The sequence below is a fragment of the Plectropomus leopardus genome, chromosome 5 (genome assembly GCF_026936395.1).
Source record: "Plectropomus leopardus strain MGB_pleo_1.0 chromosome 5, ASM2693639v1, whole genome shotgun sequence".
NCBI lineage: Eukaryota > Metazoa > Chordata > Actinopteri > Perciformes > Serranidae > Plectropomus > Plectropomus leopardus.
Window position 1 is genome coordinate 12836965 of NC_142180.1, and position 72089 is coordinate 12909053.

General features: G+C 40.5%; 1 long non-coding RNA gene across 1 annotated transcript; it reads right to left on the bottom strand.

Annotated features, from left to right (window-relative positions):
- Positions 1 to 1816: 1816 nt before the first annotated feature.
- Positions 1817 to 51613, bottom strand: LOC148189535 (uncharacterized). The gene is made up of 3 exons (XR_015776523.1): positions 51483 to 51613; positions 48846 to 48970; positions 1817 to 1972 (listed from the first exon to the last, which is right to left on the bottom strand). It is a non-coding gene; the product is annotated as an uncharacterized LOC148189535 (long non-coding RNA).
- Positions 51614 to 72089: the final 20476 nt, after the last annotated feature.

Genomic DNA, 72089 nt, shown 5'->3' on the forward strand with positions numbered 1-72089 from the left:
CAAAAAAAGCATCAAGATTTATAGTGTTTCACTTTAGTTTTGGAAAAAAAAAGAATCATAAGCCTACTGTTAGAATTTGGCCGTATTTTTACAGCAATGACAGAGATGAAGCGGATGTTTTAAATTATTTCAAATCTAGCAAAAGTTGGGTTTACGGCAAAAACAAAGAATTATTTCTACTCTTTCCCAGTTCTTTAAAAATGCAAGCGGCTACACAAAATTCCAAGCGGTCTCCCTTTAAGAAAATGTTGGTGCTAGCAATCATGGCAGGACAGAGTGGTTGACCCGCCTGGCTCTTTATCTGCTGTTCTGGCAGTCCTAATGTTGCTGTCGTGACCAGGGGTCATTGGCACTTCCAATGCTCTTCAGACACAATCTGTTTTCTTTACTTCTTGGCACAAAGGAAACGATTAAGAAAACAATTCAATAGAGAGCGGGAACACACACACACATCTACATTGCAAATGGAGGCACTGGGATGTTTGCTATTCAGAAGGCATCGGTTAGGATAGGCCCTCTTTGTAAGAGTGCTTATACAAGAGGTCCACTTCTGAATACAATAGTCAACCATAATGCTGTTGAGGGGATTAGGCTGATTTTGTGGCTGTAGTGCATAACATTAGAAACTCATTTAAATTCAGTGGATTCAATGAGGAACTCAGTTCTACAAGTTCTATAAACAATACTTCATTTGCTGAGAAAAGCTATATTTTGAGATATATTTAAACAACTAAAATACATTTCAAGTAAAGAAATTGAGCAGTCACTGATTCCTAACCAGCAGCACCTGCTGCATTATTGCTTATTGTGACTTCAAACGTATAAATATGGATATTTTTATGTTCATATCTAGAATTCAAATTGTATTCGGTGTAGGTTTCTTCTTCACAATTAAGTATTTTTAAGCAACAGCTGCAAGTACACTCAACATTCAGAAATATTTGCTATGAAGACATAAGAGTCTAAATCTCAGAGGGCCTCCAGTAGCCTGAACAGATGGCAACAACATCTCCACTCATAACCGCCTTGCTGATCTTTTCCCATGCAGCTTGCCACGAGTCATATGTCCATTCATAAAGTTGTTATCAATGACTATTTCAGCGTGTCAACCACGTTTGGCAACACACAAAGCCGGGAGCACAATGGCCCGGCTCTTATCGGGAGCAAAGGATTAAAGCTTCTTGCAAGAGCGTGACGAAAGTGCTGACCTGTCTGAGCGGCTTACACAGAAGAGTTGGTAAAGTCAAGACACCTGCTGCTAAAGTAGATGGCTGGACTATGATGATGATGAACATGATGATGATTAAAAAAAAAGAGCAAAAAGAAAAGAGAGATGAGGTGTGGTTGCAATGAAAGTGAAAAGGGAGGAGGTTATGATCATTGCAGAGATAGAGTTGTCCATTCATCTTTTTCCCATAGACAATGTTACATGACTGACAGCTGGAGCATTTCTATGACTTGATGGATATAAAAACGCTTCTGGTTGATTCATAAGTGTAAAGGATGATTTCTAACTGCGTTAGAAAATATCTGGTTCTTTGAAAACAGGTTCAATCCTGTGTACATTAAATGTATATATATTTGTGTGCCTTCTGAAGTGCATTTCAGCTAAAAACATCCAGCCACCAAGCTTAAAATTATATTCAGTGCACTGCTGATTGTGATAGCTTTTGTGAAGTGTTATAAAACTGATAATTTTATGAATGAATTTTCTCACCATGCACCATACCCTCCATATGATATCCTATAAAAATCCTCACACAACAGTTGCTAACCACACTAAAGGAAAAGAAATATGGTGAGGACATACCTTAAAATGACTCGAAGTTCACTGAAAATCCACACAGTTTCTAACACCGGTCTCCTGGAGGAAAGTTCTGTGTTTTTGTGACCCATCCACCATCCCAGCCTGCTTCATGAGGAGCGCTTCCTTCTTTACTCCCACCAGCACACTGGTCACTTGATTGCAGCCCTGTAAAACACATGGGGTTTAATATTACAAGGGATATATACGATTTTTTCCTGCATTACTTTTTATAGAAAAAGTTCTCGTCAGTTCATAAGCTAGCTAGCATACTTTCTATGCATTAGCTAGCAAACACCATTATAATCTGAGCATATTCCATCTACTAGCTTTGCGTAAATTTAGGATCTGTTAATGTTCCTATCAGCTATTGATGGGAAACATGAAACATGACACCAATAAAAACATTTCACTTCAGTCTGGACATGCACAACAAGATAATTGTCAATTTGTTATTTTGTTCTGGAATTGTGATTGTGGAAACAAAGAATATTTTGCCAAAAAGCGTCAAAATTGCATAGAGTGGCATATGTCAAATACTAATCAATTAACTATCACCAATGTCAGCTTTCGTAGCTAAGTTACCTGCACAATTAGTCACACAGTTACCCAGTGAACAACAATGGTGCTCACGGGCGTATTAATAAACGTATATGACTTTAATATTTTTCATTTAGCCCAAGTGAAGTCTGAGTAAAGCTTCAGCCATTTATGTTGCACTGCATGTGTCATTCATTTAGACAGTAGTAGTTTTTTATTATTGCCTATTTATCTATTATACTGTCATGCTGAACTTGCTTTTGATTTTTTTTTGAAGCACTTTAATGAAATAAGAAAATTAGCTGGAAAATTGGGGAGGTGGGGGGGGCGATTTGGTTATCCCCCGTCCCAATGGCTATGCCCTTGATTTACTCCAATTTTGCAGCTCCATGATGAAAATATTAGAACATAAGGGGAGTCAAAAGCATACCGCATGTGTTCATTAAAGCCTCACAAAACATAGTATAGGCAAGAAGAATAGAAAACAAGAAAATTTGCACAATTTTACATAAACGGTGGGCATCCGCGCAGCACAAGCATGCATTCCAAAACACCCATACGTTTTGCAGATTTTTCCAATCTGCAAGACATCAGCAGGTTAAGATTATTATCGCACAGGCAAGAGGTGGCACCATGATTCTTATTACAGGTATGAATTACAATATTTATACTGCGTGCTTTATTTGTGGCTGGCAGACGGATGGCAGCGGTGCGTTTTAATCCATTACACCGCGGTGGGGTGTCAAATTAGGCCGCTTCATTAATACACTATCCACAACCGATAAAGAGGGAAAGAGGAGAGAATGAAAGTGGAGGAAAAAAGGGGAGAAGGAGGAGGAGGGGGCAACTGTACATCAGGGAGAGATTATTATTATTCCCTCTCTCTCCGAGATGAGAGCAAATTATAAGAACATACACCTTCGTCATCTGTTTGGATAAGTGGGGGGCCGGCGCCTGATGGATGACTGTGTTTACAAATGAGGGTGACAATGTTAAGCAGAGGAGCAGTACATACATTTCCCACCAATAAGGTACTGACTGGTCACACACACACACAAGCACACACACATACAGGAGACAGACTGATGATAAGAGTCCCTTGGCTACCGGATTAGGCAATCTTCCCAACCGCCAGCAGATTGATAGAGTCACTGCTCACAGACGCAATTGCAACGGGGAGGAATAAAGTTTGGCCTGCTGGTATCATCTGTGCTTACTGCCAGCTTGGTATGAATCTCTGAGGAAGGATGACCTGCGAGTAACACAAGGCACAGGACATTTACCTCTGTTTCCTTTCTATCCATGCAGTGGTGATGGGCCACCATAGTCACATTCCTGTCACGTCTGCCAGACAAAAAGCAATGTTATTTTTATTCTTTATTTATTTTTCCAAATAATACAAAGATACGGCAATATTCCATTCTGATTCTCAACAGTGCTCTTGTATTGTGTATTGCTCTTTTAGAGCCGAAACAAATGGTCTTGTGACCAGTTTATCAACAGCAACATCAGTCGAAATGAAAAGCAAGATTGTATTTTTTATAACCGAGTAATCGATTATGTTATTTTTTGTGGCCATAATGCTTTAAAAATTCAAAAAAATAAAAATTTTAAAATACAGCCTCTCAAATGAACTAATTTGCTGCTATCTTGGCCTTATGCGATAATAGTTTAATATCTGTGGGGTTTTGACTGTCGGTTGGACAAAAGTAATGTAGAGATGTTACCATCGGATCTGGAAAACTCTATGCAACATGTAATAATTCCCCTCACAATTAGAAAATACGGCATTATGTAAGTTAACGACTAATAATAATAATAAGAAGAATAATAATAATAAGAATAATAATAATAAGAATAATAATAGTGACATTTGACAATAATAGTGACAAAGGTGACATTTAGGACTGAGTGTGGCACTCCTCAATAAAATTAGTTTATCCCTATTATCTTAGCCTTAACCTTAACCAAACAAATTCCTAAAACATCTCCTGAATATCACTTTACTCACAAAGGCTTTGTTTCTCAGCATATAGGGATAATTTCCAAGTGCCACACTTGCTTTTAAATCTTTCAACCAAAGGCTAAAAGAGTGGCAAACCACATTCTTCCAACTCAAATTTTTCCAACAATTTTCTGATACGTTAAAGGCCATCATCGAGAAAATAATTAGCCGGTGACTCAATAATGGAAACGATCATCAGTTGCACACTTGTTATTTGTAATTTCAAATATCGAAAAATGATGAAGAATTGTTTGGTTCAAGCTATACTACAACAACAAAATGTTAAATGACACTGTGCACATCAGAGGGGGTAAATTATCACACAGTACAATAAGACCATAACATTTTACTTGTTGAGCATTTATTTTAGAAATAAACAAATTAAGAAAGATAAAAACTAATTTTCCCCTCCATGTCCCTTTAAATTTCCTTTTTGAGTTATTCAGCACTATCATGGGGGAATTACCTTGACTTAATGAAGAATAAATACACTGAGATAATTACCATATAATCACAGTTTCCTTTTATTAAATTTAATATTGTTTTAGTGTTTATTCATGCTGGTACTTCAACATTGTTGTTGCAACTGCTACAAGATTTACAATCATATCTGCTGTCTATCAATGTGAAAATAATAATAAATCATGAAACACGTTATTATCTAGTAACTTTTTTTCTTTCATATGGATGTTAATTTGTCACATTTTTTTAAGTGTAACGATTTGTTTGGAGCTACTTGTAAAAAGGCAACTTCTCAGTGTTTGCCGTGCCGCCGACACACGTTTTGACACGCTGGTGAACAAATAGAGCGGATAGTTTCATCAACAGCCAGACACTGGCTGAAATAAATGAATGGACCAAGTCAGTCAAGAGCAATCGCTGGCGGAGAGAGGTTAAATGTCTGCATTAGAATGTGTTGGCCCCCAAGCATGTTAAAGAGCCCTTCTTTCAGGATCCCCCATAATTCCACAGGCCCTCACATGTCATCTTTCTCCGTGTGTCACAGGAAATAGACTGATGAATCACTTCCTGATGTCACTGCGGTGGACTGGTGACAATCAGCGAAATGATAGTGTCTGCCTGCCTACACATATCTGTAATTGATAGCCCAAACCCCAAACACTCGCCTCTCTCCACTAGCTATGATGGAACATTGGATTGAAATCACTCCGGATGAGGTGGGGTCTGGGCCATTTGTTATTTACTTCCCGCTCGCTTCACAACAGCACCCCCCTCCTCTCCCCAAACCTCCTTACCAACACCACCCTCCCTCCAACCCCCACCCCCACTCGCCCCTGCCGCCAGAATTTTCGCCACAAGAACACATTATGGTAATCAGACAGTATGTGTGTATAGGAATCAATCAACGGAAAAGCCCATCGCAAGAGTTATGACACGGTGAAGTCTGTTTGTAACTTTTGATTAATGGGGAGATCTCCCCTGTTTTCCTCGATGGATGGGGGACGGGACGACCTGCGAGACCAGGAGGTTCAACATGGATGGAGTTGATGTAGAAAGGCTTGCGTTTTTGGGGGGCTTCCAATATGGCAATCCGGTGTTTAACCTTTTTCTGGTGATGGATGCCGTCTCAGATACCTCTCATGAGCGTTACCGCCACCTTGGCACTGCCTCTCTCCCCTTCTCTCTCTCCCGTACCTGCCATCCCTGTGCCTGCCTGATTTATAAAGTTGTTATGGCAATTCACTCTGATGTTATTTCCTGCCACATAAATACATATATCTCAGGCAGCTATTATAAGGCCTGTAATGGAGGAGCATCAGGGCTGCTCTGGGGATCCTTTTAGGATATTTGGCAGCATGTTATTGGTTGCGCTGAGAGAGAAACTTACATTAGCATTAATCCGCGAGGTGAAAGATAAAAGACTGCAGGGACTAGTTTTATTATCGTCAGACGGGCTCTTGTTTCAACTCTGCATTTTCCTTTTGTAAAAAAAAATGAAGTTTTAAAGCAAATTTTTATTCTTTGAGTATATTTTATTGACCCTTTCAGTGCTAGAGTTTCTTAGTAGAGCAGATTCTGATTCTGATTCTGATTCTGATTTACATCAGTGCAGGTCTGATTTTACGCACTGTTCGGCCTTTATTTCATAGTGGATAGAGGAGAGATGACAGGAAATTAGGAGAAAGAGATTTGGGTGAAATGCACACAAAGTCCATTTGGACCACCACTGTACTATAAAGATGGACGTTATGACAGCTCTGGAAGCAGGGTAAGAGTGTCTGGCACAACTTCACCTACAACCAAGGTGCATACAGAGGGGAAATATATCAAAAGAGGTCGAAGCTCTTGTAGAATTTAAGACAACTTTAATCCTGATGAAGGCTGCAAGCCGAAACATATTGATCTTGTAATATAGTTGTTCTAAATACACAACTGTTGCTGGAGCGTCAACCTCTTTCAACACAACGGCTCCCCAATAAACCCCGTCCCTCCATGTTAGTGAATATGACATAGTTTGAAACACTGCCAGTAAGGATGTAATGTAAGGAGCTGGAAAGTCCCTATGGGTAGGACAAGAGGGGTGGTGGAAGTGTGCAACAAACCCTAGACTTTCACCTTTGAGCCTTCTGTTTGTTGTTCCCGTATGAACGTTGAGCCAAACTATGATGTTTTTTCCAAACCTAAAATGTGCTTTTTCTGCACAAGGAAACTGACATAAATACAAGGTTATACCTATGTTGTAAGTTTTTTTATTTAAAAGAACGTATGCATCTTAAGAGCAGAAACTGTTCATTTCCTGTGAAAACGGGAGAGTACTTTGAAAAGACAATGCATTTTACGAGCATAAACTGACACGCCACATGTAGCACATAATATATATACGTGGACGGCAACTGACTAAGCAGCAATATATGATGAGTTGGGATGAGGATGAGAATATGTTGCCTTACACTAGAAACCAACAGGACACCCCATCAGCAATGCGTTTTTATACTTATGAACAAGAATAAAGTAATTTCATTACTTTTTCAATTATTCACCATATTTTTTATGAACAAACTGCTCCAAGCCGAAGGCCCATGGAGGCCCACAGCCTTTAAGCACCAAACAATTTCTCGTCCCAGGTTTACCATTCCATTGTGAGCAAACACAAACAAAACAATCATCCATCACCCTTTTGTAACTTCTACAGATATTTAGGTTTGCAAATCCAAGGGGCAAATTGTTTGTGGAATCTCCATTATGCCCTTTTCTAATGTTGTCATTAGCAATCAGCTCACTGGGAAAACAGGATGGCAGGAGGTGGAGGAAAATCATTTGAACCTTCGGCCTCGCCATGGATCCCCAGCCGCCGAGGGGGGTCAGGGGTGCCGGCCGGGGTGACAGCTCAGGTCAATACTCAGGAGCTGGTGGAGGATCGTGCAGCAGGGAGGAAGCCACAAGGGGGGGGGTGTTAGAGTGGGTCGCCCTCCCGGATCAGCCAGCTTTAAGGTGAAGTCTGCAGAAAGTTGAGGTGATGAGGTGTGTGTGTGTGTGTGTGTGTGTGTGTGTGTGTGTGTGTGTGTGTGTGTGTGTGTGTGTGTGTGTGTGTGTGCGTGTGTGTGCGTGTGTGAGCGTGGTGGAAATGAGGGGGGAGTGATAGTTGCTGACTGTGCCAGCTCAAGCCAGGAGTTCACACACACACGCGTACGAGCTAATGACAGGTGGAGTGGAGGTATTGAAAGGTGTGACGGCCTTGTCAGGGAGTGTCCCTCCCTGTCCTCTGCTGCCAACCTGCTCCCCCCTCTCCCGCCACTCAGAGGGCATGGCACACAACATAAGACTGACACCTGAGATATTGAGTTATCGATACAGTGTCTTCATGTGACAGCGTGTTTGTGACAGCGTGTGTGTGCGTCACCGCACGAATGAGAGAGTTATTGATACGCTGCCTCTGTATTGTACGCGCGTTTATGTGTGTCTATGACTTTTTTTGCGCGAGTTGTCACTATATGTGTGATGGAGTTATTGATATTGCACACTTGGACTCTGAGCACTCATCGATTCCAAGAAACACAACACCTGCATGCAAGTCAGGTAACACTTCAGAAACACGACGGATAGTTTCGCCAGCAAGTTTTCATCAAAGACATCCAAGGACTTCTAAGATGCATGTTCCCAAAACTACACAATCAGCCAATGTGTTCACATTACCAGCTGATTTTATATGTACACAATTGATGACATTTGGGTGATAACATTTGCGTGTGGGCGAAGAAAAATGCAGAAAAAAAAGGAGAAAAAAGGTGCCAGTAGGTAATAGAAAAATCCAGAGGAATGATGTCAGGTATGGATGTGAGATATACAGACATTTTTTTTGCCAGGCCTATTTCAGCCAGACAGAAGGGGGCTATTTGGAATGGAGAAAAGTAATAACCTCCATTTGTTCCCCCTTGTCCCTCGGCTTATGAAAAACGCCTTTACAACTTGCTTTGCCTTAACTGGGTTTTCTGGGAGATTTTGAAGTTTGGCAACTTGTCACTCGGATTGGAGCTGCTGGAAATATGATGTTCAGGTCATGGCTTTCTCTGCTAGTTCAATATGTTGCTGTGTGATTGAGGCAGGCTTGACGATGGGGATTTGGGCTATTAATAAAGCCCAGGGTGGTCTCCAGGCCAGCACATATTGCACTGCTCTTGAAAAAAACTTTTTTTTCTGTAAGTAAAGCAGAAAATAGCTTTTTATTTGGTCGAAAGATGAATATTTTTGATTAACATTCAGTAAAAAACTGGATATTTTTCGTGGTACAGGAGCAGCAGTATCCATGCTAGTGTTATTCCACATTCTGGTCTGGCGCTCCCCGAGCCCCCGGAGAGCTCGGTCAGCCGGCTGAGCTCCCCGCTCCCCCTGTCTCCATCACTATCAATTGTCTTTGAACAGCTCCGATCATCACCTCAATTATCCGTTGTCCTGCCCACCTGATGGGTTTTTTGCCAACTATAACTTCTCTGTGGATGGACAGGGAATAATGACAGCTGAGGCCTGTGCTCTGGTAGCAGGGTGGAATACAAAGAGGGCATATGGATGTAGATGTGGCTGTAAAATTCGCCACCGCACACACACATGGACACAAACACACTTACAAAAGACACACAGAAACATGAGAAAACACACGTACAGTGTTGTAGCCGCATAGACACTCACACAGAGATATCCACAGATGTTGATGCAAGCACACACACACAAACCCCTTTCCCACCTCCTCCTGTAGAAAAGCCATTTACTGACCGAGCGCCGAGGTGTCAAGCTCTAAAGTGAATCTAAGAACGTGCTTGATGTGTTCTCCCTCTCTCTTTCTGTCTCTCTCGCTCTCTCCGAGGCTGAGAGAAACTCATTTACCCTGCAAATCCAAATACACGAGCAGAGTGGGAAAATGTATTCATACCACAGGTGATCTTATTATGGGCGCGGTAAACTGAGCAATGAGAACATCATCCACTGCAAATGACACCTAAACACATATCGACAAAGAAAAAAAAAGTAATATCATCTGCATAATCAGAGAAAAGCAGTCGGATGGCATCATCTGGGAAATGGAATGAATCGAAAAGTTCAGTGCCAGAGCATCGTGCTATTTATGCGTGATAGTGATTCGATTTGAAGTCGGCGAGGATTCTCCATGTTGTTAGTGCATGGGAAATAAGCATGTCGCCGGTGCTTTAGTTATTAGCCAAGCAAAATACAGTGAAAAAATAATCTAGCGCTGCATACCGACAGAGTTAATGTGGAATCCTGCGAGACAACCACTGGAGCTGACACGTGGCACTACCTAATAAAGGATACAAAACATCAAATGCAATTTATTAAACAATTACATCGTATTTTTTTCAGACTGTCCACTGATGAGACTCAGCTATCCATCAGGTGGGACAACTAAAAACCAGTTGTTCTGTCTGATGGAGGACTAGTTTAACCTGAAATCTAGTAAACTGTAATATTTGCAGGGGTCTGTGGTCTTAATTAGGAGAGTACATAATGTGGATAATGTGGGATATAGGAAGCACGCAAACACACTGTTTTTAAAGTCACATGCATTGAAAAAAACATGCAAGAATTAAATCACTTCTGGGCAACATTCAAAAAATGTTTTGTGACAGATAGGGGGGTTATAATTTAAAAGGAGAATTTATTTTAAAAAAAAACAATGTGTTCGTACAACTAAAGAGCCTGTGCATTTCAGTGTACAGGGTGGACTTGTGGAATGGGTAGGGTGATGGGTTGAACCAAAGCACAAGCATAAATCAATTTAAAAACTACACAAAAAAGCCGCCAAAAATGTGGCAGGTATACGGATGAGGAAAGGGGGTTTTAGGGGTGTTAATCTTTATTTTGTAAGACTGGGAGATATTTGGATTGTAAATCATTTATTTAAGTTGGTGGTAAGTAAACTGAGGATGGTTGTTTGTACAGTAGTTGTAAATAAATTTGGGAATTTGTTGACATGATATATGAGTTAAAAGAAAAAAGTGAGAAAGGGTAGGGATATCTAAGTTTTACTTGTACTTACTCCATTTTGGACACGGTACTTTTGTTTGTTTATAATATGTTTTAATTTTTGGCGCGAAACAAACTCACTCACTCACTCAATCACACCTACCATGTCCTTATTTGTCCAGTAAAACCCTGTCTTTGCCTGTATTTTCTTATTTTCCTGTCACTTCACTGTTTTCAGGAAGGTTCTGGGCACAGCACGCAGCTGAGGTCCAGACTTTAGAAAAAGGCAGCGACAAGGTGCCAGACTGTAAACAACAAGTATCCAAGAGGAAGCTAGGAATATAGAAGACACAGCCAGCGCCAAAAACACACAAATAAAGCAAGGCGAAACGTCATGTAGACAAAACACAGTGAATCAGAGGTCAGCTTTCACTTCATAGGAAATACTGTTTCCAAACAAAAACCAACAATTCCTGCATAGAGTATACCTTTAATTTGGGCTTAAGAAAATTGTAATAACCATTTTCCACCGATTCCGACACGCTGAAAAAATGATTAACCGATTTTTAAAAAATATAACTGCTGCACAAATAAGCCATGTAAATTAGTTGCAGCCCTTCCTTTCCCACAATCATCTCCATCTCCAATAAGGTAATTCTAAAGCCATGACACTAGTCTCTGTATGTGTGTGGTTAATAATTGCCTTACACTGACAAAAGCTAAACATCGAGGTAGGTAAAATAAGAATCATAAACAGTTTTCTGATCTTGCATACTTGGAAAAAAAACAGTAAATACATTGTGTTTGTGGATTTATGTTGAAACCACATTGTTGGTGTGTCACCAAACAATGATTACAACTGAATAAAACACACAAAGAGCCAGAGATCAAACAAAAAAATGTTAAGTATTGAAAGTATCCAAAGGTTAAGATAGTCGTGCCCATTATGACAAGATGTTAAACAAAATAAAGAACAGGTCGCATCAGTATGGTCCGTAACAAGATGTACACATTAAATGCTGACTCAAAATGCTGTTATATTGTGGTGTTACTAAATATCTACAGAATATATACAATCATAGAATTAGTCTAACAATGGGGCATATTGCTGTTTTTAGAGAACAGTATAATAGCATTCTCCTATCCTACAGTAAAAATGGCTGCCATGCAGTGTTGAAATATGCAGAGAAATTCTCGTGTAATTCTGCGGAGGTTATAGTTGACTCGTGATGGGAAATTATTATTCTGCATTGTCTCAGGGCCATCCAGCCAGATAGCTGAGCCATTAGCATTTTCCTCTTTGTTCCCATCTATAAACATTTTTGTTGTCCTGAAGGGTCATCTCTGTATTCTTCCATCTCTCCCTTCCTTCGTAATGAATGAGTGTAATTACCAGGCCTGATTGGTTGGAAGGTCATTGGGAATCCTGTAATTTTTCACTTATGTTAAGCTTGTGTTTGTGATGAATGTATCCAACCTTTCTGCATCCCTCTTTAGATTACTCTAGGCATAGAAATGCATCCACAAATTAAGCTGTTCATTGAACACTGCTCCTGGCCGGCCATGAGTACGTTTATACAGATAAACAAATGGAAAGAGGTGGTGTGCTGTTTTTTAATGCCTGACCTACTGCAGTGGAGGGGACATGTTTTTGTCTCATTTTCTACTATTTCAGCTTCTCAACAATGTTTTACATGTTGCATACATCATGAGAAAAAATGTAAAAATTAAAAATGTAAAATGTAAAAATGTATCAGATCTTTTGTGTTCATTCAGATTTGGTGACAGGGTTATCTGTGTAAGTTATGGTATTTAATGGTATTTTTCCTGCCTAAGGAATAGCAATGGCTATTGAACTACTTTTAAATCCCATATTTAAATGTGGCACAATCAATATATTAAACTGATTTTAATATAAATATAAATTGTACAGAAACTTACACAAACCTAAAAACTTGATTCCTATAAACTGCAGACTGAAAATAATAATCAGACTACAGTTTCTGCAGCTTCTCTGAGTACTGCCATTTTTTTTGGGTGGGGGGGGGGTAAATAGTCAGCCTAAAAGACATAAATTGAAAGCATTAAAACACACCTATCCGTTTTATAGTTTGCATTCAGCCTGGCAACTTTAAACCTGATTTTCTCAACTCCATTGCTTCTGTGATGACTGCTCTCAGCCTTTCTAAGGCAGGCAGGCAGATTTCCAAAACACAGTTTCACTCTCCATCTTCCTCTCCGTCTTCTTTCAGTCTCTCATTAACACACCCTTCTTGGATCTTCACGTCTTTCTTGTTTTCCCTTCAAAACAGGAGAATGTTTTTCCCCAGACCTTAACCCACCACCTCTGTCTCTCTTAGTTCATTTTCCCGCTTTCTAAACTTTTCTTCCCCTCTCTTTGGACCTAGAATCTGGGTGTTTAGTGGAGGTTTCTCTTCTGTCAGTTGAATTAGTGGCCTGTCAGAGATGGTTCTGCTGCAGGGCGCTGGCAGCTGCCCCACTCACTCCACAGCCTATCAGCCTCACACTCAGCTGTCCATGAAGGAGGGATGGAAGGACGGAGGGATCATTGGACAAAGTGGGAGTGAGAGAGATCAGGCTTCAGAGGGCCAAGAAATGGAGGGATGTGGTCATAGAGAGGAAAAAGGGATGGCTTCTTGATGGGAAGAGGGAGTGGAGAGATTTGGTTGAAGAATGGAGGGATGGAGTAGAGGTGTGTATCCGTTTAGGGCCCCTGTGGCCAAAAGCCAGGCAGTGAGGATGGCTGCAGAGGATGTAGTCTCCTTGTCTTCCTCCCTCCTTGTTTCTTTCTCTCCTCCTGTTTCTCTTACAATTGCCTTCCTGGTGGACTCCAGGGCTTCTTTCTCTCTCTCTTTCCCTTCTCTCTCTTTTCACTCTCTTGTTTCTCCCACAATCAGCCAGCTGACAGGCGGACTGGGGCCATGATGGACGATGCCCTCTCAGAGTCCGACAACATTTTCTCTCAGTCCCCGAAGCAAGATCGGGCAGCATCAGAGGTAGGCCGGTGCTGGCCTCTTTCAGTGTTTGTGAGGTCCAATTGCTGTGTTCAGTCACCCCTCTCACGACCCCCATATCAGCTGCGCTGGGCTTGTGCAAACTGGAGCTGACCACACGGCCCTGCCTTCTCAAAATCTGCACAGTGGCCATGCCACAACATTTAACCACATTTCAACTCAGTGACTTTTCTCTCTTTCTCTTTGTCACAAGGAGCAAAACAGAAATATGAGATCATAAACAGAAGAAAAACTTACAAACAAGGACGCCCAAGACTTGTCAGAAAAACTTATAAACATGCATTCATAATTATATTATGTTTTTAAATGATTACAATTATATATATTATAAATATATATATTTTTTTAAATAGGCACGCTTGTATTTTTGTATAAACCTCTTTAAAATTAAGTAAATTCCTAGATAAACATGAACGTCACCAACTCAATTAGGTTTTAAATTCTTAAATTACCACCATCTTACAATTAAATGGTGAATTCATTTAAACATGTCCATAACTGATATGATACATTTTCTTAAATTAGAAAATAACAACTTAATGTTTGTAAAATGAAAATATATTTTTGCTACATGGTCTCCTGCAGCATGAAACAGAAAAACAGCCACAACTTAATTCAATCTCATTAATTTGATAATGCTTAATCAATGAGCCTCGCTGTGTTAAAAGGTCTAGTTCAAACATTGATTACTGTCTTTCAGTTCTTCCTCAACAATAAGCTGGGGGAGGCAACTTATCATTATTGGCCTTAAGATGCTTTAATCTGCGCTTCCTTGGGAGTCTTTGTGGTGTAAAAATTGAGGTGTGGTCTTGTTATTGCTGAAATGCCGAGTTTTCCTCCTCCACACATACACACACAGTGTTGGTACACCCCCGGCCACCCCCCCACCACCTCCTCAGACTCCTGGCCCCCGCCATCCCCAGCCTTAATCCAATTTGTTCAGTCCCCCTGTCTTCTGCTGGCACAAAATTAAAGGCCTGCTCCCACAAAAACACCTCACATTTCCAAGGTATTGGCTGCCCTGCAAGACTAGAAACTTCATTTATTCTGGCTAACTTCTCAATTATCTTCCCAGTAGTGGAGACGTGTAAAAAGTACAAAAATCAATAGGATTCCATTCCCCTTGTATTGGAAAGGGGAAAATTAATGAGATAGGACACTCTCTTAATCAGAAATAAATGTTTTAATTCAGATAATGACATAGTTTTCCCTTGCAGAAGGATGACAAATGCCGAGGTGCTGCGAGACCCACAGAGAAGCCGTTTCAATTTTATTGTAAATATAAAAGGTATTGATCTGCGAGATGTACAAACCCTATTGCTTACAAAAGCCATTCAGGGGGACTGGGAAAACTATTAAGCGGCGGGTCAGAAATCAATAAACAACACTAAGAGGTGGCTGTGCCTGCCCTCTCTGGCAGATCTCTGGAAAGCCAAATGGCAGAGTTAGTGACAGGCAGCTCGGTGGCGGAGCAATGTTAAGGATGATAGGGTCAGCTGGTTAATGTGGCGAGGGCCCTGACAGGTCGGCAGCCCACCTCAGAGCTGGAGGCCTGACAAGCTGCCATTTAAACAGACACTGACTCATCAGCCTGTCGCTACAGTTAGTGTTTCACTGTGGTGGGCCCTCCGCTGACAGCAGCCATCCCGCTCTTTCTCCCTGTCTTTCTCCTTTGCTTGCTTTCTCTTTATTCATCTTCATCGCTTTTTTTTCTCGTTCTTTCAGTCCTTAGTTGTTCCTCTCCACCCAGGTTGGTTTGCATCTATTTAAGATCTGGCGGCCAGCAGTAGTTACATATGCATGTCTGATGTCGGAATAAACAATTGAGGGAGAGCAAGCTGTTTGGATTTGGATTGCTCTGGCTTGAATGCATAAGTTTGGTGCATTGACAGTTGACAGTGTTGTTCTGCTTGAACACACACACACATTAAATCACAAGTTCAAATTTGACTCGGAGCATCTGTCATGTTTTTACCAGCAATCTTGTTCCTCCCTTTCTCATATTTCTTGTTTTTTCTCTCCGCGACTGAATATAACAAAAATGACAAAAACAAAACAAAGACCACTGTGACAGGACACAGACAGCTATTCTTGGAAGGTTTTTTTTGTGTTCTTTATGAATATTTCCGTGCTTCAGTATTAAGTAGTTGATGTTTTAAACATAACGTGGTTGTTGTGCATCAAGACTATGACAGAAAGATTGGGATGTTTTCTAGAGTTTAGAGTGAATTGTGTTTTGAAAAAGTCAAAACCTGTGACAAATGTGTTTATGTACATATATTTGATAAATCAAACTGAATCTAGAGGATGGATTCTGGAAGACCAATATGTATGAGTTATGTCAGTGCCCTGTCAGAGAGAGGTTATGGTTGGCCTGAGGGATGGATTGATGTTGATTTAAGAGCAGGAAAAGGAAAAAGTTAGGTTGTCTAAGCAGTAATTATGGGGGGAAAGCAGGCGAGTGACCAGCCAGCCAGGTCAGATGACTTAACCTCAGATCTATGCACTCCATTGGACTGTCGCAGGGTCAGGGCCGTCTGACTACTCTCACATCCCGGGCCTTCATGAGCCAGGCAACAGCACACTGTCTCTGAGTACATGTGAACCAGAGGAGACACAGAGTGGGGACACAGGGGACACGTACCCCTCAATATTTAGTGTGCATTTGTCCCCCACGATAAAAACATTAAAGTAGCATAGCGCTTTATTTTGACAGGATTAAAGACATCAACATCATAAATGGATGCAGAAAAGGTAGAAATTAGTGCATAAAAATTCACCAGAATGCAGGAAATAAAGCATTTGCTCTATAATTTTCTGTCAGAGGATCCCATAACCCATATTTCATATGTGTCCCTCCCTCACTAATGTTAAAAGGCTTTGTCCTTGCCACAGCGGCCGCAGGTTCGATTTCACTCTCAGCCCTTTGCTGTATGTCATCCCCCTCTTGCCCTCTCTCTCCCCCTTTCACACTTAATCTGTCCAATCTAATAAAGGCAAAAAGCCCAAAAATAATCTTAAAAAACCCTACACCCTTGGCATGAACCATTGTGTTAAATCAATAGCCCTTATTTACAGAGACCGCGATACAGGGTCAGTTACACAGGACCATATGACAGCGGCATCATGCTGTCCCAGTGTGTGATTTTAATATTTTAGACAGCATGCCAGCATCGTGGAATCAAAAGAGGTGTCACAGGCGTGATATGCAATATACCTCTAGTGTGACATATAACCTACATTTCAGTAGCACTATATAAACAATAACAATGTAATAAGATGGCAATAAAAATATTTTGCCCTTTCTGTTATATGCCGGCTGATCTCCTCCTCTGATCGGATCATATTGTTTTCCCAATTTGCAGACATTTCTGGCAGCTGTTCTTCTTCTAGCTGCTAAATTCCCATGGTGGGAAAACAAGCAAAACATGCCATCAAAATGTCACCCTCGTGCCGCCCATGATCTTTGTCCTGCTGGCTGTCCCTGGTTATACAAACACCATCTCTGTACTATTTCTACCTCCTTATGGTGGCTGAAAGGCAAGACAATTCTGCCCCCCCAAACAGCAATCATACCTTTTATACAGGACAGTGAGGCGACATAACGCCGCAAAATTCCCGCCTTGAAGAGGCAGTGTAAAAAGGTCTAGTCATACATTATGACATTATCTGTGTTTTAGACAAACAACAGGAGAATGACAGGACAGCTGAGACACAGCGATTATCAGTAGTGTTTGAATCCAAAAACGCCTCAGGAACATGCAATGCACTTTCAGCTGTTGAGCCACTGGGACGCTGCAGCAAAGCTACCTTAACAAACATTGTAAATTGATAAATCATTGAAAGACGCAGAGGGACTGTATCTGCTGGGAGATGCTAAGCAGGCTTAGAGGGGATCAGTCTGTGAGTATTGCCATCTTCAGCAGGGGCGTCCGCTACATCCGCCAGACAGATAAATAAATCGAGGCGTATGCGTCTGTATACAAATGAGTGAGCCTGTAAAGGAAAGAACAGAGAGCCCGACCGGGAGTCCTGATGGGAAGGGGGAAAGAGGTATAGAAGGGGATGTCAGAGAAAATCCCACGCCATCTCCCCCTGCGTTGGGACGGCGATGATGAGATTTAGGAAGGGTCAACGGCACCTATCAGTAGGTGAAGTGTTTAGTGGGAGTGTTTCTCCACCCCCCTCCTCCAGGAGTGTCATCCCGTGTCACTCTCATCTCCCCAGCCTGATGATGAGGGGGCTGGGGGGCCCAAGGTGCCGGCTCCCTCCTCAGGTGTGGGTCATTTGACCCTGCTGTGTAATTCCTGCCTAATGCCCCCTCGTACGAACAAAGCCTGCATCCGTGGCACACTCAGACCCCACTTGACCTCCGCAACCCAACACAATGCAATTGGCCGTGTCATTATATCAGGCCCGCTCTGTCCCATCTCTCCCTACATGCAACGCGGGACTGTATAAATTGATTTCCAGCTGCTGGTAAAGCACCTTTGCATCTCTGCCACCGGCGTGGGGAAAATGAGAAAAAAAATGACAAGGCAGGAAAGGTCATCTGATATCTTAGATGATATCCAGGGAAAAATGGGTCTAAACAGTCAGGGAAAAAATATTTATCTACAGCTCCATCTGAATTTCCATTTAACACCAGCAGCTGCATCTCTGTCTGAAGCAAAAGGGTGTTTATCTTCAGCAGCTTTAGCAGACTGGTAATACAAACCAATGCAAATAAATCTGCGACAAATTTGGAATAAATCTGACTCAACTTCGTCTGTACATTTTTGTATGTTTTGGCATATAAATTACTGAATTAAATTATGAAAAACAATTATTTCAAAAATAGATATGAAACAAAAACAAATAATATGCTGCACAATATATACAAGAATAAATAATCTTTAGACCTCCATCTCTGCATGTTACCTACTTTATTGGAACTACTTACATCTCTCGTGGGTACAAACTTTTAACACTACGGTGCTTGCTTTTCCTTTTGTTTTATAGCAGAACAAACTCCTCATTTTTCATAGCTCTGATGTATATGGTGACCGTGACTAGTCCATAACTCAGGCTAAAGAACACAGGCACTTTCCCCACTTTGTTGTCTCACCAAAGAGAAGACCTTGCACGGCATGGCACAGCGCAGCATGCGGCTAGGGGGAGAGACAATTTATGATCTGGTGACACCAGCAGAGGGGGTGATTTATAGTTTAATTTGCTGTGGTAATGGACAGAGGATAATAACATGTAAAATATTAATCAATGTGTAGCAACAGCAGACATCATTTGCTAAGCTTGTTATCCGCTGCTCTGCCCCTGACAGTGAACAATTAAACTGACAAGAGGAAAACAAGGCATCGAGGAAGGCTTACATGGGCCAAGCCTATAGGGCAGAGAGGCAGGGTTCAAAGTCTGGGTCGGGACCTAAACGCGGGACATGGGATTAATGTATGTTGGTTGGATTAGAGGTTAAGGTTGACATTGTTCGGCCTGTGCTTCTCCAGAGGCCTTGTGTAAAATTAACAGAATGAATAAATAAATTCTAAATGAATACATAAATGTTTTATGGAGAATAAAACCTGCTTCCTTGTGAAAAATAACAACAAAAGTGGTACTTTGGACCAAAACTTAAAATAAATAAATAAATAATGTGTGTGCAAAGCATGAATTTAGGGGAATTTAAATGGGAAATGTTATCTTTAACAGGAACAAGATATTTGTAGATGTTGAATGAAAATAAAATGAATACAATAAAATAGTAAATATGCAATGCAAAAATGCTACCTATCCCTATGTTTGTCACCCATGTAAAACACAGTTTTCTTCTGAAGCAAGAGACAAAACAAATTGCCTGAAGGACCGCTAAGGGATCACGCAGGCTATCTGAAATCATGTCCACCCGGTTGACCTTTTGTTTTCCGTGCCATAGACACACACAGCTGACAAATGAGCTCTTGGAGCCGCAGAGCTGCGGTGCAGCAGTGTATTTTGAGTGATGTCTACATAATTAACGTGCAGTGGTTTAGCCCCAGTGATGAAGTGTGTGTATGATTAGGGCTGTTACGGGGATTCATCTAACCTTGTTGGAGCAGCGGTGAGATAGTAATATCCCCTCTCTGCTATGGTCGGATGGGGCTGGATGATGGATTATAATTTTGCTTTATGCTGCAACATTAGAAGGAGCACTGGCTGGCGAAAACACACACAAATATTTTTATGCATAAAATGTAGGAAATAATAAGTGTAACGTATAAATTTGTACCTTTTTTTGGGGTTGATGATAAATGCAGAAAAAGTGGTATTGTTGATAAGATAATGAATAATTAATTTTTTTCAAATTACGTATTTCAAATGAATAGCTAATCAGCAAAATATCAATACTATGTTTACTGGTAGGCAAAAGGTTGTTAATACAACACAAATATTTAATGCACAGCCATCTAATTTGTTTATTCGTTAAGTTTTTGGTGTGTATTTTGTGGGCAAAAAGACAAGAGAAAAATAAACAGGTAAAATGTGTGTTTTTTCCCCTTCTTATTATTTATTCATTTGTGAAATTAAGATTTGGTTTATATTAATTCTCCATTTAGAAGTAGACGTGTCAGCTACAGCACATTCACTTTAAGGACTGCGGATTCACATTATATCTAAGACAGCATAGAAGATTACACATCTTTCTCTTTTATTCTCTTTCCCCATCCTCCTCTGTGTACCACAATTTCACCTTGCTTTTTTTTTTTTTTTTTTAGGTGTTTCTGCCCCCCCATGCCTATGTGAAGGTGGATGGGGGTGGTGGTAGCAGACAGTCTTTGGTGTTAGATGTATGTAAGGTCATAACAGGAGACAAGCCCTGGACCACAGGAGAGACTTAACAAGAAACCCCTCTAAAAAATTCAATTACAGCCTCAAAGAAATTAATAAATCCCCTTTTTCTGTTGCTAGGAACAAAAATTTGTCAACCTGTCCATTTTTCCCGCATCTCCCCCTGACCCTGGTCAATTACATTGCTTGTAAATAGTTTTTATACATGTTCAAATAATTGCTCATCCTAATGTGCAGTGATCTGTATTCGTCATGCTCCGTGGCACCGAGCCCATCACTCGACTCCGCCACCCGGAGCCATTTTGCTGCCGTGGCTGTAAGTGAAATTGAAATTGAAGTTATAATTGATATCGGGGCCCATCACCATAATGGGTTCATCATAGCGCCATCTAAAATATTAATTTTCTAATTATGGATAAATGATCAGACAAGCTGAGCCGGCGCTGGCTGCGGAGCCCCTGGGAGCTGGAGCGATGCGGATGGGAGGACAGGGCCTTGTAAAGCCCACAAATCTTCTCTAATCCTCTCCCGCACAGCGCCCCGGCTCCATTCCCCCCATAATGGATAAATAATAGTTAAGAATCAGGCTGTTAAGCTCAATTTTCTCTCTTGCGCTCTCTCTTTCTTCCTCTCCCTTTTTATGTTTGTATGGGCTGCCAGTGCATTGTTGAGTGCATTGAGTGATCCTTTTCTTCCACATTTGCTCTCCCTGCCTTCTGTCTTTGCCTCCATCCTTTAACCAAATTCTAGCACACACAGGGCTGCTGTGTCAGAGGGGGGCCCTGCAACACAATTTAATTGCAATCACTTACCAAACCAATGAGGCTACTTAACAATACATCTATTTGCACAGTGCAAACCCGTGATTGTCCTGCAAGCACACACATACACACACACAGACTTTCAAAGATATTTAACACAATAATTATATGCATTTCAATAGAAAATTCCACAATTATTTTCAAAACTCAATTTAATCATATACCCACAAAATCCCCATATTTATTCACAAATGCCGACTGGGTCATTAAAATTAACCTTTTCACTTGGCAGGTAGGAGGCAAGGGAAATGTCCTTTTTATGTGGTTATTTAGGAAGGACGGCACACACACATCCAGGAATTAAACATGCTTTGGCAGAACGTAAATTTCCGTTTTATGTGGCAATACTTTCTGCTAATTGTTTCCCTGCACCCTGATCCCATAATTAGGCCTTTACTGATTACCTAATTACCCAGCAGCAGAAGGGCAGGTTGACGGCAACATTTCAGCCATCGTTCAAAGGCTCATTATCCCTCTGAAAGTCACTCTCTCTATCTCTGCACCCACCACCCCACCCCTCTCTGCCTCCTCTCCTCTCAGTCCTCCTTCCCTTTTCTTCTCCTTGCATCACCTGCTCTCCCCTCCTCGATGCACCGAGGGTAGCAGGGAGGAGGCATCGTATGTGGACCACAACGCTCTGCCACCCCTCTGCATTTGTCAAGCTGTCCGTTACAATGGCAAGTTTGCCACATCGCAACTGCCCCTCTGACAGCCAAGTTTATATTGCAATGGGAAGCCGCATGTTGAGGGGAGCCGGTGCAGGGAGGAGGGGGTTCAGGGGCAAAAAGTGGGATTGGGGGCAGGTGGAAGGGGGTGGAGAGATGGAGAGAGAGAGAGAGAGCTAAAGGGAGAATGAAAGAGGTAATTTATAGGTGGTGGGTTTGATTTGCACTGGCGCTCTTGTCTCACGGCAAGATATATGTCAGGAGCAGCTTGGAGGAGGATGGAGGAGGGGAGCAGCGAGGGGAGGATCCTGCTCAGGCTCTCCCACCGCCTCGGGCCTCTCCTGGGCTTGCTCAGGTGCACGGAGCCTTTCTCATTTCACTGCACAGTGGGGCCTCCAGACATGGCACTGCTTTGAGCCCTGGGGACACCCCCTACCTTGCTGCTCTCCCTTCTTTCGTTCAATCCTTACCCCTGTTTCTCTCCATCTCAACCTCTTTTTCTCCTTCTGCCTTTCACTCCCCTTCTTTCCCTTCCTGGGGCATCCCTACCCAGCAGGACTGTCCAGCAGACCAGGCACCGAGCACTTTTGTGTCGCCACAGCCATTTGACTCAATGCGGGACAACATGGTTAATCACTAATCCAATTTTGGGGGCCCTGTGTGTCGGCAGGGTAGGCTCTGTGCTCTTGTCACACTTTATTAGGGGCCATTACAGGCCATTTTCTTTTTTTGTCTGCAGGTTAATGTTCTCAGTGACACATTGAACACCTAGAGGGCAGGTTGGGGAGACAGTAGAGGGAGCTAGAGAGGTGTAAGGGGCAAGGATTAAAACCCTACATCTCCAAAAAAGAACATCAACCTTTGTTCACCAATTTACAAATTAGTCTGCTGCAGTTACAAAGGTTTGAGTGAGCTTTGATAATAACATTGAAATTTAAAGTGGTTTGTAGAATAGAATAGGTCCTTTCTAATTTCCGTTCATTGCATATATAACAGGTTGTGTATAACACTTTCTTTCCCACAAACAATAATTATTGAATGTTTCAAAGTGGTAAACTGTTTTTTATCATTTTTGTGTCCAGGATTTTTTGGGCAGGCCTAAAAGCCTGTTCAGTTATGCACTGGAGCCATCCTTAGTATAATCCATCACCTATAATATATATAAAAAAAAGAAAGAGCCACTGTGAAACAATAGACTCTCATTAGCAGTTAACTGTACCAAAAAGCACACACGTCCTCCAGGGCTGAGAGTAAGTCACCACACAGCCACAGACTCTTGTTAGCAGTTAAGTGTAGCACAAAGCATACACTTCACACACTCGGCGGAAGAGTAAGCTGCTGCGCACTACAGACTCGTTAGCAGGTAACAGTAGTACAAAGCAAACAGGTCCCATGGGCCAAAAAGCAAACTGCCGCTCAGCGACAGTCTGTCATAAGCAGCTAAGTGTAGCAGAAAGCACACTTCCACCAGGCCAAAGAGCAAACTGACGCACAGCTACAGACTCTCGTTAGCAGCTAACTGTAGCACAAGGCACACAAGGCCCCTGGGCTGAAGAGCAAGCTGCTGTGTGGCTATTAACAGTCATGTATACACTCCAAGCCAAAAAACAAGAGAGCTGCTGTGTGGCTACAGAATCTCACTCGGCAGCTAACTAACATTAAGACAAAGCACACACCAAAAACAGTGAGCATTGACAGTCAGCGGGCTGGGAAGCAGATTTGAGCCTAAACAACTGAAAGGTAGGGTAGTGACAGATATTCTGCCTGTGTTTTTTATCATTGTGATATTGAACAGATTTGTTCATTCACATATTTATATGAAAAAGCTAGGAGGGCTTGTAGAAAGAAGCGAACCCACTGCTAATGAGCAAACAGAAAGACACTAGAATGTAATACAATGCTAAGAGCTCTAACGTTAGTAGTAATTTTTACGTAGTTACAACTTCTACGGACTTCTTAGAGAAAACTGCTCATTTTTTCGAAATTATGAAGCCTAAATTGTATACTTGGTGATTTTTTAACTAATTCAAATTTGCCTGGATGGTTAATAATACATTTTTATGTGATGTGACAGACTCATAACACATCTTTATTTTTGCTTTACCAAGCCTTTAAAGTTATTTATGCTCCTATTCAACAATTCCTAACCCTGTTAACAAGTGCCCACAACCAACAAAACCATTTGTGTATTGTGCAAAGAATGCTTCCTTCTTTCTCCGTCCCTGTCTCCCCCCATGTTGTGCGACCGGGCCGATGATCAGATGGGTATCCTGGAGCTGGCGGTGCATCTGCTGTGACTATATCACAGAGCCTAATTGGCATGAAAAGAGCCACACAGAGCGCTAGCTTGCAAGCAGGCCGTCCTATTATCCCCACGGACATCTCATTTAGGGGGACTCATGCAGGGAACCCGGGCTCCGACTTGCATGGTTTAGCATCTTTGACAGGAACATGTCCTCCTGAAAGCTGCTTTAGTGACGCTTATTCAGAAAGCAGCGGGGCGTGCAGAGAGAGGAGGATATATATTTACAGGGACATACTCACAAAGGGCTTCGTGTTTATGGGGAGGATTTTATTCCATAGTGGTTTGTGGGATTTTCATAATAACAAGTTGGTGTTGAAACTGATTTAGAGGGAAGTAAATTATACAGGTGGGCATATTATCCTTATCCTTTTTACATCATGTTTTTTTTTTTTTTTTGGTTCACCTTTGACACCTTCTTTTACCTCATACACAAATAAATGACATAGTAACAATTCTTTCAAATTATATAAATGAATATTAAAAAATACAAATTGAACTTTCTGTAGCTTAATAGAATAATAAAATAAATTGCTCTTTCAGTCCACTACATAAAGTTTGCTGCAATAAAAATGATTGATGTGAGAACCTTTATCTTTAAAACTTCTTATCTTATTATTGTGAAGCAGATGTTAACAAATTCTTCCTTTGGGGACATAATTTACCGTGGAAAATGTAATAAATTGCAATATATCACAATGTATGTTATTGCAATACCCAAGGTATCGCAAAACAGTTAATATCATAATAATATTGTATCATGCCCAAAGTATCGCGATAATATCATGCAGCCTCTGGTGATTCCCACCCCTGTATTATGGAGAAATACATATAACAAGAGAATAGAGTGCTCCATGAGTCCATGAGGAGGCAGGCTGGAGGTTTGGAGAACACATCCATCTCGTGCTGTGCGATCAATAGGAGGCAGTGGGGCTGCTGAACGATTGATCCATTTCAGACTATGCTATCAGCTCAATGTACAATTCAATATAATTCACTGGGTATTTAGAGTTGCACACTATTGCAAATTTTAACAGGTATGTTTTTTAAATAACTAATGTTTAGATATTTGTGAAATTTAGTTTTTACTTTTTTTTGTTACTTACAGGGGCGTAGCATCAAATTCCTGGCCCTATGCATAAGCACTCTCTGTGAGGTCCCTGCCTGTCCTCTCTTGATCCATGTTTCCTTTTTTTTGATATTTATTTTTTTACAAAGTCAGTTTGCTTTCTTTCCCTGTCCTTTCTTCTTGGAACCCAAATTTCCCTATCTTGGGGAAAGAGATGACAGTGTAAGAAGTATAGGCAGTCACTCATTTGGCATGGCTGCATTTAGAGATGAATCCTGGTGAGGGGCAAACGAAACCATTTTTCACCTTTAAGAGGTGAGAGAGGGCTTAGAGAGCTTCCACAGTTTATTTATTTATTTAGATTGATTTCAGTCTTTCAATCGATCTTTTCGGCCAGTTTTTATTTTGTTATGGCACTTATTATTTTGAAATTTAAAAAAAAAAATAAATAAATAAATAAATTCTCCCATTGGGGCCCTGAGTAATCAGTCGCACTTTTCCCAGCTGTAGCTCTGAGTTTTATTCCAGTCTTGACCTGCTCACCTGTACACACTGGAAATAAGCATGTCTAACCTTTCCCTCTTCTCTTTTTTATATTTTTGTCTGTCTGCTGGCTAACTGTCCCTCTGGCCTGTCTATCTGTCCCTGTCTTCCTATTCTGTCTCCTGTCTATATCTGCCTGCTTGTAGGCCCAGCCAAGCCTTACCCAAGAATAAGCTTGCAGTACTTTAACACACTACCTCATTACCACGTGTAAATAAAGACGGATGGCCGGCGATATTCCTACAAATTTGTTTCCCATTACACTGGGGTCAGCGGTAATTGTGGCTGGCGCCCAACTCCCTTGAGTGTGCGTACAGTTACATTCATATTACAGTTAATAAACAGGGGGCTAACAAATTGTCCTGTAACACCCCCCAACACCACCCTCTACCCATGGTGGGGGTGGACATTTGTTCTCGGCGGTCAGCTACAGTAGCAGCAGCGGGGAGGAAAGCAAGGTAGAAAGAAAGAGAGACTATCAGGGTAATACCCCCCTTCTTTTCAATCGCTCTATTGCTCCTGAGAGGGCCACAGGGTCTACTTATCCTGCCCAGGCCTCAGGCATTGGATCTTTGTGTGTTGAATGTGACATGATAAATGCGAGAACTTGCATATGTGCAATATGCACAGTGCATGCAGAACAATTCATTATTTCATAGAGGCTTAAAGTAGTGCGATTATTTTGATGCATGTATTCAAGCGTTTGTGCATGCGTGTATGTGTTGTTCTCACATGACTGAGTGCTGGAGACAATGTACGGCATGCCACCAATCGAGAGGAAGTGTAAATGTGGCTGTGTGCTACTTCTGTGTGTGTTTTTCTGTCGGTGCTGACAGGCAGCTGCTCTTAAGGACCTTTAAGTGCCTCCTTATTGCTGCCATTACATGAGTCCTCTAACTGCTGAAATATATCACACTGTTAAACATGGCAGGCTCTACTGTGGGATACAGTAGTCTGAAGGTGAGGCTTCAAAGGGCTTTTCTGCAGCTGATAGCACATTGGACAAACACATAACAGCCTAAAATATTTTAATACAGCTTTCTGAATCGAACAACTTTGCCAAGAAATGCTGAAATTCTGATTAAAAGGTCTGGTAGTCCCCTCAATTGCTTTTGCTTCTCAGTAGCAAATCCCAACAAAAATGAGTCTATTCAGTTCTGAGTAGATACAATTAACTGATTATATCCATAATACAGTTTTGCTTCCATCTCTTTGCTAGATCCTCTGCCAGGGGCTTCCCAAACGACAGCATGCAACAGGAGATTTCACAAACCTGAAATAAACTTGTTACTCTTCGTAATTTAATTATATCTGCTGCTGTGTCAACAGTACCAGGGTGCATAAGGCAAATATTATTAGTATAATCTTAAAATTAGTTCTAGCCAGGAAAATTAGAGCGATGCCATCTGATGTTCAAGTTTTCCTTTTTTCTCATAAAAAGGTTTTTTTTAAATAGTTTTACTGGAATTTGCACATTTAATCAAATCATTTAGATGTTGTTTTGTCTGTGAACTGCACGTGTTGTTATGGAGAGCTTGCGAAGGAGAAGCAGGGAGGGTAAAGAGAGCTCTGTCTGTTTTTGTATGCTCCTGTGAGCTCCCATGATCCATTAGAGAGGCTGAGGATGAATGAATGAGCTCTGCACCCAGAGAGAGCGCGGCAATAGTTTCTTCAGTTCCCACCTTATTGATTTCTGCAGGAAATATAGAACCCTGGGCTCAGAGGCAGAAGAGGGAGGACCGCTCTGATATTAAGTCGTTTTCCCATCTTTTCCAAAAATCTTTAATCAAAGTTTAAGTGAAATACTAACATGCCACTTGACGTGACCTTTTAGCCCTGTTATGAATCACCTGTTTTTGAGCTGAGCAGAGTGGCCAAGATATTTCCTAATCACAAATCGCTGTGAGAAAAAAGAACAAGTTCAGTGGCAGAGTTAAATGGCCACTGAAGGGCTTGTTTGCTGTTGACCTTTGACAAATGCTAGACAACAAATCTATGTTTAAAGCACTCGCCCGACTGGATTCCTTTATAGCACTAAGTGACTCCTGGGAAGGACAAAGCCTTGAAAAAGTGACTCCTGTCCAAGCCAAAAAAGCTCTGCTACACCAAAACAAAGGAAGATACAATGCACCTTCCTGCACAAATATGGCTCTATGAAGGATGATAAACTGGAGGATGGGGGATAGACGTCTACAGGGACGAGGCAAACAGGACGATTTGTGAGCATACGAGTGCCTGGCGTATAATGACAAATATGAAATCAATATAGTGACCTTAATTTGCCCAAAGCATAACTGTGATGTAGTACACGGTGTTTCGATTAAAGGAGGTATAAAAAGATGGTGTCTGGGTGTTGCGAGGGCAGGGAGGCCATGCCCTTTTGAACCCTGGCGCTCACCGAGAGCGTGGCAGCCATAAAAGGAACAACCAGCCCTGTTTGGTCATTGAATAGGCTCCTTATGGCTCATGGGTAATAATGTCACGCCTCAAGACGTTTTTTAAAAAGAGCTGGCGAATGATAGCTACCAATGTGTTCCGCAACACTGGCAACATTATGGCAGCAGAGGAGAAAATATAATAGCTTGAATATGCTATGAATAACAAAAGCTGTCAATACTCACCTCTACAAGAATTGCTGATCAGACACAGTTCATGTAAAGTGTACGTGTGTGTGATTGAGAATTTATGATATGTGTCCCTATATACGAGAGTGTGTGTGCATTTTTGTATGCGTGTGGAAAAAAGTGATGAGTCCCAGTGTGTGAGTGTGTGAGTGTGTGTGTGTGTGTGTGTGTGTGTGTGTGTGTGTGTGTGTGTGTGTGTGTGTGTTTCTGTGCCACTGTTGAATTTGTGCCATGAACTGGTGTCCATTTGAATTTCTATCTGCTGGAGTTCACAATTTTGTGACATTACACGGCCCCTTTTATACATAGTACCCAAATTTCAGGACAATGCAGCACGGCGTGGATCCTCAAAAGACAGTAGGTGAAAATGGGTACAGCTAAGGGCTGACAATTAGACAATTAAAAGAATAAAGGTCTGTATAAAAAAGATTACCTCTTCTACACTGATCACCTTATGTGGATGTCAGCGTACTCAAATGAAGCTGATAAAGCTGAAAATGCCAACACGACGAATTGTCCCTTTAAAGCCGAGTCAGCACATTTTGAATAAATTTTGCTAAAGCACAGAGTCAACACAACAAACAATATGTAGGTTGTACCACTTACAACTTACTGGTATTATGGACCATGTTGCATGCAGACAAAATAGTCTGAAACATGGCACTCCTGACCAAGGTGGTCTACAATCACATTACTGTAAGATCCTTCATCAAGAATCATGACTTAAAACAAGTTGAAACTACGTAGATCTATTTAGATGATTTATCTGAAATTGCTCAGGGTATGAGGATATGGTCAGTGTATGCACTAGTCTGAGTAGACCATGCATGTGTTTATTCGGGGCTGTCGGGTAGCCTAAAGGGACCCTCAAAATTACAGGCAACACTGTTGTGACATGATTAGTGGAAAGTGCAGTGTATTCACATCAACTTTCTCTAAAATAAACAAACACTAAATTCATTCAATATTATCACTTGAATGAGGGAAGAAAAACACACTTGGGCCTTGGGCTCTAACATGAGACTTAAGAGGCAGTTTTTAAACTGAACTGTTCTGTAATTGAGTAACAAACCATTCAAAGACTGTTTTTTTCAGCCCATTCCTACTGAGCTCGCCATAGAGCCTGTAAATGAGTCCATCTTGTTAAGCACTGCCCCTGGGCTGTTAGCAGCCGAGGGCAGAATGGCTCACACAATGGAGCCATTCGGTTAGAGCTTAGCCCTTAAAACAACACGCCACTCAATGATCCCAATGATCCTGCTGGAAAACAATGGCGGGACACATCAGTCAGGCCTGTGTGGGAGGGAGGATGGCAGGGGGGACACTGATGCCCCCATGGCGGTGTCCCATTGGGAAGACGTTCCCAACGGGACGGCTCTTTTCACAGCCTGACCTGGATGTGAACAGCATGGTGAGGTTTGTAGGGGGTAAAACTGAGGGATTAAATGCCAAATCGTCCATCTCAGAAACTTCTTTAAGCCTCCACTGAGGGCCAGAATCTTCTCGTCTTGAAGGGGAGCACCAACTAAAGTAAGAATTCCAATGTGTCCTTCCCCTGGCCTCAAAAAGTTCAATCAATACTTTTGAGCATAAGCTACTCTCTCTCAAGAAGCCAGAAATCAGAAAAGTAAGTCTCAAACTTGTGATGTCACCAAGTATAAAGTCTGGAGCATAAACGCTGAATGGGAGACAAATTTTGTGGACCCACAGAATGTTTTTCTTTCTTTTTTTATTCCCAAACTAGCTTTATTCTGTTGTAGTGCTCTCAGTCCTGAAACAGAAAATGCACCCATAGAGGCAGCCTCTAGCTCACCTGCTATAGTGTGCGCACCTTATGGTGAGGGTTCGATTCCAGCCTGTGACCCATTGCTGCGTGTCTTTCCCCCACTCTCTCCCACATTTCCTGTCAATCTACATCTGTCCTATAAAATAAAGGGAAAATCCCCCAAAAAATAATCTTTGAAAAAAAAAGAAAGAAAATGCACCCATATACTCAGATCATTCCTCTGGATGCTCTCAGTATCCTCTAAAACATCTTTCCAAATGTATTGTCTATGGAGCAGCTCCAGGCTTCATACTGTGTGACATCACAAATTTAAATTTTTATCTCTCTGGTTTTAGAATATCATATCATGTATATCATGAATATCATGTATGAATTTTGAAAATCTGTGTAGTTCCCCTTTAAGTAAAATGCATGTATCTGACTGTAAGAGATAATTTTGCTTGCAACAGAATAAGAACTGGGGAACTTTTGTTTGATTTGAGAAAATTCTGGAAACAAAAATCTTTACATGGGAAGCACATATATAATTCTCATCCAAATATCTATTTGCTTTCTTTTTTTCAAACAACTCAGCAAGGTAGCAATACAGCACAGCTCCTTCTTAACCTTCACCAAAAGAAAGTCAACTGATTGTTTGAGCTCCTGAATTGGAAAATATGCTAAATTAGCCTTAAGACCTTGTGCAGTAAAGTGTTGTGATGCTTTATTGCTTAGTTTTGTGGCATTTATTTGGTTTAGGAGAGGAAAAGATGAGTAGAAAATAATATTTATGTTATTTATGGAGCTAATATTGCAAAGTTTTTTGTTACCAGATGGACATGCATGCCAGAAAGTGACATGTGGACCTCTTGGTCATATTTAACTTATGTTTACCATTTTTGAGGAGGACAGAGAGGGGTTATGCTTATGAGACTGACAAGATGAAAAGAAAAGAGTAATAGGGTGAAATTCAGGAGGACAGGGATAAAGCAGAGGCCCCCTGAGTCATAAATACCATAAGGCCTCCAGCATATTACCCAGTGCCAGGCCAATCTCTGTTCATTACCGCTCCACGCTACTCAGCACTTCATTTAAAACTCACATTCCTCTAATTAACACACACTGCTGGGTACAGATGAGCCAGTACAGAGCCTTGTCTGTCTGTCCCCTGCTTTTACTACTCACTCAATTATGTGTGTCTGTCATCACATTTCTTTTGCTCTTCAGTCTTTTCTTCTTGCTTGTCATTTAATTTCCTGCTCTGTGGTCATTTCCTTCTTAACAGGCCTCTTGGAAAGAAAAAGGTAACCATGTCACTAAAGATATAAACTAAACATACGTCCAAGTATATTTAATAAACACAATTATATTCCAAACACTTTTTTTTCGGTCTTGGGAGAGCGATTAAAGAGCAGGAGGAAACATGGCTGCATCAGAATTTGAAGAAACAGTTTGTCCAACAAATTGTATGCGGCAAATGCATATTCATTTATTGTATCAACCAATTACACCGCAGCAGAATTAGCTCAAGGGTGCAAAAGGCGGGTATTTAAAGAAAGAAATCAATTTTTCTGCTGCACTTAAACCTTCATACAAGCTTACATCAACTGACTGTGGGTGTTTTTCATGTGAAATGATGCCCTTGAAATGATACACGGTGATCTACGTGATAGATACACAAGGCAGAAATGAAATCTGGATTGTTTTTATAATGTCCCCAGCATTCGTAAGACACAAGAAAAATCCACCATTCATCTGAGCTGGTATTGGTTTCACAATACATCGCCTGCTGCTATTAAAGGAGTCTTCTGCGCAGCTTAAAGTAAATGATTCTGCTTCTAACACGGGCGCTTATGTGGATCAGATGATGCGTCTACTGATAGGTTCGTAATGGACTTTTCCTGTTCATTAACTGAGTTATAGCACCGGGATTTTATGCTTTGCGGTTCTAAATTGAATAATGCATCTCCACTGTTTAAAGTAATATTAATATTTTCAAAATCAATGTTAGTAAAATTTTATGTACACAGTTGTATTTGTTGATGGCCGGCCGCCGCAAATAAAGATAAGATTTATGGAAGTGGGTCTCCTCTCTCTGTACTATTATCACAAGTGAAACGCAGACCATAAAAAACTTTAATTAAAATTTTAATTAACACAGGTAATCAATAGGGTGTAACATAACATCTCACATATTCTCAGTGGCATGGAGGAAAATGTAATCAAACAAATACAGAGGGACCAAATATGATGATTTTATAGGCTAATAAGCTCCAGGTACGTGTGGCAGGACGAGTGGGAAAGTCAGCATTCCTCTTTTTTTCCCCTGTGGCATTCAGTAATCTGCTGAAGGCTTCGATGCACCTGCTTGTCTAGTTAAGCTTTGTATTTTCCACCAGAATCTGCACCATCTCTTCAAATCCTCTCTTATTAAATCATGTCAATACAAATGATCCACTGTCTGTTTTGTTTGAATAAGAACTTGAATGCTTTTTGTTGCGTTTGGTATACATAATTATTGAAGTTCGACTGAATTTCTGAGGATTTTCTCTAACTGATCTTTATTTCTTGCCATGATTAAAACCGACAAAATCATAACTCCATCAAAAATTATAGTGCTCATCACAATCACAGATAAACCTTATTCTAATGAGTAACATAAAGCATGAGGTGATACGTTTGCCTGACGTGACAATGAAAGCACAGACGTACACAACTGTTGCAGACTGTAAACTCTACTTCTGAATAAAAGTACAGAATGGGGGGACAACACCTGGCTACTATACTTTCCAAATTCAATTAAATGAAATTTTTACTTTTTATTTTATCTAGATGTTTCTACTGTTTAAATAATGTATACTTAACTCATTGAGTGCCAGCCCTATTATATAATGGAAAGTGGCTTGTGCCAGCTTTTCTGGACATTTTGAGTCATCTTTAGCTCAAATGAAAGAAGAAACTCTCTTTTCCGTCCATCCATCCATCCATTTTCTTCCGCTTATCCGGGGTCGGGTCGCGGGGGCAGCAGCCTAAGCAGGGAAACCCAGACTTCCCTCTCCCCGGCCACTTCGTCCAGCACTTCCCGGGGGACCCCGAGGCGTTCCCAGGCCAGCTGTGAGACGTAGTCTCTCCAGCGTGTCCTGGGTCTTCCCCGGGGCCTCCTACCGGTGGGACGTGTCCTGAACACCTCACCAGGGAGGCGTCCTGGAGGCATCCTAATTAGATGCCCGAGCCACCTCATCTGGCTCTTCTCAATGCGGAGGAGCAGCGGCTCTACTCCGAGCTCCTCCCAGATGGCCGAGCTTCTCACCCTATCTCTAAGAGAGAGCCCAGCCACCCTAATGGCCAATAGATGGTATTTGGTGGATGAAAGTAGGAAATGCAGACACTAAAATACAAAAAAAGGTGAGGTAGGGTTCAAAACATTTCTACACAAACATCAATCCATCAGTGCATATCTTCACACAGAATGTGGTGAAAAAATATACATTTGATGAAGTAAAGTTGTCTACTTGTCTACTGATCATGAAATTAAGGTTAAATCACCACAAGTATGTTTAAATGTAGCTGATTAAGTAAATGTAGCTGTTTAAATATTTTGGGGTGGATTTAAGATAATGATAATAGATGATATATCATTGACTGATGTCTAACTGTAATTAAGAATATCACATAAAAATGACAGAGAGAGCATTAATACTGGTGAAGCAGACGAACTCTGGGCTACATACTCTGTTAGGGGTTGAACGGAGCCGAACTAAAGTATGAATGTTGAGGGAAGAAGGACAAAGCGAGTGAAAGAACAAAAACAGAGTGAAAGAGAGAGGGAGAGGGGAGTATTAGGGTAATAGTCCCTGAAGATTGTCTGCCACTCTCATCCCTTCTTTCTACAATCTCTCTTTCTTCTCCTTTTGCAGAGGTAATCTCCCCCACAGCTTGACGCGGGCGTATCTCGGCTCAGCCAAACAATAAATACACTGGATTGGCCGCAAAATGGGAATTGCATATAAGGCAATAAAGCAAATTTCAATCACGCTCCATGGGCCTTTTTACATTGCAGTGGAGGGTAGGTACACTTGTCGATGCTGAGATTATTGAAATAGTGAGTGAGAGCGGCTCAGCCAAAAAGGGATTTACTCAAAGTTCATGAAGGCAGTTTTGGGTGAGTGAATCATATCTTACCTAATCAACTTTCTGTTAGATCTGTGATTGCACTATTTGCTGATTGGCATTTTTGTATGTTTAAACAGATTATTGACAAACAGGTAAAGAGTTTACAGTTCAGAGTTTTTTTCAACTTTTACTTACATATAGCTCAAAATATCTACAAACTTAATAAAAGCACAGAATTCTAAATGCATGTAAGCCTCCACATAAATCAGCTTAAATGCAAAGAAAGAGTAGAATCATGAATATAGAAACGTATCTCTCTCTGAGCACCTAATAATGTCATTATTGATCTCCACATAGAAAATTATCTTCTTGTTCTCGCCCCTCTTCAAGGAGGTTAGAGGTCAGACTCAGCCGCAGGACAACACCATGGAGTTACTACGTCTTGCTCAAGGACACATCAGCAGAAAAAGCCGTTTGGCTGTGAGGTCTTGAATCTGACTCATTAATGCATCAATTAAGCCACCCAAAGCAGAATACTGAGGCTCTGCCACCATGATCATTGCAGGACATTTGTATTTCCAATTTGACCTTTTCGTCATCTCCATAAATGGATGTTGATTCTTCCTCAGAGAGGGTCCGACACATATGCAAACCAAGTGGCTACTTGGGGCCGCTATGGCCAGCAGGGGGCGTGCATGAGCACTGGAAATGTCCCACAATCAGAGCCTGTTGGCCTATGCTTACTACATAAGTTGCGTAGGCTATGCAAATTATGAAAGGCATTTCAAAACAAGTGAAATAGTTACATTTCGTTGAGAATATGAAACGGGCTTATCCACCTAGTTGTGAAAAAAAAGCATGAGCGTAAACGTTAAGTTGATGTGTTACGTTGCAATGCTTCTCTCTAGGCTTCTTTACTAACCCAGCTTAGCAGTGCATCTTACAGGTCTTTCTGTGTCTTGCCTGCCAGCCACTCACAGGGCTGTGCTCTGTCACTTTGTGTGCCTTACAAAAGTGAGAGTTAAATATATATATATCCTTTATTTAACCGAGTAAAAGACTCATTGTGATTTAAAATCTCTTTCCCAAGAGTGACCATGCCAAGATGTTAACAACAATAAATACAGACAGACAAATACAACTATCAAACAATACAAAGATACAACTATTATACAACTATTTACATTTGATTGACGCCAACAGGCAACAATGTTTGTAAACTGCAGCTCAGAAAAGGTATGCACATCGTACGAGAACATGCATTTAAATGCACATGCGTGAAATTAAATTTTCTTTAAATCATGATACTTGGAAATATGGATGCACATCTATCAGTTAATAATGACCATTGAGTATTCAGCAAATTCACAGTATAAAAAGTGCAAATACTGTATTTACTATCGTCTATTTGCTGCCACTAGATCCGACTTAATTTTCTACATGCTTATTTGTACATTATGTGCACTCAAACTAATACAAAAGTTAGTTTAGTGCCATGTGAAATGGAAACATTACAGTGAGGAGAGCCCCAAAAGCAAATGTATGTAGGTCCTCTATAAGTCTAGGGCCAGTTCTGTTCTTCTCTCTGGACAACACAACATGATCTTGAGACCCAGGCAAAACAAATAAACTTTCATAAAAATGCCCAATGTTTATCTATTTTTAAATAAGTAAGAGGGCACCGTGTATTCATCAGAATTTGTAGCTCCTGCGTCAGACACTTTCAGTTTACCTGTATTTCTGTAGAATTCGGTAACCTCTAGCCTTTCCTCCAGCTGTGTTGTCTCAGCGTGTGTAGGTATGTGTCAGGATGAGAGTGTCAGGAATGAGCAGAGACAGTACAGGTATGTGTGTGTGCGTCGAAAACTGTGATAAAAGGCCCTGCTCTCTAAACCTCAGAGTAACCCGGCGATGACAAATAGTTTCCCCCTCTCTTCCTCTCATCACTGCCCTCGACCCTAACTGAGAATTTAATCTGCAAACAGCTCGATTTGATGGGCAAATGTTTGCTCAGCTTCGAAAGGGTGTTCAGGCTGAATATTTTTTAAGCAAATGTTTGCGCAGTTGTTTGTGCTCTCCGTTTTATTTTACTCTGTGACAATCTCTCTACTTTTGGTCTCGTTCTCTTGCCTTTGGGGGAAAAAAAAGAGGAAAATTCTCATTGAAAACTATTTCTCTCAGGGTTTTTTATTGCTGTTATGAAATGAGAGCCGTTCCATTCGTGTTAAGAGTTTTGTCTTTGCAGGGGGAGTTAGAATCTTCTCTGTGTTGATTCTCGTGCAAGTACAGAGCACAGATGGTGTAACGCTCTGTGGGGAAAGCGGCTTGCTCCTTCTCCGTCCCCAGTGTCAAACTTGCTGGCTAGCTTTCCAATGAACAGATTTTTTACTGCTCACATCTAATAAATATTTAGGATTAACTCAATGAAACGATGCAAACACAAATGAAATGTATTTAATGGGCATCCTGTCCATTGGAGGAGTTTCAATAGGGCACCGTTGAGGTGTGAAATGGCTACAACAGGCAATATAACACTCACATGGTCTCTCTCTCTCACTCTCTGTGTCTTTTTGTCTCTCACTCACACACTCTTACACACACACACGTACACACAGAAAAAAAAGCACCTAATATTTTCTGTCAGCAAGATTGTGCATACCCCCAACCTTCAAATAATTTACTGCCGTGTGTCTACAGAGTGTTTGGCGCAAAAGTGTCACTAAATCTCAGCCCTCAAAGTCAAACGTAAGGTAAACCACCGAGAAATAATGTTTATTTTCTCTCAGCCCTGGCCCTGTTCTTAACCATGCTGTCAGTACACCAAGAGCTCGTATATCTCACAAACTCCCCCATGATCTGTACAAGTAGCCTTTGAGAAGTGACTGAGAACACACTACAGCTGATTCTTTATTGCATATAAGTCTTGAAACAATGACATACAACGTTTTCCTTATGCCAGAGGAGTATTACAAGTCCTGACCATGGTAATAAGCTGCCTGAATACCTGAGTTAATTTGTGCATAAAAGATGCAAGAAAGCTAGCATGTTGTGGCTACCATCTGCAAAACTGGTACTATATCCAAAAGCTGTTGTTCTTATGTGAAAAATGTGTATTGACATCTTCATGAATTCTCAACAATCCAAGTTCCAAACCATACTACCAAAATGCACTCTACGCAAGACACCCCAAGTGAAATTTTTTTTTTTCATACCATGGTCAATTTTTAGATTTTGGGCTTTGCTCCCATCACATCTTCTTTTACACTCGTGAAAAAAAGTCAAAAGTAAACACTGAGAGGTTTATCTTAGTTTAAATATCCGTTCTGGAAATTTATGCAAAAAAAAAAAACTCTTATACAAACAAAGACTTCTCTCAATGTCAATGTTCAAATGGGGAAGTTTCATTATGATATCTATTTGTTAAAACTTCTAACCTAGCGTCTCATTTTTGGTCTAAAAATGAATGAAATTTCACAATTCATTTCCTTAAAGGCCATTTAAAAAAAAAAAAACTTTTTTTTTTCTCTCATACTCTGAACCATATACAACACCCTCTGTGTAAACAAAATGAACTAAGAATTTTGAACCTGGATTTTCCAATATTCCAATTTCTGTTCTGGAAATGTATGCAAATTAGTGAACATATAATAAGATAATGCCTCATGCATGTTTAACATAAATTTTAAAGAAAAAGTAACATAAAAATGAATTGTTTCATTGCAAGTAATAAACTGGAGAAGTTTGATGTTGGTATCTATAAGTAAAAAAAATTACCCTAATTAAAAATTTACCCTATACACCTGAAGTATTTCCCCTTTATTAGATAGCTTTCTACATACTGCTCAGAGTCTGTGTGTTTATGTGTGTAGACTGTGTGAGCATGCATGCACAAGTGTTAAGGTTTGTATCCGTGTGTGTCTGTCTGTTTGAGGCACATTGATGACAACACCTCCCTCCGTCTGAGGAAACACACCAAACTATTCTCCCGCTCTCTAAATGATTATGTCTGCTTGTGCTTAACCCCCTCAACCCTATTCACCACTGTAATAGAATTTCTCAACCCAATCCAACAGCCTCGCTGCCCAGCCCCCATAACCCAAATAGCCCGTACCATTTCACTCAAAATCCCTATATCATAAATTCATTCACACAAACTCTGTGCACGCGCACAAGACAGCCGAACAGTACCGGAAAGGAAGAAGAAAGAACGCAGGAAGCAGGTGGATGCAACATCCGCACCCCGCTCTCCAACGTCGTCATACATACTTGTTTCCCCCCCTAAAGATTCACAATGGGGCATTCTCTAATAACAAATCATTTCTTTCAAAGTATGCTTTTTAATCTGGCCATGCTTGACAGGGCCCATCCTTTCCGCTGAAGGAGAAGACCACTTAGAGGCCAGGCCAATAAGGCCCAACAGCCCCGTGGCCTGACTGGGGTGATTTGTCAGGCCCCTCCGGTGCGCCTGTGGTGGTCACACCAATGGATTTATCCCAAGGTAAATGGAGATAGCCCTCACCGGCCGCGGGCCCGGCACTCTGATTACAGACCCTCTCCTCGAGTTGCATTGATAGATGTTGCTTGTGTTTATCTATTTACAATGCCACTAAATCTGTGAATACAATGTAACATGGGCAGAAGGGGTACGACTCTGGGGGCTGAGTGAGAGAGGGAGCAAGTCCTGCACAGTTTGATTTATGCTATGCTATGCAGAGCAATAGAGAGACAGCACAGATGATGGGTCTGGGATGAAACAGCTCGGCGGGGCGGAGGTTGTGGTTTTGCATTGGGGTCGGAAGGGCGCTGGGATGAATCTCATGCATTTCTCTCACCGGGTGCTGTCCACCATGCCATAAGAATAACAAACACAAAGCAAAAGGAATGAGGGGAGCGTTTCAGGCACACAGGGGAAAGCAGAATGTACTTTCGCAACAACAATGTGGAGCCAATCGGAGATGCACGGTGGCGAACATTTATCCCAGCGCTCCCACATCTATGGTGAAGAGTAATTCCATCCAGGGACAATCACTAGGACAGCTCTGGTTCAGACAGCCTCTTCCATCTCATTCCCATCTGGCCAACTTAAACCAGCTCTGCTCCACAGCCATGGAGAGAGCACCCTTCTTGGGTTACCATCTATGATTGTTATTGTCTCACTTTTGTTAATCCAAACTAACCCTTTAAAAAGACCAAGAACCCACAATAACACAAAAAAATCACAGATCAAGGCATTAGGAGACCACAGACTTCTGTGCTCTGCAAGGTAAGATTCCTGTTTTTAGTTGTTTTTTTTCCTAATGAAGTCTGGCTTTGGAAAGAGTATATGCAAGTTTCACTTTTAGTTCAGTCCCTGGTCACAAAGGGCTATCTGTCTGAGAAGTAGTGAGCATACAACTGAATAAATGAGACTTAGATTATACTACACAAGTTGTGTGAGAGTTTTGAAACTGATGTTTTCAAATAGTTTAGCTGCTGTTAAACGCAGTGGCCTATGACCTCTATTCATCAAGAATTTTCATGGTTTTTGGATACTTGGTTCTTTGTGGAGGCATGCAAGAAAAACAGAGTTTTCTTCACAAATTCAGCATAACACAGCATGAGTAACTGATAAACAAATGGTCATTTGAGGGCTGAAGTCCTTCTCTAAAGGAATGTCTTGACTTCCAAAGGGGCACAGTGATGATAACTCTACCATTATCATTTAATCCTGTTCAGATCCGACTGTAAGATCAAAAATCCAACAAGATATAAGAATCAGATTTCATAGTCATAAACAGTGGCATCATCGTCAGCAATAATAGCCACTGGACAGCTGATATCCCACCAGTCAAAGGAAGCTCCATCATGTTTGATCTCAAACAACTAGACTGCTATAAGAACAGGCGCCCAAGTTGTTCCTATCCACTGTACAGTATCCCCCTACCGTTCACGCCCACACACCCCAACAACCCCCCTCTTGCCCCAACCTCTTGGAAAGCTTATGTATGGCGCTCTCATTGTTTCCTCAGCCTATTGAGGTAAAGATAACTGTGGGTTGTGAGAGCGCTGACTGATTATACATCAGTAAAATCACAGGGGGTATATATCACTGCCACTGGGACACACCCACTGGAATGAATTGGGTCAAATGAGAGCAGTGCATCGGGCAGGGCGCGTTGACAGTTACTAATGCACCTCCCATGGCCACTAACAGGAGTGTACAAATTGCCGGAGGTTTGTAAACTTTGCCTGTTTAGGGCAGGGGCAGCTAGGGCTAGCAGGAAGCTTTGCAGTAGGGGAATAGGTGGGTAACTAAATCAACACTTCAGCACTGCATCAGGGTGAAGGGGCTGGACTTCGTAAGAACAAAGAGGAGGGGAGTTCCTTCCATAAGTATCGGCCTCGCCCACAATACAGGTAAGAGGGTTTGAGACAGAGACTAGAGAAGTTGGAAGGTTGGAGAAGACTGAAAGAATATACCTGACTTTGTCATCAAGAGAAGAGCTGGAATTGTAACACATGGGCAGTTTCACCGTCATTACAACCTTTCCCCAACATTAACCATACTTTACTCAGATGACCTTGATCTTTCTCTAATCTTGACAAAGTGCCTTTAAATTCTTACTATGCCATAAAACTCTTTGCCATGGACAGATATTCAAGAACAATCAATAAAACATACAGAAAAATACAATATGTAAGTCTTGCATTCTGGTAAATTTTTCTTGCATCAATTTGTGGTGTTAATGTCTTTAATTTCGTCAAAATAACAGTCCTTTACTACTTTCATGTTTTTATTGGGGGGAACAAATGTTCTAAATATTGAGAGGGACATTTCCCCTGGTCCCTCTTGAAATCTACGCCTCTGATGTTTTATGTAAATACACATAGGTAATACAATAAATTATGACATGATAAATACATTACATCCCAAGTATTATTAATATTTCAATCAATACACACTTCTTCAGGGTCTTCCCGGGAGGCTGTAGGAAACTGACGCAGCATCTTTTGCCAAATTATTGTTTTGCTCTGCCAAATGTAACGCTAAATACTGTGCATAGTAGAACAAAGCTAATGTCCTTCAATCAACTGTTGAGCAAATATTCAATTTAATCTCCTATATCAGACAGAAAGAAAAAGTTTCCAGATGGTGTATTTCAGTTATCAAGAGCTGTGATCAGTGTGAACAAACCTGGATACTGAGAAACAAATAAATACATCTGTGTGGGTTGAGCTGTTGTAAGACAGACAAGTGGAGGCTGAGGAAGGAATGTTACACCCTGCTCTCTGATCCTACCACGCCACTCAGTTTGTCCTCCTTCGGACCTGTTGTTTTATCACACTACAACACCAGAGAACACAGACATGCCCGGACTGCAAAGGCACCTTGTTAACAAACGGCCATCAAAGCCACACAGCTGTTTCATGTGTTTGTATATTCTTGGTATATGAGCAAGTGTGTGTGACGCTGTTTGACGGATAGAAAAAGAAAACAAAACGTGGAAAAAACAGAAATACTCTGTGAAAAGAAAATGTGCATAGCGTGGCATGTGCATCAGTGCATATGCACACACAATTGTCTTTTTTAAAAATTTTCAGGTGTAGCTGACTACAGAAGTGTCTATCTGTATAATTGAGTGTGTATGGCTTAAAGAAAGGTATTCAGAGTCACACCTGTCTGCTGCAGTTTGCACTGAGGCGAGGGGAGGCACAACAGGCATGCAGTGTCTATACACGCCTATGCACCTGGAGAGAGGGACCTGATGGCTGCACACACATAGAACAAGAACACATAGAGAAGGAACTGCCAATGTTCTGCTGATTTTTTTATTATTATTTTTGACATTTTATTTCATTACAGCCCAGTTTTTTGTTTTTTTGTTTTTTTTCCTGGTGAATATCGCCTAATCGACTACACCTTTGATTAACAGCTTTGTATCATTACTTTGTACATGAGGAGACTGCAATACAAACATGGTTGTTCAATAAGAAGGTCATCATGATTTAGATGATTTTGATAGGCTCAATGAGTCATTTTTGACCATATGCAACCTTTAAATTAGATGTTAATTATGTTATTTTCTTATAAATGAAAAGTAGCCATTTTTTCTTTTTCTTAACTTGTCTAAAGAGGGATGTAATGTGGTATTTTTACTGCCCATTCTGCTCAAATTTAAGTAACAGATTTGCTTTCAAAAACTTTCACTGCACCCTGTCATATTCTTATCTAATTCTTTTTACAAATCCATATACTTGAGTGATAACATGTTTGTTCCTAAACTATTTAATAAATAAATACCAGTTCATAAGCTGAATGTAACACAAAACACATTGCATGTTTTCATGGTATGCATTATTTGGTCTGATACTTCGATGTTCTGACATTGATGCCACAATAAATTAGTCTATGCCTGTGTTGTTTCATGTGATGTTTCCTGTGATGTGAGGTAAATTCTGATGCCACCGTGGGCTGGGAGGAGACTGTCAAGTGAACGCCGGAGGGACTCCTTCTATTCAGTCTATCTCTATGTTCAGCTATGTACCAGTATAGTGTGACTTGGCCTGTGGCTTGGCAGTGGACCGACACTCTGAAGCCCTGCGTGTATATGTGTGTGTGTGAGTGTCAGAAGCTGTGACCTCAGATGTGTACAACACCTGTGTCCACTAAGCATTAGATGTACTAAAGACCTGCAGCTGCTAAACCCGTCTCTTTCGCTGTGTCACACGACATGGATTCACACACACACACACACACACACACACACACACACACACACACACACACACACACACACACACACACACACACACACACACACACACCACTATCATGGGGCTTATACCATGAATATAAACATACATAAGCACACATAGGAGCTCTCAATACATAATGTATACACAAAGACATACATCTGTCTACCTTTTACAAATCCAGTCACAAAACATAATTGTGTGTTCACTCTGAAACACACACTCCCACTCTGTGATGTTGGCTATTCACACACACACACACACACACACACATTTTCTCTCTCTGCAGGATTATGACATGTTATTAATTGCCACCATTATCAGCGACAGCTTGCCCGAGAACTGGGCCCTTCTCTGGGGGCGTGAGGCCCAGCGTCGCAGAATACAAAAAAGTGAGAGAGAGAGAGAGAGAGCAGAGACACAGAGAGGAAAAGGGAAAAGGGCACATTGAGAGAGTGAGTGAATGATGGAGGAAAGGAAAGAGAACGGCGAGACGGGGGGGAGAGAGAGAGAGAGACAGAGAGAGAGAGAGACAGAGACGGTGAAGGTGTAATGCGTCACGCAGTGCGATGCAACACTCTGCCCAAAAGGGATTGTGGGATTGTGAATAATTTATCAGAAAACATTTTTCTTGGTCCTTTCCACAGACCCACAAATCCTCCCTGAGCTCTCTTTAGGCGGGGGCTGGAGATAATGTACTGTGTGAGTGTGTGTTTTATGTGTGTGTTTGCGAACATATATGGTGACTTCTGGCTCACTCACATACACAGCAATCAAATTGGACGTGCACACAGCAACAAAAACGTAAATTCACGAGTGCATATAAAGGAGTAAACTCCAGAAAAACACACAAATGCCGAAGCTGTGGCATGTGTCCATGGCAACAGTGAGAGCCGGGCTCGTCCAGTCTATTTGTGTCACCAAAATGTTACTGGATAGTGGATCACACATGATTAAAGAGCCCTCCTCTATTCCTACTTTGTGAAAGCAATGACAATGGTGATTCATAAACAAAGATATCATCAAACTACTAATCTCACAGCTGAATCAGTGACAGAAATCTGTGAACCTCGTCACATGTTCACTGGCCCGTCTCTTCCCTGCTCATATGTAGACTGAGAGAGAGAGAGAGAAATTGATTGGAAGGAGTTTGAAGGAGAATTCGATTGTCAACAGCGTCCTGGCATCAACTCCCCCAGCCCATTCATCTGTAGCAGCAGAAAAAACAGTTACGTGAACTGTCACACCCAACTCTACTGTTAATTTAAGGTAATTAGCGAGCGAGTGATTCCCAATACATCATGGTGCAACTGGCAGACTCCACAATATTTCACAGCCAATCTGTTACCTTTGCAGCCCCGCCTCCCTCGCCCTCCCTCACGCTCTCCGTTTCTCTCATTTCAGACACAGTAACTACACATGCAAACACACTTATCCCTGCTGACAAACACACAAACAGGCACACTGATAAATATACTGACATTCTCTGACAGCCTAATGTCTACCGTTCAGCTGTCATTGTTTACTTTACACACAATGTAGATTAGCCTAATCCAACAAACTGTTACACCTTATCTTAATAAAACCACAATATTTTTTTACACAATAGTTGGAAAGTTAAAAAAAAAAAAATCAGAGACCACAATTACATTCTGCATGGACACGTATTGTGACGGCTGCAACCAAGGCATAATTTGTTCATGTTTTGTTTTGTTTTTTTTTTTTACGCCTCTGCGTCAGTGACAGCTGTAGCTGGAGGCGTTATGTTTTGGGGTTGTCCGTCCAATTCTCATGTGCACAATATCTCAAGAATGGGTATTTCTATTAATTTGGCACAAACATCCACTCAGCCTCAAGGATGAACTGATTAGGATATTGTGGTCAAACGTTAGGGTCACTGTGACCTCAAAAAACTTTTTTGGGGCCATAACTCAGGAATTTATACATTAATTATGACAAAATATCACAAAAGTGTGGACTTGGATAAAAGGTTGAAGTGATGAAATTTTATATCCAAAAGTCAAAGGTCAACTTCACCATGACATCATAATAAAACTTTTCTGGCCATTATTCATTGTCATAACTAAGCAACTAAGGGGGGGACTTTTGTTCAGACACTGAATCGGTGACACAAATCTTGGGTGCCCACCTTGAAACTTTGCTGATTGCACAGCTCTTCTGTGCTACCGAGGGGAGATGTGTGAAAAAACACAGTGTTTTATTTATTGTAACTGTTTTTCTTTAATGATCACCGAGACGGAGGCATACAACTGTAATAATAATTTCACATTATTATTTAAGATGTACATGTTCACCTTCTACATATCTGGCACCTAGCTTTTTGCTAATGTTTTATACACACACACACACACACACGCACACACACACACACATACACACACACACACACACACACACACACACAGACAGAAGTCTGAAGATGCATGATCATTATTTATCGAAGGAACCATTAGTGAGGCTTCTCCCAAATACACATATATGCCATCAACACTCAGGTGGGTATATTGTATTTTGGTTTTCATGGTTTGGGCCTCTATTGTACAAATTAGAGAAATGTTAATGCTGTACAATGTACTATGATAGCAAAGAGAAGGCCATAAGGAAGGGTGATGCGAAAAAAAAGTATACTGAACTGTACAGAACCATGTCCTCAACCTCATCCAACACCTTTGGGATGAAGAGGAAGGCTGACTGCAAGCCAGGTCTTATCCTCCAATAATATATATATATATATATATATATGCTCTTGTGGCTGAATGGGAGCAAATGCCCCTGGCCAAGTTCTAAATCTTATGGAGAGCCTTGCCCAGAACAGTGGCGTATTATTAGTGTCTTTGGTTTTGGAATTAAATGTTGACCAATTACATATTATGGCTGCAATGCTCAGGTGTCAACATACTCTGGCTATATTGTGCATATTGGAAACCTATATGTGTAGGATTTAAACAACAATTGAGTTTACTAACACTGTTTAGATTCTACAGACACAGTCCAACAGCCTACACTTTATACAAATGAGATGAGAAACACTGCCATTATTGAGACACAACCTAGCTAGCTAATTTAGCCAGCTCTGTAGTTAATTAAGCCATGCTAGCTCTTTCAGAGGGTTTAGTGGTGGTGAAGATTATACTGTAAATGATGGGGGTATAAAGACAGGGCAGAAAACCCACATTTGAGGGGGCTGGTTAACATGCTGAGAAGGTGTCAAAATAACGGCTGCTTGCTCCAGGGAATTGTGTTCATTTCTGACAAAACAAACAGATGTCACATGTGTACTAAACATACCACTCCTCGGCCACAAACTCTTTCAACTCTCTGACTTCAAAGATGATGATCTAGTGCTTAGGTACTTTTGGTTTAGTTTGCATGTCTGAATGTGTTTGTTTTCAGAGTCTCTGCAGTTGTTAATTTGTGTTTGAGTGAGTCTGTAAATTTACACACAATTGCAAATACTGTACAAAGAAAAGTGTGTTAACAAAGTCTAACATCTGTCTTGTATTTACTCATACGCCCCAGATGTTGGAAACAGGGCTAGGTATGTAGAATGTAGATGTTTATATACAAGCTGCTTGAATCAGTTTTTCAAGCATATTTCTATTGAATGTTCAGAGGAAACCTTTTAAAAAATAGTGTTTGATTTCAGATATGTAACAAAGTTTTATAGGTAGATTTACAGTATTAGTCATCATTATCGCTGTTTGAGAAGGGCATTCATTCTGCAGTCTCCTGGGTGAAAGTCCAGGTCAGTTTGACCTAACCGCCTGCCCTTCTTTCCTTCTTATACAGACTTTCTCGCTCTTCACACAATGTCAGTTGCTCTTAGTCTCAAGTATTTCCGCAAACTGATTTGTGTTAGTTAGTTGAAAGCCCGGTTTGTCTCATAAAGACGCTAAAGGGAGCCTTTGGCATCGATACCACGTGCCAAGGAGTGTGACAAAGCTTCTACCAACAGGGAAATGAAAACATGCTTTTTCTCAATTATTTCATAAAAAAATATTTTAAAAAATCATCTGCCACTAAAAACTGTAGCATTTAAGTTTAACAAATGCCTTTGCTACATATACTATTTAGCTTACGAATTGTAATTATCTTAAAAGTATGACAATGACAGTATAAAAGTCTTCTTCTTTTTATTTACTGTAAACATTTCAAAGCAGTAGTTGGGCTAAATAAGACATGTAAATGCCCAAGAAGGGTGCAGTGACGCAGTGGCATGGTTCCAGAGTCATCAAGCTAATAGTTGCATTATGTCCAACATGCTGAAGAATGGATGCATATTACAATTGCTCACTAACTGAAAATCTATTAGGTAACCAATAGTTTCATATACTAACAGCCATGAGGGAGCCTTATAGCTTGAATATTTTGTAATATCTGATCTTTATCTGTGCTCAGTTTCAGACAGTAAGTGAACCAGCAGCCCTGCGTCTCAGACAGAGCAGCTGGGGAGGTGTGAGACTACTTTAGCTCGCTGCACCACATCAATCTCTCAGAGGCTCTAAGACATTCACACATTCATACAGCCACACATGCATGTATCACACTTGCACTCATACATACACCTGCCATGTTCTATAAATGCTACCATGTTAATATAACGTCAGGGATAATGGTTTAAGTTTTACCATTACAATGGCCTTGATATAAATAGTACGATGGTGCATACTGTAGCATGGTACTGATAATGGCACAGAATGGCATGCTAATATAACACTTGCCATAGTATTATGTGTCTATAGTGTGGTCGGCCATTGTATACATACTGTAGTACACAGTACTGCACTGGATAAACTATGCATGCCATGTTTCTACAGTAACCCAGAACAGACAAACCAAAGACCAGCTCTAGTTAGGACTATTCACGGCAGCCACCATAATTCTCCTTCACACCTTGCACACAAGATAAGTTTTAACCCTGCAAACTCAATGACTCGATGCCACTTAATCCTACAAACTAGACCTTTAAGGCATGAACTAAAAACAGAATGAAGCCAAAGTTACTGATCAGTATCACTACACGTCTACTTACAGAAAGAGCAGTGCTGTGATAAGTGTCCAGAGGAGATTTTTTTTTTAATACCACCAGCAGCAGCATAGATTTTGATAGACAGGTATTGGATAAAGATACAATAAAGCACTGGACTGCAAAAACAGTTTCCAGCAAGTCCTTCAAAGATACAGACAATAAATCTTCATAAAGCAGAAAACTTCAAGTATACAAGCATTTTAATAAGAACCATCCCACTGCCAACCACGAATCACGAGTGGCGAGACAAAATAAGTCGACAAGATTTAGAAATTGAAGGGAGAAAGTCATGGAACTAACTGCACAAGACAAAAAAAAGCATGAAGGTCTCCCATCATTTATGTGCAATCTTCACTGCGTCTTTTTAGGGTTGCTTCACTTTCATCCCTGTACACCACGGGGCCTTCAAGGGCCGCTCTTCTTGATTGTGTTGGTGTGTGTGTCTCTGTGTGAGTGTGTAATCAACTCTACCTTACTGTGTGGTTGGAAAAAACAAACAGAGAGAATACCATAAACACTCACCCTCCCTTGCATCGCCATGGTTTATGTCTCCAGTGGGCAGGGCACTGTCTCTCATAACGGTGGCACAAATTAACCTCGTAGAGTTGGAGTCAAACTGGAATGTGGGGTCCCCTCGGGGAAGATTCCTGAAGACAGAAAAAAGAGAAAGAAAAAGTGTTTTTCAAAATATATTTGTAATAGTACACAATACATTGCCACAGTTCTGGCTTTACTCTGAATATTTTGAGGTTTTTCTCCTGTAGGTCGGCTGTAACTTACAGTTTCAGAACCTTACTTGAGGGAAGATTTCTCAGAATATTGTTAGAATATTGATAGATAAGTAATAAGGCGAGTGGATTTCTGCTTGCACAGCAGTGGAGCAGTCAATACTGTCACTACGCTGCTTTTTGGCTTGTCTTGATGTCTAATTAGACTATTAGGGGCCTTTGGGGTTAGTTTAGGTTGTGTGAGTGAGCAAGGCCCCATCTACTTAAAACACAGTGACCACAACACTTTCCTCTGCTTCTCATCTTTTTTCCTTTGAAATACATTAATTTACTCTTTTGCTTACAGTTTGGTGGCAATCACTGGGCTACACAGAGCTTTGATATAACATGGCCATAGGTTCCCAATGACACTGCTGTGTTTTGGTTAGAGCCCCTGCTTTAATTTATTTTATTTCATTTTATTTTCATATTTGATTTCTTCTATTAGTGTCAACTCAAATGTGTGTTTTAACTGGTTAATCAATTATTCTGCTGGTTTTACTTGTGTGTTGTCACCTCTATTGGTTTGTTTATCTTTTTGTTTTTAGTTCAATTATTTATTCATATAAATTCAAATGTATAATCCTCTTTTAATGATCTACTTTTAGCATTATTATTTCGTTCAACTTCAACTTTTTCTTGTCAGTTCTGACTGGCATGTCTTTGTATCTTTTATTGGTTTATTCTTCATCTTGATTATTATTTTATAGGTTTTACTCTTACTTTTAATAGATTTGATTAGCTTTTATGTTCGGTTGCTGGCTTTGTTTTGTGCCTGCAATGTGTTCCTTGCACTTTGTACAGCACATTGCGCTTCAGCCTGGAATAAAATGTGCTATATAAATAAAATTTTGTTTGCTTGTTTGCTATGGAAAAACTTCTGCAGACTCATTTTAAAACTGAAAACCTCAGTCTGAGTGCTTTACAAATATTTCTCCAAAAGTTTACTCATTCTGGGGCAATTTACAACATATTATAGCATTGCACATGCTCTTGAATTAACTGTTGTTGTCCACTTGGCAGCAAAAGTTTCAAAATGAAGCCGTACAGAGAATGTGGTGGGACAAAGGCCATGAAGATCAGCAGAGCGAATATGCCTGAGCGCCCTGCACTGTCAAACTAGCACCTTGGAGCATTCAGTGTATTTGGAGAATGTGAGATGATTGCATTCAGAGGTTTTCATCAACATTGTCTCAGTGGAAGTACGACAGAGAGAGAGAGAGACAGACAGAGATTGGGGCGGTCGCTGGGGTCTGTAACAATCTTCATCTGATTTGTTTTTCCTCCTCTATCCTCACTGCCTTATCTATCTCTCTCATTGTACCTTTTCTGTCTGAGTAAAAATGTGAGCAGACTCAGATCATCAGGTTGCTAGGCAACGCTGGAAGTGTGCAGGCATGTAACATTGGGTTTTGGGTCTTGTTTTAGTTGGGCTTCTTACTGTTGGTCCTCTCACTTCCTCTCATCCTCCTCTGCCTTTTCTTTCATCTTCCTTTGTCCTTTCTTTTACTCCATTTCTTCTCCCTCCTTTCTGTCTGTGTGACTGCACAGTGGAGATTTCCGCACCCGGGAGAGATGTGCAGTGCTTCTAGCCAGCAGGAGCAGCAGCAGCCGTGAGCATTTATCAAAGCCGCGCTCCGTAATGACCACTCAGCAGTGGGGAAATTGAGCTGACCCCGAGGCCAAGCTGTTAGAGGGGACTGGTGGGAAGGCCAGCGGGGTCAGGCCATCCTTGTCCCACCCACTTAGTGGGCATTTAGCGCTGAACCATTAGTTTACTGTTTGGAGGCCTCACAGCTATCCACTGCACAGTACACACACACACATGCGCATGCGCACACGCACACGCACACACACACAGTGTGGACAACAGCCCCTCCGCCTAATCTTCAGCACTTCAATGTTTACCTGACATAAGTTGTAAAAGGAAAAGAGTCAAAGAAACCGAGGGGGTAAACTTTGTTGGCTGCCAGTAAATGCTTCGACTTGGCACTATCAGGAACTATTTCTCTGTTGTTGTACTGAAAGCAGGTCAAGACAATGTGGGCAAAGTAAATGTAGCTGTATTTTACATTTGGCATTCAACCATAGTGAAAATGGAATAAAAATGAGCTGTGATAAACACTGGGAGTCAATGCTATGACTTACGTTACATGTTCGGTTGCCCGACAGGGTGATTTTACAGGCTCCATGAATGCCTGAGCTCCATGTATGATTAGCTTTACACATGGCTGAAATAAGACTCTTTTCTCACAGCGTTTATTGTATACATTCAGTAAACACTGGTGGTCGCCGAATTTTCGCCTCGGCTGATGCCGATATGACACTTTAGAAGCTACCGGAACTAGCCACCAACAGGCCGAGTAGCCTCTACCTGTCACAGGAGACATACCTTACCGACAGCTCCGGAGAAAGCAGGTCCCCTCTGCTGTGTGAGTGTTTTCAGTGCTCTGTTCTTCATTTTAAAGTGTATTTTCTACCACGTTTTTGCCTGGACCGAGAGGGCTGGTTACGGACTTCAGCAATGTTACTGCAAGAGCGAACGTCTCATACAGCCACTTCCTGTTACAAATTAAAAGCCCTCCTTTCAAAATAAAAATCTACGCTCACAATTTTATGACTTTATTCTGGTAAAATTATGACTCCGTTCTCGTGAAATTGCAACTTTTTTTCTCATAAAACTATGACTGAATTCTCATAATATTATGAATTTATTGTCATATTGTTACATTCTTTTTTTCAAAGTATTATGACTATTTTCTTATAATATTACAAGTTTATTCTCAAAGTCTCATTAAAAAAAGCTGCAACGTGGCCCTAAAACTAAGTCATAAGAAAGTATTCAGTATTTAGAAAATAAAAAGGTACTCCACTGTAAAGTTTCTTGTTTCACATTTGTTTGTTTTTTGACACTAATTAAAAATACTCAGAAGTAATTGAAAAACATATTTCAAATACAAGTAAAAGAAATACTGCACATTTCTGATTAACATTTTGCCTGGAGGCTCCATACACAAACTTAAGGTAATGTTATCATGAAAATCTCAGATTGACTTTGACAGGTTGAAAATTAATAGGTCAAACAATAAAAATCACTCCTCCCTTGAGTTTTATTTCGTTTAATATCTAACTCCAGATATACATTACATTACATGTGATATTCACTTCAGATTTAATCTCTATTAAACACAAACTCTGGTGTTTAGTTCATTTCCAGCAGTCATATTATTATTATTATCATTATTATTATTATTATTATTGTTGTTGTTGTTGTTATTATCATTATGCATTATCTGCTTTTTCCTGTTTCAAACTATCAAGCTATTTCAGCCTTAAGAAATCCAAAATCAGTCAACCTCTACTAAACACACTTTTTCACACACACTCAGGCACAACAATGCACGTATGTTTAGTGGTAATGTCTAATCATTCAGTCCTTGTAAAATAATCCCTAAATCTGCGATACATGTTCTTGTCAAGTGATGACTGTTAAAAGTCAGTTTTACAAGGGGAAATTAAGTGTTTGTAAAATAAATTTATGATAAATATATATTTGAAAAGGCTGACATTCATTCATCCTTTATAAAGCAAAGGGTGATTGTCTGTAGTATCTCATCTGACCTTTGTTGGTCTCCTCCCAGACACTGTGGAGACATGACAATTGCCAGAGCTTGTTAATGCCGGGAAGCTGCTCACTGGCTCTAGTTAGCATTATTTAACTCAGCTATGTCTTCAGGCACTTGCTTACAACAGTCCAGGGGCTGCCACGGGGCAAAAATCGCAGGGGAGCCGCACACACAGACAATCAATATGGACGCAGATGGGAAGAGAGGTGGGGGCAGGAAAAAAAAGAGCTGGAATAGTCATTTTCGCTTGAGAGGCGCTCCCTTGAAAGCCATGAAATAAAAATCTGAACTTTAAAATTGATAAGGATTGATTTCGCTGACATGGGATCATAACATACACCCCTTCGGAGACTGGCAGCGTGAGGGCTTACAGATGCCTGGCGCATAAAGGAGAATGGGGAGGACGTAAATCTGACTACAGCACAGCAATTAGCCTTTTACTGTGGAAAAGATATGGAGAATCTTTACTGTTTCATCAAATGGCATTAGGCACGCTCTGGGCCTGGAGGTTTCACTGGGAAGACAAATGCTAGAATAAACTTGTTTGGACAGATGGATTGGATGGAATTCTTCACAAAGTTCACTATTTTCCCTCACAGATCCATATAGATCTCTAGCAAATGGTTAGTTCATTATGTGGCTTCTATTAAATGTCACACAGTGTTTGAGCAATAAGTACAGAGACAAGCTCACCCTAAATGACATTTTCCACAATGTTTTCAAAGACAAAATGTGCCGTCAGATACATTTTGAATAAGTTTATTTCAGTGTTTACTGAAAGTGCTGAAAAGACGCTGAATTCACTGGGAAAAGGAAGCAACGCAGAGGCTGTTTCATTCATTTAATGAAAATAGAGCCTCAATGATTATAATGGCTATTCATTTCCAAGCCCCCTAATCATGTAACAAATCAGAAAACAACATTGTTTTTAATTGCGCCATCATGTATGCTTTAAATAACAAATATGAAGGCCCCAGAATGCAAATTAATTACTATTCAAATGAACACGGTGCAGCAGAGAAAATGATTGGGTTAAAGGAGAAAGAACTTGGTGCTAATTCCTCCTCGGATGAGTGATTGGGAGGAATGAACAGGGAGGTCTTGATCAAAGCTAACATTGTAAGCTAACATTGTACTGTATGCTGGTGAGCAGATGGTGAGCCATAAATCCTCAGCCAGGCTCTGACACATATTAGCATTTAGTTAGCAGCCCACAGCTTGCCAGCCATTTAGGTAATATCTCCATCAGATCACTTTGGAAATGGTGATGGAGTGAGTTGGGGGGATTTTAATGCTTTCCACGACTGTATTGTGCTTAGTTAGACGGAACTCTGGCTGTGCCATGAAGTGTTGCTGTTCGCAGCGGTAGGAGACTGCATGTGTTGACAAATACGCTCATCACTGCCCATTTAACTGCACAAAGCTTTCACTGGCACCGCCAACTTGTGTAGCAACATCATTTACCTCAAATGAATACACAAAGTGCCAATATACTCAACTCACATTGTCGTGGATTGGTTATAGTGTTCAGAGCCTGATTAAGGCTGTTCTCATGCACTGTTATATGTTTTCCTATAAAAAGTAATGCACCAAAATTTCTGCATACCCTATGCAATCATGAGCCAGTAATTTGTATACAACCAATGTATTTGGGAAAGCTGTGATCACATGCAAAGGACCTTCAACAGGAGACAAATGTTTGAAACAATGCAAACTTAAAGGGAACTCTGAGCCATTTTAAGCTACTTTGTCAGCATGTTTCTTCTTGAAACTTTACTTGCCTTAACCCTTTGAAACCTGAGCAAATTTACTTGATTTCTTTTAAAAACATGAGAGGGCGATAAGCAAATTAACCCACAAATAAGGATTTAAATAAAATAAAAATTTAATTAAAAGTTACAAGAAAATTACTGGAAAGTGAAGTAAAAATAAAAAAATAAATAGATGTATAAAGAAATAAAGAAATACAAACAAAAAACGACAACTACAAAGATCTCAAGAAAGTGCTATTTTTTCCCCCCTGTAACTTAATTTTTAAATATATATGAGGAAAATTATAAATATACTTTCCTGGGCATTTGCCCCAGTTTTTTGATCATATCTTATAATCTATCCCAGCACATTTTCAGGTCAGTTCCTTGTCACCTTTTACTGATTGTTTTGCAATTTGACGGACATTACTTGCCAATTTGCTCATTATGTTTTTACCATGTTTTTTTTTTACCATGCATTTTATCTTACAAATTTAATGGTCTGTCTCCAAAAGCCACTTCTCAGTGTGCATACACATGCACAAATATATCAGCAATCACCTGTTGCTGGGCTGACCATAGTCGGTTGAAAAATTCAAACGTATTGCCCAACCCTAGTTGAGAGCTTTTTTTTTTTCAATGCAAACATATGCTTTAAGGTGCCCTTGCCGCAGCAGCCTGAGTTAAATTCCAACTGGGGGTCCTATGTTTGCATTAATGTCGACAAGATTTATTCTAAATCAGATGGCCACCATTTCAAACCATTAACACCCTCTCTAATGAAATGATAGCTGATATCACAGTCCGTCACTGCATCAGTCAGCTGCTGCACCAACGGCTCGGTCAATGTCAGACCTGGAATTCAACCACTGAAAGAAGTCTTTGGTCAAATAATCAAATCCTTCAGTGAGGCTATCGTCAGTATTTGAAATCCCAGATTTAAGACTCTTTTTCATGAAAACATCAATGGTCTACAACTTTATTTTAAAGTCATGTTGTGTCTGAGAGGAGTGGGTGTTAATGTCCATGTGCACTGACAGCCAATGGTTTCTTTCTTGAAACATAAAGATGCTCAAGTGACCGATTTAATGTTACGCCTTGCCTCATGGATTTATCGCAAATTAATTTAGCCAAGCAGGAACTGAGAACTGATTTCCTTTTTCTTTTTCTTCTTAGTTGTTTTTTTTTTTTTTGCTTTTTTGTTGGTGTCCATCATCAAAACATTTTAGGATGAGATGCACTACTACTAGAGCTACAAACTGAAGATATAAGATATCCAATGCATTATTTCAAAAGTTGGTTTATATGGTATATCCATATCTCCTGACAGAGGACCAATCAGATTTTGTATTTCAAAGTTAAAGATGTTTTTTTATTTAAATATCTCCATTGATTTTTTTTTTTTTTTAGGTTTTTATCAGGGCAAACAAGATAGATTAATGAGATAGAAGATATGTATGTCCGATTAAATTTTAGTTTTGTTTCCCTATAAGCCTGAAACATTTGTGCTGTTTTTCTCATTTAGATGTCAAGTTACTTGCATACCACCAGCTTCAGTCTCATACATCCCCCATCTTTTGATTTATGGTGACAGACCTCTCCTTTAGTTTATTCTTGGTTTATGACTTTGGCATTTAAACTGAAGATCTGATATAGAAACTAATAAAAACATAAATTGTTAATCACTGTTCACTACAAGAGTAAAAAGTCAAAATATTACAAGCACTGAGAGTATGCCGTTATATGCATGCATGCACTGCAACACACACAGGAGAAATGCTGTAAAGTCTCTTAGTGACACTCGCACACTGACAGACGGAGTGAATGACTCTCCTGCTGCACGGATTGGGTTGCAGTATGTGAGCTGATAGTGAAAGGGCAGCGGTGAGAAAGAGCGAGACAGAAAGTGCAAACTATGTGTGGTTGTGTGCGTGCGTGCATGTGTGTGGGGTTAATTGTGGTTCAACTGTGAGGGACAGCTGAGAGAGCTCATATATGGCATAGAGGAACAAGCATGGTGACAGGCAACTTGACAACACAACCTGTTTTATGGTGACAAGTGTCTGTGTGTGCATGTGTGTGAAAGTGTGTGTGTGTGGTTGAGAAAACGGGTGACCGGGGGCAGAAGAAAGTGTGAGAAAGAAAGAGTGTGCTAAAGAAAGGCAGGTGAGCAGTGAAGTGCTTGTCTGCCCACCCAACATGTTCACACGCCTCCTTTAAGAATAGCAAAGAGTCTTGGTAAGCGATTCCTATACCAGGGGTGCTGATGGGGAGGATTCTCTAACTATGTATGTGTGTGTGTGTGTGTGTGTGTGTGTGTGTGTGTGTGTGTGTGTGTGTGTGTGTGTGTGTGTGTCTCAGACTGGGAGAAACTGAACTGAAGCAAGGCAAAAGAAGATTGTTGACTATCCCTCACCTGTCACCCAAAGCACCAACAGGAAGGGATCTGAGAAAGATTACAGCCTGTTTCCTGTTACCCATGAGGCTTAGCAGGGACGACAGCAGTCAAGGTGCGGTATACTTTACACCAGGTTGCAAAATAAGTATTTGCGTGGCTTTGTGTGTGGCTCAGCCTGGGCTGCAGCTGTGTGTGTGTGTGTTTTCTGTGTGTATTCTTGATGCATAAGCACGGGGAGTTCAAACCATCAAAGCAGCTCTGCTCAGCTCAGTTTTCAGTAAGCAGCTAAAGGTTAGACTTATGTGTTGCTACTTACAGTAACACCAACAGACTCATTTACACCATATCATAACCACTACAGAACTCACTTGTCAATCATGCCGATCCTGCGAAGTGGGTCATTTCAAAAAGAGACGCACACCGTTTGAAAATGTCATTCCTGATAGTGTTACTGAAGTGCCGTGGAAAGTATTTGAAGCTATAGCACCTAAATGTATTTTCTGCATGGTAATTTACTAGATATTTCTTGGTATACAAAATATCAGAAAGCACCATCAAATAAAAACAAAGGTCATTACAATTAAAATAATTAATTCAAGCTTAATTTTGTTATCATATTTAAAAAAAAAAAAAGCAAGGCTTCTTTTTTTCCGGTAAGTTTTGGCTGTTATTTGTTTCATCCTTTTTTTCTTCTGATTAAATAAAGCTTACATGTAAAAATAAAACATTTTTAGAACTATAACAGTTAGCTGAAAAATTAATTGACAACTACCCTGATAACCAATTAATCTGTTCTGTCTTTTTTTAAATTAAAATATCAAATATTGTGTCAGTGTCAGCTTCTCAAATGTGACGAATATCGGCTGCTCTTTGTCTTATAAGATGGTCAGTTAACTATCTTTGGGTTTCAGATTGTTGGTTGGTCAAAAAAATATTTTGAAGATGTAATTTTGGTGATTATTAGGGCTGTAAAATGATGAATTATTTTACTCACAATGAATTGCTGAATTTTAATCAATCAGTTAATCATGATTACTTGCCTTTCTTAATCATATGTTTAAAATTCCACTATTTTGCATTTCAAAACAGTTTGAAGTCCATACTAACAGGATAAATCAGTTCTTACCAGTGTCTTAATTGGGGATCAAATGAATGCAAAGAAATTTACTTTATGATCTTGACCTACAGATCTATTTCATATCAGTGCTGCACGGCTAATGTGGCCGTGTTATGTTCAGACCTTAATCCCATCATGATTAACATGTTAACAATGACAGCCCTTGTAATTATAACTGATTATTTTCGGACATTTTAGAGACTGATCTGATTGACATTATATGCTCTATAACATGCTGCTATTTTGGGCAGGACTGTTGTGTAGAAAAGGTTTTTAATGTCAGCTTCTCGGTTAAATAAAGTTGTAAATATCTTACCACCCATCTTGAAGAGATAAGCCTGAACCCTGCGACCTACACTCGTAAAAAAACAACTTGTTGTCTTGTTATGTGTGTTCTGACCAGAAATAGGCCTGTGACCCATCCTGGGGTCACCAGCCATAGTTTAAGAAACGCTGACTGTCAGTGAGTTTAGGACCTTTGTAGGTCTCCTTCATGACACAGGAGGCGTCTCTGTGGAAAAGATAGAAGTGAAAGGTTGAAGCTGCCTCTGCAGTCCTGTGCGTTCTCGAAGACGTGACATCACAGAAACATGTTATAGCGTGATTCCTCCGTGTTTTTTAGGCCAAGGACCCCTTAGTCAAAAAATAGATGCAGCAGGCACTGTTACTACATATATATATAAAATACAGTTGAGTATTAAACTGGGCCTACGATAACATGTAGGGCAGACTACAATGCCCTGCAGATACATGCGTTTACATTGTGCACACTAAGCTATTAAAATAATAACTATTCACACTTTTAAATATTTAACATCATAGATCAATTTGACAATGATTCATGGTTAACAGTTGGACTATCATCAAAGTTGTCTATTGTAAATAAGAAGTTTTCTTTGTTGTTTACAAATAGAATAATTTGTCTTTGCTAACAAGATGTTGGATTCATGTTAATGTGTATTGTTGGACATATTTCAGTTTTTGGAGGAAATGTTTTTTATTTTTAATTATCTAAAAATAATTTGGTGGACCCTCCTGCAGTAACTCTGACGACCCCCTAGAGGTGACAGACCCTCTGATGGAGACCCATGTATTATAGCATTATCCCTCTGTATGATTCTATCCATTGTTTCATACGTAATTACTGTAACTTGAATACCATGCAAGTCCGTCATTGTAGGGTAATAATTTCTAAGCTGAGAAAAAAAACAAGGAAATAAAGGAGAGACAGCTTGACTTTTAAATTCCAATTTTTGTTACAATAAAAACATTATTACTGCATTTTTTAAATCATTGTTAGCATTTGATGTTCTATTTTCAGGTTATTTTTAAAATCAAGGAGCAAGCACTGGCTGCCATCCAAATCAAATGTCATGGGAAATAATTATCCTGATCGGAATCATATCCAATATTTAGAAAATACTTTTCATTCTCTGTAATCTAAGATTATTTGGGAACTTGTTGTTCATCAAATAGTTTACATTGACTTGTCGTTTGGAAGATAGAGTGACAGTAAGACGTGGAGCAACTGCCGCGGACTGAATTCAAACCAACATCGTTGTGGTATGCATCTCAGCATGCTGAGCCACCAGGACGCCAGATCTGGTCTTTGAAGCCACGGCGGGTTCCCTAAGGCCAGCAGCAGCAGTAGCCGAGGGGGTATCAAATGTGTTAGAGCTGCCCCACTAATAAGATAAGTGGGCTAATGCTAGCACTAGAGGTTTGCCACTCATCTCAATCTGTCGTGTTTAACAGTCTCACAGGAACAGCTCTCAAATTTAAATGCTGGACCGCTGTTGATGGAGTGGAGAGGTGTAAGTGTGTGTGTCTGTGTGTGTGATGGGAGCAGAGCGGCGTGTGTGTTTGGGTATGTGTTGGTGGGGAGGGAATGTGGGTGGAAGCAATGTAAGACGCTGGCTAAGTCTTATGGAACATCAGTTGACACTAGAAAAATACAGCTGCCGATAAATCTCCTACAACAGCCCCGGACTCAAGTTTCGCTGCATGATTTATCGGAGTTGTTCCTTTTAGACTTGCCATTTGGGAGCCGCGATCTCTGTAGGTCATTTGTACAACTAACTTTTAAACTTTAATACTGCACAAAGCACACATGTAGGGAGAAGGAAACTTGGCCTTTCTGAGGACGAAACCAGCTAGATATCATTTATCTGTCTTCTCTCTTTTTTTCATCTGGAGCTCTTATTTCTGTCTCCACTCCAAAAAATGTCTCAAATAATCAGTGATTCATTTTGGATGTTTATATTTAACCACTGATGCACCCAGCAGTTGCTCTCAAAATGTCAAGTGTCTGTTTGAAAACTCGCCTTAATTGGAATATGTGTGTTTTAAGGTGAGAGCTATTACTCTCATTCAGTCACTATTGATCTGCACCTCTAGCACTGATAAGTTCTGCACAATGTTTATTAGACTGAGAGGGACTTGCTGAAAAAGAATACTTGTTTTCTTTGACAAACATCCTCATGTAATAAAATAAAGCCCTATAGCGTGTCTTGATGGTTATGTGTGCTATTACATGTACTGGTGTTAAATAGGTTTTAATTTGGCCCATTGAAATTGTCATCAGTGTCCGAAATAAACTTTTTAACTCACCACAGATGAAAAAAATCCACCCAACAAGCATTTTTTACTGTCCAGAATAATAATAAATTAACTGTTTGTGTCATACATTTATTGAGATAAGAAGGTTTTATGTTGAATACAAGCTTAGAGAAGATGCCAGAGCGAAATTTGAAGCAAAATTATTTAATATATTGAACAATTCATCACCACAGCACAGTATGTTGCAGTGTATCTATATCTAGGCCTTTTTTGTTAAAGGTAAGAATGGTAGAAGTAAAACTTTAATGTGCTGTTGACAATGTGGGAGGCAATAAAGAGTTTGCTGTCTTGGTCCAGGCCAGGCCCCCAGGACGTGCGCTGGGCCTTGAAGCCAATTTTTGTTGTAGCCAAACCATAGACTGTATATAAAGATGGACGACACACACCCAGTTACCCTTGCTATACTTAAGCAAAGTTATAATATCCGAGATACAGGTGCTGCCATCTTGCAAGGGTGATGTCATTGAGAGCTGTATTCTGTGCAGTAGCGATATCCATGGTCGAAGAGTTCCCGCCAAAACCCCCAAAATTAAATCATCATCATCTCCATGTTTGAATGTGATGGGGTTTTTTTTAAGCCTACCCATGTGCCTCCTTCCCCCAAACCTCACAGTCCCATGCCAACATCTTTGTTTGTCGATATCCCAGCGTTAGTTGCAATGCACTTTTGTTGCCTAAACATAACCAAGTCTAGCAACATGCCACCATGTGCTTCTGTTGACATCATGGTAGCGTCGTCACGGTAGCGGCATCCTGTAGCGTAACAAGCAGATGCAGTAGGATAACTAAAATGGAATATTTAGACACAGAAGTCCACTGTAAATATGTGACGACTTGGGATGAGAACATGTTGGAATGTACGGGGCCCTGCCCCGAATGCTGCGGCAGGGCTTCTAAGCAAAGTATACAAAAATTACATGACTATTTTGGTACTAACATATATCCGTCGTGGATAACCGTCCAAGAATTACTTGCCATATGGAAAATCTATCCGCTTTTGGCACTTCGTGGGTGTTAATTTTGTACCCTGCATGTCATCAAGTCCCTTAAAAAAATCTTTAAAAATGTTCCATAAAGAAAAAGCAATGTTTAGATTACCTAAATAACATACATTATATGAACATTTTAAAACCCTTCTGCCTACAATGACCTAACTGTGGCTAAATTTGGACAAAATTACATTATAGAAATTGTAATGCAGGCCTGATCCCCTGAACATGGATCGTATTCATTGCCCACATTTTGGCACCAAACTACATGTCAATGCATCATTACTCTAATTATATTCATGCTGTTCCATTACATCACTCACCACACAACCATCCTCATCAGCACACAACAGGTGTTTGTGATCAAATAATGAATGTGATATCAACAACAAATTACATGCAGATCATTCTGGTCCTGTCGTAGATTAAAATCATTTAGGTATATTAAAAATCTTAAACATTTAGCGACATTTTACAAGGTATATATTTTGCAACGCTCACTCTTCATGACAGATCACACACTATTTCTCTTGTCTCTGGTAGTCCTGTTCACATAGTAATAATAATAACTTAATCAAATGGAAATAATTGTGATTTGTCATTGCTGTAATCAGCCTTCATCACATGTCTTTTTCACTCTGCTATGTTTAGATTTTCGCAAATAAAAAGTGCTTGCATAAATCACTGCAGTGGCCTTTAGAGGGCACTGAATTTGATCTTAGCTTTCCCCACCCGAGTTTGTTTGCTAATGGCCGTGTGGACACCGCACACTCTTAACACATTCAAATTCCCACCATTGCCCCCTCGCCTCCCGTCTCTGCACTGAGACAACCTGGAAATCACCATCCACGACTGAGGAAGCTGGCACTCCATAGTAAGCACCTCAATTACAAATGTTATCAATCCCAGGCAAAGAGAGAGCTTAACACTTGTGTCTGTTTTTCTCATCAGCGGCGGTGTGGTAGCGGACGGGAGAGAAGGGCTCAAGAGAGACAGGGACAGCAGTTTGTATATGTGTATGTGAGTGTATGTGTCTATCCTCTAAAACTCGACCCCCCCCCCCGCCCTCCCTTAAATATCCTGTCGCCTTCGGTGTTTCTTTCTTGCTGTTCTTCAGTATCTTGACTCCATGCCCTCTGCAAAACCTTAAGAACCCAATCGTCTCAAATTCAGCCCACTGAAATAATTAAGGGGTTGCATGCCGCCAAAAATAAGGGTGTGCGTATTTTTGAAGTAGGGAGGGGACATGTGTTTGGAGTCTCGGGATGCCAGGATGCCTCCGGCTGGGTTCAACTTGTTAGGAAAACTGGGTATTGCCTTTCACTTCCGTTGACATGACTGCAGTATCAGTGGTAGCGGTGGTGGTGGGGGGGTGCGTTAGGTGTCAGCCACAGCTTGGCTGACCCCCCCAAGGATGTGCATGTTTACAGAGGTGTTCTCACAAACATTTGCCCAGCGCAGCGCGACAGACAGGCCCCATGGGCATGAAGAGGTGTTTATAGTTATCTTTGAACGCTCTATAAGTCACTGCAAAACCAAATATACATGATGCATCTTGCATCATGCAGTATGCAGTATGCAGTATGCAGTATGCAGTATGTTCATTATAATAATGATTTTAACTAAGTACAGAGCTCGGTTTGACTAATTAAAAGGACTCAACCTAGGCTCTTTAAAACAGAAACCAGTGTGTTGTCTCCTACCAGCCGTTTGTTTTACACACCACGAGACAACCGAATCCAGAAAACAATTGTTGCCATTGTACATTTCTGCAAAACACTGATATGTCACATTTGTACATTATTATGTAGATGATATGTTAAAGCTTTACATTTACATGTTAAAACAGCATTTCCATGAAAATGCCATGGATGTTTAGTGAAAATACACTTTAACTAACTTTATAATTGTTTTTATAACATGTATGCTACATACAAACGTGATGTATCTTTGGTTCGCAGAAATGCACAGTGCCAAGAATTTCTGGGCTGTTTAGAAGATGGAACAGGATCCTGGAACACTGCAGAGTTCATTATAGTACTATGACTCATAATTTTACAACTTGAGAATTTGTCAAAGATATCGCAGCAAAAAATTTCACAACGATGATGAGGTAAAGAGAGAAACAAGGCATCTTATTACAAAGTAAGCAAACAACACACAGTGGTCACCACAACAGCATGTGCTTTGCTGCGACAAATTCTAAGCCAGTTCAACCTTTTTGCCAAAAAATTTTGCAATCTTTGCCAGAGCTCTTATGATGTCGTAAAGTAGTAGCGTAATGGACATGAATGAAGGAGCTGTGTTTTTCCACAAGTGTTGTCAATAAACATAAGCTCACTCACATCATCATGTAAAACCTGTTCCTTCTATCCTCATCAGATGTTCCCTACAGACTAACTGCACCCACCCATCACATAAATATGAGCAAGCCTTTGAAAACCAAGATAATACTGTTTCCTGCTGGAATGGTACCACGAAAGCTGTTGTTTTTTTACTGATACATAGCTGCGTGACCCCCCATTTATAACCCTAACCCCTGGTGGTTTTTGTGCCTAAATCTAACCACATCTTAACCACAACACTGTTAAAAGTTTACACATATCCGCTGCATAATTACATACAAAAGTATAAGATATCTATGGTTTGCAGAAGCATACAATACCATCATTTATACTATGGGGTTGCTGCTTATCCTCGGTTGGGAAGTGTAGTAACTATTAAATTCTTAGCAAAGTGAACTATGGATTTTGCAAAATCATATGTTCAGTTTTAGCAAGCTCTATCAGTATTTTGCAGAGTAAAAGCATAGATTGAGGTTGCAGCACAGCATTATAACCCCAACTGCAATACACAAAAAGCATAAACCTGACACAGATGTACGAATAGAAACATATACACCAACATAATGAAACATGATACACATAAACCAGTATTCGTGTTCACTACCACAGATGGACAATGAACACATACGCAGACATATTCTGCGTGCGCACACACACACACACACACACACACACACACAATTCATAAGCATGCAGACTGGGGAGCAGGCGTCCTTTTGTTGGAGGGAGAATGGGAAGTGTGAAGGACGTGACGAGGGAGATAAGTGTCCTCCAGGGCCCTGAGGTTACCCTAATGGTGTCATACATCACCACTCACAAAGCCATGCAGAGCAAAGTTGTCAATGCATGAATGCTGCACTATTACTATCGGCCATTTTAATCATGGCACCTGTCACTGCGCTAATCAACACCATAACTTCACACTGGAAATCACTCAGAAAAACTCTCTCATGCTGCTGTGTACCAGGAACTGTATACAACACAGGCAGTAAGTTATGCAGAGGGGGCCGCTGGCTGGATGGTGGGCCACTGTGCCGAGGGGTTGTGACTTTGTAGTGCATCATTGCCCTTGTTTAATGGAAGCTTGGCTTTTCCTAAGCAGTTGTTGTGACAATGCTAAATGCCGCTTTTATGAATGTGCTAAAAGGGTTTTCCCCCACTGTCAACAACACCCCCCCCACACCCCCCACCCCCAACTCCAACACACTCAAACAATGTGTCCAGTGTGGCCTCCTGGACCAACACTCACCAAAAAATAAACAGCTCTTAGCACTTAGCAGCTGTTTCCTCCATGTCCACACTGTTGCAGATTCTGATAATGCATCATTTCCCCTCCCATCTTCACTAAACTGGTGTATCTCATGTCACTTGAAATACTCCCCCAAAAAGATAAATACAAACTTTTCATATGATGGCACATCACAAAATACAGGTATTGTCACTGGCATACTGGCCTATCTGACCCCAACTGTATCAGTACCAAAAAGTGTAAACTGTTATTAATGATGAGTCCCATGTTCCACTTAGCTGCTAACACAGATATCCTGTCCACTGGGGGATTAAAGGGTCCATTCACTCAAAGTACAAAACTGAAATGTATGCTGGTAATTAGCATTGGTACTTTGGGTTGTACTCAAACAGCAACCTTCAGGGCTGAAAATGAAGCAAACATGGAAGTGCCAAAAACTGCATTTTCTCCAATGGCCACTTGAGGCTAGATAGTTAAGTTAAGTTAAAAAGCCCAACTTTACAGCAGAGATAATGTTTACAGCCTAGTACAAAAAATGGTTTCGGTCTCTACAGCTAATTTTAACACTTGTAACAACTGTATGAGGGGAATTTTTTTTATATAACTCCCACTTTTATATTATATAAAGTTGTCCATAATTAAGGGCGGGGCTGCTTTGAGCTACGGGCTGTCTGCCAACAGTGTCCTTGGTTTCTCAGTCAGATTCACCCCTTGCTCCTCCACACCTCAACCCTCTCGCCCAAATATGGTCATACTGGCTAAAGGATAACAAGATGTTGATGGCCAAAACGCCCGACTCAAAGCTTCAAAACCATAAGCCAATGGGTGACGTCACAGTAGCTACATCCATTACTTTTACAGTCTATGCCACCACTAAAATACAGTAAAGTTAAATTTAATTGGCTTTGAACACATTTACTTTCATAATCACTTCATAGGAACTTTTCTAGAACATTGGTCAAATGAAAGTGTCAGCAGAGACAGTAATATCCACTCTCAGCCCTTATTTAAGGATGTTCAAATAACATTAATATAAATCCAAATTTATAAAAAATATTTCTTTTTGGATGATAAAGTGCAAATTAAGTGTCAATTTGCAAAACAAAATGCCAATCAACACAACATACTGTAAAGTATTCCCCCTTACCTGTAAGTATGACAATCTTATAGTACTGTAATAATAATTTTAATCATTTCGTCCTTATCACATGCTTCCCAGAGAGAGAGAGAGAGAGAGTGGTATAATAAGGTACTAAGTACAATAAGAACACCAGCATTAAGTGAGTAGAATCACAATGTTTAGCCACAGACTAGATAAGAAATCCTTAAAATAGATAGAGCAAGAATATAATCACACAGAGTCAAAAGATAAAAACAATTTCATATTTACGTATTCCACTTTGCTGTTGTGGAAAATGAGCCGGGGGAGATTTCAGGTGATTTGCACCTTAGCAATAAGTTCCCAAACTGTCGAAATGTTGTCAAAAATGGAAAGTGTTGTGCATCGTGATTGATGTTCTGCCCAGTCCCAGTGTGCCTCCTCCAGTGGCATCATGTCAGCCGCCTCTGTGTATCTTCTTTCAGACTGAAACACTGTGGCGATACGAGCCCCAAAATAAGATGGATATGTTGCTTGAGACCTAGCAAAGCAAGAGTTATGGGGGCAGCTGGAGAAGGGCCGGTAAAATATGGATGATTTCTAACTATAAAGATACTGATATCTCAATATGAGTGATGGAAACATTCATGGTGTTGATTTCAGGATGGTTGGACAGCCCTGTTTGGGTAGCACTGGAGAGACACTGGGTCGGATTACAAACTATTAGCATTCCTTTGGATCGAGGCTGTAAGACGGGCTGGGAAATGGCTGCAGTGCTTTGCCCTTTGCACAGATAGGAGAGGGACCAATGAGGAAGAGGCCAGGGTGGAGACTAACAGAAGAAGTGGAATGACACTGATGGTAGAGATATAAGATGGATAAAGACTGAAGAAAAATTAGGAAAATGTCAAGGGAAAGATAAACTTTTGTCCTTACTCAGTTTGTGCCATGCTTGAACCATAGAGGTGCTTGATGTGTGGTCTAAAAAAATCTGAAAATGAGATTTTGAAAATCAAGACATTTAAGGTTTAAAATAGTGCTTTGTATCATTTTTTATATGCCTTGTTGCTACTTACTTGCCTTATCTCACTCTCTCACTCTAAGGCTTCATCAGCAGGCCTTATGTGTTTGCATCCCTTTTTCTCTCCACTTTCTAATGACTACAAGTATTTTCTGAGCTGTCAGCAACACAAGAAGACATTGTTTAGTGTAAACTAAGGCTGTAGGCATTTCTTCTTGTAGCAGGAAACTCAACTTGTGGATGTGGGGAGGCAGAAGCCAGAAGAAAATTGTTTCTAATCTTAAAAAAAGTAATTAAATTAATGCATGATAAAATGAAAATAATAATAATAATAATAATAATAATAATAATAATAATAATAATAATAATAATAATAATAATAATAATAATAATAATAATAATAATAATAATAATAATAATATGTATAACCAACATGATAATAATCTTTTCTTAATTAATAAATTGCAAATTTTCTAAAAATAAATAAATGAAAATAATGTGAAAAACCAAACATGCTGAGGCATCTAATTTTGAAACTATTGATTAATTTTTTTATTTTTTTTGAAAAAAAAAAAAAAAGAAAAAACAAAGTTTGTAAAAAGGCAGAACATGGCATCAAATTTGATTTTAACCATTATTCCTGTAAAGTGGATGAAGATTGCAAGGCAACCTTCAGCTAGAGTGGAACCAGCTGTGAGAAGCCATATTTGAAGAGGGCTGTGGAGTGGTGGTTCTAGTCGCACTTGGTGTCATTATGAAACCTGTTTTAACTAATGAGATACATTATCGTTAATCACCTACTCATTAGGAGCGACATGTTGAAGAGAGACTCAGCCATGGCGCACACGCAGTGCCACACACACACACACACACACACACACACACACACACACACACACACGCACACACACACACACACACACACGCACACTGATACACACAATACAGTGGCACACATAACACCCTCTAATCTCTATGGCTCCGAGGCATTTTGCTGATATCCTGTTCCTGAGCCGACACACACTTAGAAAACTTAACAATATGCATGTGGTGGCCACAGATATCTCACTCAGTGCGCACATTATCCACACCTCCGAGGCAGCTCAGGTGGTCTCTCTCCCAAGGCGAGAGGTACCCTACCTCGGGTTAAGGATTCAGAGTTTCGGGATAATGATGCCCAAGCCTCTCCTTCCTCCCCAGATGCCATTAGAACCTCATTTTAAAAGAGAGTGATGGGCCAGGCTTGCAGGGTTATCTGGCCTATCTTTTAATCATAAATGAGACCCCTCCCTCTTCTTCCTCCTCCTCTTTACCTCTCCCTATACACCTCCCTCACTGCCCTCTCCCTCTCCCTCTGTGGGTTGGAGAAAGTGCTGTCTCAGCGCTCTCTTCTTTCTCCCCCACCCGCCCCTCCACCCCTTCCTGTTCTGTCTTTATGCTTTTCCAGCCCATCGCTGATCGGGGGCATCAGTTCCACCGGGGTGACTCCTTCGCCGTCACTTAGGAGCTGCAGAGTCCTCTTCTGTCCGAGAGAACGGGGTAGATGGAGAGAAGGAGGGAGGAGGTAAAAAAAAAAGGGTCATGCCAATGACAAGGGGCCTTAAAATGTCTTCTCAAAAGTCTTGCTTCAGAGTGGAGGATCTTATGGCTGCTAGCCCTGTGAAACTCTTCTAAAACATTATCTTTATCCAATGGTACTGTGCTATAAACACCCTTTATCTCAGCAGTCTATTACCTCTGCAGTGTGTGCAATATTTCACAAAATAATTTTTACACACTCTCTCGAACACACATAGTATATAGTACCCTTTATACTTTTGTGTGGACTGTTACGTTTATGTATGAGAATTTTAAAAATATATACCTCTGCTTGCTAAGTTTTGGAAGAGTTGGTAAAAAAGGTGATGATGTATGCTCACCTGCAGGCCTGGTGATTATTTTCAGTCCTCATCACCACACACACACACACACACACACACACACACATACACACAGACACACCACCACCACCACCACCTCAGTGCCCCCTTGCCTTCAGTCATTGTCTATCGCTGCAGTCCTGCAGGGGGTAAACGTCAAACTCTCCAAATTGGATGAAACATTATGGGAAATATTATGAGGCAGCCTGCTGCTGTGATGGCTAGGGGCTTCTGGTTAATTGAGTTGTTGCCCGCGCTGCATACTGAACAGGACCCGAGGACGGCAGACAAGTCGGGGGGGATGCTGGCTTTTTTTTTTTTTTTTTGAGACATTTCATCTTTATTGGTTAATGTGCAGTCGAGACACAGAAAGGCCAGATGGAAGAGGAAAGGGAAAGAGACAGAGAGAAAGGCAGAGAGAGACTTTTCCAAGCATATTTATCTGTCTAGTATATCAATCACAAGATTTTCAGACAATTACTAAAAAGCTGCAACATCAGTGTTATTTTTATCTTGAATGTTTTCAACCCAAGGATGACTAATCTCTTTACTTTCCTCCAAACTATTTGATACATTACAATTACACCAAGTCCACAACTTCAGAGCCGTCCCTCTTGCAGTGCCTCTGAAACTTTCGCCGCCGGAGTCACTGACTGATTTCGCCTCTTTAAGCCTGACATGCAGAAATCTTTTATCCACAATATTAGTCGGAAAAGGAAGACAGAACTGAAATTTTAAAGAGAAAGGGGGAAAAAAAGTGAAGTGAAGTACTTTTGATCATCGTTGCGACAAGGCAGAGAAGTAACATTTAGTCATTAATGTCAAAGCGGATATATATCCCAGGATTTATATATTAGCATTAAGAGAAGCCTATTAGTAATGTGGCTCATCCTTATTCAGGGTCACTGCCAATGAGTAATAATCTTATGCAAATATATTCTGCTGGGGAATTTTTGGATGATTACTATATGCAGATTCAGCCCAGTCTCTTCCACTGTGCCCGAAATGAGCAAAAACAGAGATATCCATACATTGCTCATGATTAGACAAAGATGAAGGAAGCTGAACTGCATATCAAGTTTTACATCATTAAGAAAACATAGTTTCAGTTATACTACTGGCCATAATTTCTTTCAGAGGGTAACTATACAGTATATTTGCTCTGTGGTGTATGTATATGAGAGCAAACTTTCATACATCTAAATCTGAAATTTCCAGATCATGTTGTTGTAGATATATGTATATTTGTAATATAAAATCATGCTGATAACTTGCCAATGTCCACTGATATGACCCCGTCCTCACAGCAGCGTCCACAGACTCCTCACTGGCTTTGTGGGGAAGAGCGAGCTTCCAGGCGGCTACTTCATCAACATTTCTTGGTGGGTCAGTGTCCTTCGTTGCAGAGCACATCAATTCAGAGGGGACATCGATCACAGCCGCCTCTCGTCACATTGACCAGCTCATTAGCTGGACTTAATATACGCCGAGGGAGCTCTGAGGCCTGCGTGTCAGTCTTACACTCTGTAAGAAGTTTTCTTGGAGATGTACACGTCTGAGATGCAACTCTTTCTGGCGCGACGACAAGGCAGAGAATGGTGAAATGATCACATGCAATTTATTTGAGACTGATTTCTGTCTCTCTATGTACACTTTTCAATCTGCAATCTTTGTTCTCTAATCAAGCTGAAGAGAGGTCAATTTTGTTTGAAACGCTGACAAATAAATTATTAATTTGCTAGCCCAGTGCCCCCAGAAATTACTGATATTATTATTATTATTGATACTGGAGAATTCACTACCTCAGAATTTATATCCAATACCAATGTCCAGAACCAGTGCAGGAAGAAGTGTGCCCGTTATGTAGCAAGGCAGAAAGTGAGGTCAGATGGGGTAAGAGTTGACTCTCATGTAAACCTGTTACAGACATACAGTGTGCCTTTTTTTTTTAGGAGCAACAACCATCACTTCTAATATTCACTTGCCTAAGCTTGAACGTACCCTACCCATGGATTAACCATAACCATTATCACTCAATGCCTTAACTAAGCACAGGTATTGTTGAAAACAAGAATTAAAAAAAAATCCTGACATTGGATGTTGAAAATGTCTTGACATTGAATGAATCTTGGGGTTTGGCAGAATCCAGCAACTTAAGATGTGTAATATGACACCACACGATACGATACGATACGATACGATACGATACGATACGATACGATACGCTATGATATGATACGATACGATACGATACGATACGATACGATACGATACGATACGATACGATACGATACGATACAATACGATACAATACGATACGATAAGACTATTTATCCTGGGCAAAATTGCCTTGCAGTAGTTGCATTACAACACTGAATGAGTGCAGATACAAAGAGTTCTATATAAAGGACTAAAATAACAAAGTTGTATGCTTTAATTTGCAATAAGATAAGATACATTTAGATACAGTGACACAATAAGATAGGATGAAGGATAGGACAGGATAGGATAGGGAAAGATAGGATAAGATACATTACAATACATTACAATACGTCACAATATGTTATGACACGTTACAACACGCTATGACACGATGCAATGCGATACGTTACGATACATTGCGATACAATATGTTATGATACAAAACATTACAATACAATACCATACCATGCAAAAGATCTTTGTTTATCCTGAGTGTAATTGCTGTGCAGCAGTTGCATTACAACATCAGCAGAGTGCACATACAAGATTGCAATAAAACAAGGACTAAAATAACATAACTACGGACTAGGACAAAGACTGCGACTGCTTTAAATAATGGCCGAAAGATAAGTTAGCAATTCAAGAGGAGAAAGTGATGTACTTC